The following is a 72089-nucleotide window of genomic DNA, read 5'->3' on the forward strand; positions in this document are numbered from 1 at the left end:
CTTCTCTTCAGATTTCTTAGGATGTACTTGTTATTAGTTGAATGCAATTAATTGCTTCAGAAACTCTTGAAAATGGTCACTGTTCATGTCAATATAACTTGATTATCCATATATTATTGAACTGACATTAAAATGTTGTATTTTGTTGTAAATTTTAAGTTTTAAGATATTTTTATTAATTCTTTGAAAATTCCATGCAATGTGTTTTGGACATATTCACCCCCTTCAACTCCCTCCACTACCACCCTTCTCACAAAACATTTGAGATTACATTTTCATTTTTCCTTCTTTTCTCACCAAATTCTGTTTGTGTTGCCCAGCTAGTTTTGGTATTGGATCCCACACTAGCATGTTCTCAGCCTATAATGGGTTCCATCATCAAAAACAAAATCAAACCAGTTTCCTCTCCCATTCCCAGCTCATGCTACTAGCTCCTCAGCTAATGATGGCCTTACATGTGTTCCTTGGCTCTCTGTGCCACAATTTTGTCTGGCTGGAGCTTTCATTGTTTTGTGCATGCTGTCAAAGTGCTGTGAGCTGCCTTTAATCCCAGCACTTGGGAGGCAGAGCCAGGCAGATCTCTATGAGTTCGAGGCCAGCCTGGTCTACAGCATGAGATCCCAGACAGGCACCAAAACTACACAGAGATACCCTGTTTCAAACAAAACAAAACAAACAAACAAACAAACAAACAAAGGTGCTGTGAGCTCATGTTTGCATCTGCTTTCTTGTATCTGAAAATTTTTGTTTGTTTGAAGCTATTTTCTGCCTTTTGCTATTTTACAATCATTTTATCCCTTCTTATGCAAAGATCCCTTGGGAGAAAGAATTAAATTCTAATAATGAATATGGAAAATTATTTAAATGTCAGAATATTTCCATATAATTGTTATTTCTCATTCATTAATGATCACATATGTAAATTTCAAATAATTAAACATTTACAAGATAAATTTAAATCATTAAAGATACACACACACACACACACACACACACACAATCCCCATTGTTTAAAAACCATACTGGTGTTTAAAAACTGTACTAGTGCTTAGTTTAGTGTTTGCTTTATTTATGGGTAAATGACCACAAAACAAAATGTCTACATATTAATGAGTAGATTGATCATCTCTCATCCTGGAATTGAGTCTTGTCACTCATCCACAGCTGGGAGATTTTGCTTATTGCAACACAAAGCTCTAAATATGGGAAATACCTCAAAGAACAGGAAGACACAGTTCTTAATCTCATGGAAACTCTAAACTGGCAGTTGCTCAGAAAGGATGGAAAATGTGTATATTATATACATAGGAACTAGGGGAATCAAAATTCACACTTTTGTAAGTCTGTATGCAAACCAATGATATGCATGTAGTTTAGTACGTATTTTTTTCTCTCCCTTGGCTTGTTAATCTCACAAATATGCATCCTTCTCATGGTGGGACAGTCCATGCTTAGTATAAATCTAGTGGTCAGTAGAGGTGGCCTGCCATTGCAGACACCGCAGAGCTATATATCAGAAATCGCCCATACAGAAAAGTGTTGAGCAAATCACTTTACTAACTCAACATTAAAATTTAGTTAAATGTCACAGAGGTGGGTTTGTCTACTAAAGTGATAAAGACATCTTCTGTGACTGTGAGTGTACAGCCATGACTATACTATATATAGATTCTGATCTCTGCCAGTGGCAAAGACAAGGTCTCACGTTTTCTGACTTTCTACTAATTTCAATTCTAGGTCTTCAGTCTCTTCTTCTTTCCTGCACCCAATTCTCTCACCTTTCTGACAACTTCCAGATTTGGCTTCTATCACTTGCCACTGAGACTCCAGTCTGCTTCTCCCAGGACTGACAGGTATTGACAAATACCTAATGGAACGATACTAGAATGATTCACCAAGTATGGTTGGTATTTTCTTTGGGCCACTGACCAACTCCCAAAAGAGACTTACTATTAATGATGAATTCTCTGCCTTAACTTAGGCTTGTCCTACTAGCTCTTTTAACTTAATTAATTAATTATTTTTTTAAAAGATCTAATTATTTATTATGTATACAGTGTTCTGCCTGCACATATCCTTGCAAGCCAGAGGAGGGCACCAGATCTCATTACAGATGGCTGTGAGCCACCATGTGGTTGCTGGGATTTGAACTCAGGATCTTTGGAAGAACAAGCAGTGCTCTTAACCTCTGAGCCATCTCTCCAGCCCCTTAATTTAACCTGTTTCTGTTTATCTATGTTTTGCCTCAGGCCTTTTTACCTTTCTTTTCTTCTGTGTGTCCTATTTCCCTGCTTTCTGTATGCCTGGATGGCTGCCCCTCCCCAGTATCTCCCTGTTTTATTTTTCTTTCTTCCCTTGAGCCCAAATTCCTCCTCCTAATTAGTCTCCCTGCCTAGAAGTCTAGCCTATACCTCCTCCTTCACTATTGGCCATTCAGCTTTTTATTAGACCCATCAGGTACCTTAGGCAGCAGGGTGGGAAACAGAAACACATCTTTATATACTTAAATAAATGCAGTACATCTTTGTAACACAAATTGCTAAACAATATTATTAATAAAAAGCCTGGAGCCAAATATTGAGGTGAAAGCTGAAAGATCATAAGAATAGAACAATCCAGCCACAAGTTCTTACTACTAGGAATTCCTCAGCCCAAAAGAGCTACTTCATGTACACTCACACCTTATATAACTTTCTGTGCCCTACCATCTTACTTCCTCTCTCCACCCAGTTACATCACTTTCTCTTTCTGCCCAGCTCTATCACTTCCTGTCTGTCCATACAGACCTCCAGACCTCTATGGTTAACTAGTGCTGGGATTCAAGGTGTGTGGAACCATGCCTGGCTCTGTTCCTGATGGAATTGTCATTGTGGGGTCCCATCATATTCTTGGAGACTTCAAAGTCACTGTTAGATATGTGATATACCAATAGACCAATTTATTCTTCTTCTTGGGACATTTTTTTCTCTGGATGTTTTGTCCTTTTTCTTCGGATGTCTCATTTGTCCAGTGTTATTCAGATTCTTTAGTCTTCATTCTCCTGAAAGACAAAACAAAAACCCTTCCCCAAGCCTAACTTTGGAGAGGTTCCCTTTTGGCAAGTTATATCTGATTAAATGAAAAAGCATTTGTTAGTGGTATAAGTTAATTTAAATTGGATAGTCATGCTAATTTATGAACTATTACCTCTTCTAATTAAGAGGTCTATCTTGTTAAAATTGAACCTTTATCAATTCTGATGGTATCCATAGCTTATTTTCTGTAGAAACAAAAGCAAAGCCTCATCCTTGATGTAATACATATCCTGGTTTCTGTTCTGAGGTCAGTGCATCTTTAAAGCATATAGGCTGATTTAATTCTGTAGTTTTTTCTATTACTCAAGGTCTCTCCACAGCTGTTGTTCCTTTCTCATTAGCATTTAGGAAATTCAAAGTTAGTAGAACATTATGTGAACTATTTCTGGAGGGTTTTGATACCCCTTTCTGTTTACTTAGCATATCTTGTAGAGTTTGATTTGCTTTTTCTATGACTGCTTGGCCTGTAATATTTTGTGGTATACCTACAATATGCTTTATATTGTAATAGGCAAAAAAACTGTTTCATTTTACCAAAGACATAAGCTGGAACACTGTCAGTTTTAATTTGTACAGGTATACCCATGATGACCATAACTTCTAGTAATGTGTGATTACAGAATCAGATTTTTCAGAACTCAAAGCAGTTGCCCATTGAAATCCTGAATAGGTATCAATGGTGTGGTGTACATATTTCAATTTTCCAAATTCTACAATATGAAACACGTCCATCTGCCAGATTTCATTCCTCTGAGTACCCTTTGTGTTTCATCCTGCTGCTAGTGGAGTTTCATTGTAAAGAGAACAAGTAGGACATGTCCTTAAATTTCCTTGACTTGTTGCCTGGTTATGGGAAAATCCTTTTTTAAACCCTTACTATTGACATGATGCTTTTTTTTTTAATGAAATTATGAGGCCTCCAGCACATTTCTTTCTTACCTTGTACTAGAGGGCCTGATAGACCTGTGTAGAATTGGATGTGAGTTATATATAAGGGATGATTCTTATTCCTGATTATATCTTGTAACTGAATAAATAAAATTAATTCTGACTCATAAAGTATAAATTCATCAGTTTCAATGTGTAAGGCCACTCTTTCAGCATACTGAGAGTCAGTAACTATGTTGAGAGGTTCTGAAAAATCCATTAATATCATCAGAATAGCATATAATTCCAATTTTGGGACAGAATTATAAGGACTTTGAACCACTTTACTTAATTTTTCTGATTTGTATCATGCGTTTCCTTGTTTGTTTGCATCTGTATAAAATGCAGGAGCTCCAGATATTGGTGTTTCCCATACAATGTGAGGCAGGATCCAGTTAGCTCTCTAAAAGTTTAATTCTATCACTTTTGGGATATTTGTTGTTAATCTCTCCCCAAAAATTAATACAAGCTCTCTGCCAAGGTTCACTTTCTGCCAAAAATTTGTCAATGCCATCATTATTTAAAGGTATTACAATTTCTGCTACATCTATTCCTGCTAATTGATGAAGTCTCATTTTTTTCTTTTAAAATCAACTCAGAGATCTTTTCCACATAAGTTTTTAATTTTTTACTCTGTTTATTTGGTAGAAATATCCATTACAATATAATATCTTCCCTTTGCATTAAAATTCCTATAGGAGTATTTGGTTCCACATGACCCACATGTACATCTTGCATTTTCTTTTCACCAAAGCCAATTCTTTCTCAGCTTCAGCTGATAATTCTCTTAGACTAAGAGAATTAGTAAGTCTCTTGATTGGCTATAAATTATTACAAGTAGGTACTGTGAAGGCAAATTTTTCTGTGTCTTTTTCTTGTAAGGGTATTGAGAAGAAATAGTCTTTTAAGTCAATAACTATAAGAGGCCATCCTTTTGGTAACAGAATAGGCGAAGGAATCCCAGATTGTAGAGAGCCCATTGGCTGAATTGCCTTGTTAATTGCTCTTAAATCTGTTATCATTCTAAATTTACCATATTTCTTTTTAATAACAAATGAAGGAGAATTCCAAGGGCTGGTTGATTCTTCAATATGCTGAGCATTTAACTGCTCTTTTAACACTTCTTCCAAGGCCTTCAATTTTTCTGTTGTTAAAGGCCATTGCTGAACACATACAAGCTTGTCTATTAACTATTTTAAAAGTAGGGCTCTTTGTGTCTTTGAAAGATCAGCAGCTGTTGTGCCCTGCTCTTGCACAATCTGAGTCATTGGTGACTGTTCTTTATAATACCTTGTAATATTTTTCTCAGACATATATGTTAATTTATGGTTTGTTTCTGAGATTGGAGGAATGTTAGTCTGGGTATTCCATTGTTGTAATAAATCATGTCCACACAGAGTCATAGGTATATTAGCTACATATGGCCTTTATTTTCCTATCTGTCCTTCTGGTCCTATAGATTTGACCCATCTTCTGCTCTATTTCACTTGAGATACTGTTCCAATCCCTAACAGCTGAACATTTACCTCCTGAAGAGGTCAATTGGATGCCAAGATTCTGGTGCAATTATTGTTACATCTACACCTGTGTCTATAAGAACTTCAATGACAACATCATTTATTCATATTTTTAATTTTGGTCTTTGTTCATTTGTAGAAGTTTGCCCAAAAAATTCGCTTTAGGGTTTCTCCTGAATTTTTGTTCTCTCTTCTATATCTGTTCTATCGCCCTGAGCTGTATGATTTTTAAGATAGGCATTTGGTTATTTAATTGCTCTCAGAAGGGGTTTCTTCTATGATGCCAGGAAGGGACTGAATGGAATTTGCCATAGGGGCCTGCCAGAGGCCTCTCAGAGAGTTTCCTGATGGCAAAGGCAAAGGATTATCTTGTCTGTCCCTTGTTGTTCTACATTCATTTGACCAACGTTTGCCTTTACCATATCTTCTGCATAATCCAGAAGGGAGGGGCATTCTGTTGCCATTATTCCTTGAAAAAACATTGTTTCTAAGGACACCCCTTTTACATTCCCTTTTTAGGCAACCTTATTTACTGTAATTAAAGTATCTGACATTCTTATTTTTCTTCAAACCTCTGGAAATCATCTCTCCTATCCAAAAATCATCATAGTCATGAAATTCAATATTAATTGTATCTTGGATCCATTCATCCAAGGGTGCTGCTCTTGCCTTTAATGGCCTAATTACCCTTTTGTATTTCCATTAACATTTTCAAAAGCCAGAGATTCAATTATTATCTGTCTAGCTTCTGAATTTGGTATCATTCTATTTACTGCTGAAAACAGCCTTTGTAAGAAATCCATGAAAGTTTCTTTAGTGCCTTGTATATCTTTTGTAAATGACTCAATTTTCTTTCCTAGTCCTTCAATTCTGTTCAAGCACTCAAGGCTTCCATGTGGCATCCAATTAATGAATATATACATATTATACATAAAATGATTGTCTTTGTATATCAGCATAATTGCCTTCTCCAAGAAGTTGCTCTTGGGAAATTTCTATACCTCTAGCCCTACATCATTGTTCCACAGTCTTAACCTCATCTTTCAACCAGGGCATCCATTGTAACTGGGTTCCAGCCTCTAAAACATCTGTAACCAAATCTTTCCAGTCTTGAGGGAAAATTCTATTATAAGTTGACCATGAGTTTACCATCTGCCTTACAAATGGAGAATGCATACCATATGAGATTATAACTTCTTTGAATCTTCACAAATCTATCATTTGCACAGGATTCCCATCAGATCATATACAGCTTTGAGCATTGGGTAGCTCCTGTAAGGTTAACAGACAGATTAATGTTGGCTGTTTGAAAGCCTTAGGCTGTTTCTCTGTAACTGCATAATGCAATGCTGAGATAGGTTCACATTTAAATTCTTCTATCTGGGTCTGAATTTCTCTATGGTCTGTTTTAACAAGTTTTTCTAAAACTTTTATCTTGGCACTCAATTAACCAATCATTTTAATGATAAAACAAAAATGATGAAACAAATAATATTCATAATTGATGTTAGGTAAGTGATATCACCATTAATTATCATCTTGCATAATTGTTCCATATTCAGACCACCTAATGTGTTATTAAACAGAGACCAAATTCCCTCCATTGTAAAAATGTTTCTCATTTTTCAATATGGAAAAAAATATCTTTTAGCTAATTTCTCCTTTTAAGTAATCTTAATTTACTCACCACTCTGGCAAATGTGTAGAAAAGTAGAAGCTCAAGGGAGTTTCAAGGCAGCTACCTAGTATGGTAGCAGATGGGGATCCAGAGAGAACCCACAACCCAACAAGAGAGAAGAAGCCAAAGAGGCTCTGGACTATGTGATGTGGAGACTCCGGCTGCATGTAGTTCAAGCCTGAGCCCCAGGCAAGTGAGGTTTTTTTTTTTTTTTTTTTTTTTTTTTTTTTTTTTTTGTGTGTGTGTGTGTGTGTGTGTGTGTGTGTATTCATACCACAAATGTTGGGTCAACAGATGTAACACAAATTGCTAAGTGGTCTTATTCAGAAAAATTCCAGGCCGGGCTGTGTTGGTGCATGCCTTTAATCCTAGCACTCAGGAGGCAGACCCCTGTGAGTTCAAGGTCAGCCTGGTCTACAAAGCAAGTTCCAGGAAAGGCACAAAGCTGCAAAGCTACACAGAGAAACCCTGTCTTGAAAAACAAACAAGAGAAAGAAAGAAAGAAAGAAAGAAAGAAAGAAAGAAAGAAAGAAAGAAAGAAAGAGAGGAAGGAAGGAAGGAAGGAAGGAAGGAAGGAAGGAAGGAAGGAAAGAAGAAAGAAGATCCCAGAGCCAGATACTGGTGTGGAAGCTGAAGCATCAGAAGAATAGAACAAACCAGCCACAAGTTCTTACAACTAAGAAATACTCAGCCCAAGAGAGATACTTCCTATATACTCACACCTTATATAACTTTCTATGCCCTGCCACCTTACTTCCTCTCTCCATCCAGCTATATCCCTTCCTGTTTCCACTCAGCTCTATCACTTCCTCTACAGACCTACAGACTTCTACAGTTAACTAGTGCTGGGATTAAAGATGTGTAACACTATGTCTGGCTCTGTTCCTAGTGTGGCCTTGAACTCACAGAGATCCGGATGAATCTCTGCCTCCCAAATGTTAGGATCAAAGGTGTGCGCCGCCACTACCTGACCTGTATGTTTAATATCATGGCTGGCTTTGTCCTCTGATCCCCAAGCACAAATATCACCATAATCTTTGCAAACTTAAACAAATATTCTGCAACAACCAAGTAGTTATTGAGAGTTCTAGAGAAAATCTTCCCTTAGAAAATTGAATTTCATAATTTGAATATTGGTGATATTTTCTAGTCCCTTGACTGGGATGATGGTAAAATAATTCAGCCAACATATTTTCAGTCAAATTTGACTTATTGAAACTATAAACTCAGTTAGATTAAGTGGATGTCTACAAACATCTGGCCTCGTTTTCTTCAAAGGAGTTGCTTCATTCTTTTTTTTTATTAGGAGTTATAAAATGTCCTTACTAGCTTTTAAATTTATTTGTTAAGATTTGGAGATAAGGATCTTAGAGAAGCGGTGGGAGGGAAATATGATGCATAAAAATACAAGATATTCAGAACATATTTTATCATATAATTTTTTTTTTCAGTAAAAGCAAAACAGAAAAAAAACAAAATGGATTCCTGGTTGCTTAAAAATGTTTTTTCTCTAAAATTAAATTTCTTTTGGAAAATTTTTACTATAATCTAATATAAACATAAAAGAATACAGTCTGATTTGTATCAAGTTCATTAACATTTTTATTTATTTATTAATTTATGGTTTTTCATGACAGAGTTTATCTATGCAACAGCTGTAGCTGTCCTGGAACTCTTTTGTAGACCATGATGGTCTTGAACTCAAAAAATAAGCCTGCCTCTGCCTCCCAAGTGCTACCATTAAAGGTGTGCACTACCATGGCATGGCAAGTTCATTAACATTTATGACTACATATTAATTTAGAATTATAAATATGTTGAAACAAATAGAACACCAATGAAATCCAGAGAAACATCAGATCGTACTTCAAAACCCTGTACTCCACAAAATTGGAAAATCTAAAAGAAATGGACAATTTTATTGATATGTACAACATACCAAAATTAAATCAAGACCAGATAAACAATTTAAATAGACCTATAACCCCAAAGGTAATGGAAGCAGTCATTAAACATCTCACAACCAAAAAGAATCCAGGGCCAGATGGTTGAACCACTGAGTTCTATGAGAATTTCAAAAGGAGCTAATACCAATACTCCTCAAATTGTTCCACACAATAGAAACAGAAAAAACATTGCCAAACTCTTTTTATGAGACTACAGTTACCTTGATACCTAAACCACACAAAGATGCAGCAAAGAAAGAGAATTACGGACCAACCTTTCTCATGAACATTGGTTCAAAAATACTCAATAAAATACTAGCAAAGAGAATACAAGAACACATAAAAAAAATCATCACCATGATCAAGTACACTTCATCCCAGAGATGCATGGATGGCTCAACATATGAAAACCTGTTAATGTAATACACCATGTAAACAAACTGAACGAAAGGAAATCAGATGGTCACCTTATTAGATACTCAAAAAACCTTTGACAAAATCCAACACCCCTTCATGATAAAGGTCTTGGAGAGATCAGGTATACAATGAAAATACCTAAACATAATTAAAGCAATGTACAATAAGCTGACAGTGAACATCAAATTAAATGGAGAGAAACTGAAAACAATTCCACTATAATCAATAACAAGACAAGGCTGTCTACTCTGTCCATAGCTATTTAATATTGTAGTCAAAGTTCTTGTAAGTGCAATAAAACAATAAAATGAGATCAAGGAGATACAAATCAGAAAGGAAGAAGTCAAACTTTTGCTATTTGCAAAGGATATGATAGTCTACATAAACAACCCAAAAAAATTCTACCAGGGAATGCCTACAGCTGATAAACACCTTCAGTAATGTGGTGAGATACAAGATTAACTCAAAACACTTAGTAGCCCTCCTATAAACAAATGATAAACAGGCTGAGAAAGAAATCAGAGAAAAAACAACCTTTACAACATCCACAAATAACATAAAACATCTTTAGGTAACTCTAACCAAACAAGTGAAAGACCTATATGACAAGAACCCTATGTCTTTAAAAAAATAAATTGAAGAAGATATCAGAAAATGGAAAAATCCCCCAAGCTCATGAATAGGTAGAATTAACATAGTAAAAATGGCAATCTTCCCAAAAGCAATCTACAGATTCAAATGCAATCCCCATCAAAATCACAACAAAATTCTTCACAGACCTTGAAAGAGCAATACTCAACTTCACATGGAAAAAAAAAACACCAGGAAGGCTAAAATAATCATGTACAATAAAGATACTTCTGGAGACATCACCCTTTCTGACTTCAAGCTCTACTATAGAGCTATAGGAATAAAAACAGCTTAGTATTGGCATAAACATAGACACATGAATTAATGGGATGAAACTGAACACTCTGACACAAATCCATACACTTATGAAGAATTGATTTTTGACAAAGAAGCCAAAACTGCACCATGAAAAAAGAGCATCTTTAACAAATGGTGCTGGCATAACTAGATATCAACATACAGACAATATCTGTTGCCATGTACAAAACTCAAGTCCAAGTAGATCAAAGACCTCAATATAAATCCAGTTACACTTAACCTGAAAGAAGAGAAATTGAGAAGTACCCTTGAATGCACAGAAGATCACTCCCTGAATATTACACCGGTATCACAGACACTGAAATTGACAATTAATAAATGGTACCTCTTGAAACTGAAAAATAAGAACTGTAAGACAAAGGACATGGTCAATAATACAGTGGCAGCCTATAGAATGGGAAAAGATCTTCACCAATCCCACATTGGATAGAGTGTTGATCTCCAAAATATATAAAGAACTCAAGAAACTAGACATCAAGATACTAAATAATCCAATTAGAAAATGGAGTATAGATCTAAACAAAGAATTTTCAACAGAAGAATTTCAAATGGCTGAAAGACATTTAAGGAATTGTTCAACTTCCTTAGTCATCAGGAAAATGCAAATCAAAATGACTCTGAGAAACCATCTTACATCTGTCAGAATGGCTAAGATCAAAAACACTGATGACAGCTTATGTTGGAGAGGTAAGTGAGGGGAACTCTCCTCCACTGCTGTTGGGAGTACAGACTAGTATACCCACTTTTGGAAAGCAGTATGATGGTTTCTCAGAAAATTGGGAATCAATCTACCTCAAGATCCAGCTGTACCAATCTTGGGCATATACCCAAAAGATACTCAATTATACCACAAGGACACATGCTCAACATAATAGCAGCATTATTTGTAATAGCCAGAACCTGGAAATACCTAGATGCCCCTCAACCAAAGAATGGATAAGGACAATGTGTTACATTTACACAATGTAGCTTTATTCAGCTGTAAAAAAATGGCCTCATGAAATTTGGAGGCAAATGGATGGAACTAGAAAAAAAATCATTCTGAGTGAGGTAACCCAGATACAGAAAGACAAACATGGTATGTACTCACTCATAAGTGGATATTAGGAGTAAAGTATAGGATAATTGTGCTACAATCCACATTCTCCAGAGAGACTAGATAACATGGAGGGCCTAAAGAGGGATGCATGCATTTCCCTGGGAAAAGGAAATAGAAGAGATCTCCTGGGTAAACTAGTGGTAGAGGAATCAGGTGGGGGGGTGGAGGGATTATAACATGAGGGAGTGGGTTGTGCTGGCTGGGTGTGAAGGTGGGTTTGGGTTAGGACATGGAATGGGAGAGTAACAAAAGAGATATCTTGTTGGGGGTGGGGGCATTTTTTGTTTTGTTTTAGGGAATAACCTGGCACCAGGGAAAACCCCAGAAATCCACAGTGATAACCCCAGCTGATTCCTCGCAATAGTGGAAAGGGTGCCTGAACTGGCCATCTACTATAATCAGATTCGTGACTACCATAGTTGTCATCAGAGATACTTTATCCAATAACTGATGGAAGCAGATGCAGAGATTCGCATCCAGGCACTGGGCTGAGCTACAGGAGTCTTGCTGAAGAAAGGGAGGAGGGAGTAGACAAACCAGAGGGGTCCTGATAGGGGAACCCACAGACAGCTGGCCTGAACTCATGGGAGCTCATTGACTCTGAATCAACAGTAGAGAACCTCCATGGGACTGACTTAGTCCCTCTGTTTGTGTGTGACAGTTGTTTAGCTTTGTCTTTTTGTAAGACTCCTAGCAGTGAGATTAGGATCTGTCCCTGGTGCTTAGCTGGCTTTTGGGAACCTGTTTCTCATGCTGGATTACTTTGTTCAGACTTGATGCAAGGGAGGAGCTCGATCCTGCTTCAACTTGATGTGCCATGCTTTGCTCAAGCCCATGGGAGGCCTGCCTCTTTCTGAATAGAGGAGGAGGATTGGAAGGGGAGAGGAGTAGATGAGAAGTGAGCAAGGGAATGGGAGGAGAAGATGGAAGGAAAAACTGTAGTAGGTTTGTAAAATAAATGAAAAAAATCACTTAGATAAAATAAAAATAACAAAACCTCCCAAAAGCCAAACCAGCTTATGATAGTTTGTAGTAATAACCAAATGAACTGAGACAGCCTTTTCCCAGCTTCTTTGTCTTCATTCTTTATTGCGATATCTACAAGTGAAACAAAGTCCCTTCAACTTTTTAATGTGTTACTGGAAGATGATTAGATTTCATGTCTTCCTGGAGTAGATGCAGCTGGGTTGCCTTGTCATCTTACAAATCCTGGCCTTCACTTCCTATTACTTTGCAAAACAAAAAAAAAACCCTAATTTTACATATGAATTATTCAGTATTATTCTAGATGAACAGTTCTGACCCATTTGAGGGTTGAAGAACCCTTTCAAGGGGTCATCTAAGACTGTCATAAAACACAGATATATATTATCATTCATAACTGAAACAAAATTGCAGTCATTAAGTAGCAACAAAAATAACTTTGTGGTTGGGAGTCACCAAAACATTAGTTATTACAGGTTACAGCATTAGGAAGATTGAGAACCATTGTTCTAGATTGAAAACATGTACATATATTTTGTGATTTTATCTGAACAATATATATATGTATATATATATACATATATCAGAAGCCTTTGTACTCATTTGTAGATAAGAACACCAAGGACCAAAACGTTTAAGTAGCACATGGTAACTCATTTCATTGTGCAACAATGGAAAAACTAGGTCAATGCCCTCTGACTCTAAGTTCAATGACCTTTTACTTCAATAAAACATTTCATATTTTCTCTAATAATAACCATTTATTAAGTCAAAGTGTCATCTTTCAGTCCTACACAAACTCCTTGGTCATTTTTATTATTATATGTCACCAGCTAATATGGCTTTAACTTTTATTGTGAATTCCCCAAAAATGTTGCTTTTCAGTTATTTTAAGTAAGGAAGAAACGTTTTTGCTATATTTTAGGGAAGAGTGCAATTTACTTTTGTATCACAGAATTAAATCTCTGAGACCTTTCAGAATGAATGAACAGTAGACATAGCTTCTCTTGTTACTGGGTTACAAGCTTCCATAGGTTGGCTTCTTTTATATGGCATCAGTTTTACTCTTCTTTTCCAACATTTTAAGAGTAAATATAACAAAATAGCATTTTGAAGTTGAATTTTACTTTCCGTGTCCTGTCTTTATCACATAAGAACTGTGTAAAATTGGTGGGTAGGACTTGAGAGATAATGTCCTATGTTTAGGGACTAGTCTATGTGCACATAGATCAGAGTTTGAGGATGTTCTCTGTTTCATCCAGGTTTTCAGAGGCATTTTGTCCTCTTGACAGAGGACATCTTGTGATAATTAAGTGGCAGTGGTAGTATTTTGTATGTTTTCAGTCCTGTTCCTTGCAAGATACACTGCATTTCTGTAAGGCTTCCTAGTTTTCACTAGGCATTTGTAGCAAGCCATCAGAATTCTTTATGATAAGACTGTAAACCATAATTCCAAGGTAGCATACAAAGAAATGCTTACTGGGTGTCTTATTTGGCATTTCTATTACTGCAACAAAATAACTGTGACCAAAAACAAGTTGGGGAGGAAAGGACTCATCTGGCTTACACTTCAACATTACTGTCCATTAGTGAATGAAGTCAGGACAGGAACTCAAAAAGAGCAATATCCTGGAGGCAGAAACTGATGGAGAGGCAATGGAGGGGAGCTCTTTACTGGCTTGCTTCCCATGGCTTGTTCAACCTACCTTTTTATCAACTCAAGATCAACCACCACCGGCTGGGCCCTCCCCCATTGATAACTATATGAGAAAATGCTGTCTCTCTAGGAGGCATTTCCTCAGCTGAGGCTCCTTCCTCTGATGACTCCAGCTTGTGTAATGTTGACAGAAAACCACCCAGTACACTTGGAGATAAATGCTCAAGGAAGTAAGAGAAGTCTCATATTTCAAGGCACTGGGTATTGTCTTCAGCATCTACTGATTTAACACTCACCTGGTTACATCCCTGAGCTGTTCTTGGTAACATCCTGACACCTGTCACTGTCACAGTCACCTCAAATTAGGGCAAGGAAACAACACGCTCATTTGGAAACAAACAAACCAAAAGGAACATTCAGGTAGGGAATAAATGCAGATGCTGCCTGTGTCTGCATTCAAAAACAGCTCAGATGTTTCTGAGTGAGCTGCTTGTGTGGGTGGTCAGGCACTGAACAGAAGACACTTTGCTAGGATGCAGGTGTGTGGGAAACAGCACAATTCTTTTTGTCCATATGGAAACTGAAATACATAAATAAAATACTGAAATCATAAGTTCTGGGGAGCTGAATTTTATTATGCAACACACTAAGAATAAGTCAACACTGTGTTGCTACATAGCCTTCAGAGACAAATGCCACTTCCCAAACTGTATTTAGATAATTAAAAGTGACTCCTGTTGAAATGCATGTTATAGTAATACCCATTGTATGTTTCATTATAAGCTTAATATTGTCCAAAATAAGACACGTGATTCAAACACAAGGTCATGTAAACATGAGTGAACAGGACACATTGCATAATCAACCAGCTATGTTACAATAACAAGGACAACATTTAACTCTATCAGCACTGTGTGTGTGTGTGTGTGTGTGTGTGTGTGTGTGTGTGTGTGTGTCTGTGTCTGTGTGACTGGTGTGTGTATATGTTTGTGTGTGTGCAAACTTGTGCATGTAGGTCAACATTTTTACACATGCATGTAGAGGCTAAAGGTCAAATTTTAGTGTCTTCCTCTATTACTCTCTATCTTATTATTTGTGACAGTTTCTTACTAAACCCAGAACTCACGGACTGGACAAGACTAGCTGGCCAATGGAATTTAGGGATTTGTCTATCCCACCTATCAGTCCTGGGGTTACAGACAAACACATCCATAACTAGATTTTTCTTCAATGCTGAGTGGAAATCCAAACTCAATGTCCTAATAAGTATGCAGCAGGATCTCAAGTGTCTGAGCTGTCTCCCAAGTCCATATCATGATCGTCTGCCTGGAATATTGTATGAAGGCATGGGAATTTATCCACAGTTTTAAAGTTACAAAGAAATGTTTTGTTATGGAGTATTGGACATTTGAACTTAAAAAAAAGTATTTCAGTCTAGAAACATCGTTATCCTGCAGTGTTCATCACTGGGAAAGCACCTGTTTCCATATCACTTTATAGGATAAATGATCTGTCTTTGGATGTTTCCAATGCTGTACTTCAGTGAACCTTCTTTGTCCATACTTCTTAGCCAGATCTCTATTCTCCTCCATAAGTCAATCTAAACTATACTTTGAAATATCTAAGTTTAGATGAATTTTTATTTCATATTCCCTGTTTTCTATTGACTGTGACTTTTTTTTGTTTGTTTGTTTGTTTGTTTTTGTTTTTGTTTTTTTTTTTTTGGTTTTTCGAAACAGTGTTTCTCTGTGTAGCTTTGCGCCTCTCCTGGGACTCACTTGGTAGTCCAGGCTGGCCTCGAACTCACAGAGATCCACCTGGCTCTGCCTCCCGAGTGCTGGAATTAAAGGTATGCGCCACCACCACCCGGTGACTGTGACATTTTTAATACATTGTTTAAATTCTTTCTATGGCCTAAAGTTCTTCTAGATACATACCCTGTAGTTTACAATTCTGACTCAAATGTTTCATCTTCCCTAAATTATTTCCAACTTTCCAGAAAGGAAGTTGTCACTCATTCAACCCTCATTATCAGCATCTATAGGATGTTTAAGCAAACAAGCATCTTTTGTGAAGGATTAACTGTTTACTTTGAATTAAGACAGGCATTTTCTCCAATTCTTGACAACCACAGAATCTGACATTAATGATAAATGGTCATTTTACCCAACTGAAAATAACTATCCAGAAAATTCTTCATCTATGTTTCCTGGGAACTTTTTGAGAACAGAAGTATGGTGAATAGTTTATTCTAGAGAGATGTGGGTGGACATTTCACTGATATTACATACATATTTGTGCTCTTAGTGATAACTAAGTCAAGAAGTTTTGCCTTTTAAAAGTCTAGGGCACCTGTGGTATTTGGGCAAAGATCTTTGCCAGATTCCTATGTTGTTCAAATCTGATGATGCTCAGAATGTGTTTGAAAGCACAGGAGACATCCATTATCTTCATTTTTAAAATTTGCTTACCAAATATTATCAGTAAATTGTAAATTTATTAAAATTAAAGTAAATGTCTGTTGCTTTTTCAGTATTTGGATGCTAGATTTTATGCATTCAACAAATGTTGATTGAATACTTTTTTAAAAGTCAGGACATGTCTACTTTACTTGGAAAAACATTCACTTACACTGATATAGTTTTAAAAATGAATTTTAAGGCAAAGTAATTTATAATCTCATTAACACAAATAAGAGTTTTCAAATCTTAGGAGTATATTTGGTACTAATTTTTATTATTTTTTGGAAGCTTCATAAAATATTGAGAATATCATCAGTTTGCATAACAGTGTATGCATACTGGCTAATTTTGCGTCAACTTGGCACAAACTAGAGTTATTATAGAAGAGGGAACCTCAGTTGAAAAAATTACCCTCACCATAATGGCCTGAAGGAAATCCTGTGCATTTTCTTTATTGAAAATTGATGTGGAAGGCCTCAGTTACTGTGAATGCTGCCACCCCTGAACTGGTGGCTTTGGAAGTACTAAGAAGGCAGAGTGAACAAGCTATGGAGACCAAGCCAGTAACCAGCACACAGACATGGCCTCTGCATCAGCTTCTGCTTCCAGATTCCTCCTGCCCTGCTTGAGTTCCTGCCCTAACTGCCCTCAGTGATAGACCATTACCTGGAAGTAGAAGATGAAACATCCTTCACTCCCAATTTCGTTTTTGGTAATTGTGTTTTTATCTCTGCAATAGAAACCCTAACAAAGGTAGGATGTTCATATGCAAAGTGTGTGTGTGTGTGTGTGTGTGTGTGTGTGTGTGTGTGAAAGGCCAAAGGCCAAACTTTGGTTTTGATCCTTAAGAATTATCCATCTTGTTTTTTTGAGACAGTCATTCACTGGAACTCAGGGCTCAGTGATTAGGCTGGAAGGCTAGATTAGTTGTCTGGCTAGTGAGCCCCAGGATTCCCTAGTCTCAACTTTTCCAGCACTTGAATTACATACAGCCATATCTATAGGCTTTTCATTTGGAAGCTAGAGATCAAACTAAAGGCCTCATCCTTATGAGGTAAGCACTTTATAAACTAAGCTATCTTCCCAGTCTCTGACATTATCATTTTTATATAAAACTTTAGCAATACTCAATTCTATGTTTTATGATTGCTTGTGTCTATGGAATGAAGAAAAGTGATATAAACAGTTTTTTTAAAATCTCACAGTGTAACAGAAACAATATCTAAGATCCACATAATATTTTGCTGATGTTACCATATGTATGCAAGAATGCCTTATTAATTTGACCCTAGCACCATTTTGTAAATGTTGAAGTTGAGTTTGAGGAGCTATGTTGCTTGTCCAAAGTTGCAGGGTAATATGAAATCAATGCCTTTATTGTGCTGGGGTCTGCTGACTTCATGTCAGATACACTCCGTGTTGCAGGTTTACCCTTAGACCCATAGTCAGCAAATCTTAAATATATTAAAACCTATGTTTTCCTCAATTAAGTTAGAAAAGATGGCTCTAAATAATGCCAGCTTCATTCTTGATAAACAATGACTCTCTTCTAGTGTTCTCTGAATTCCTTTTTTCCATCTGGTCTTTTGAGTGTTTCCTATATTTTTTTGATTGAAGGAAACAGAGCAAGGGCATCTGTATTATCCCTGAAAAAACAAAAAGCAAGGTATTATAAAAAACACAGAAGCAATTATGAAGGAATTTTCAAATAGGGAACTATAAATTACTATATTCATTTTTGGTGAATGTATATGATCTCTGTTTTCTACATTGACTATGATTACATATTAGCCAAGCTTTCTAGTGGGAGTAAATGTGTCATTGCTTTTAACAGAACCATTCAGGAATTTGAGTCATCAGTGTTCCCATTTTTACATTAATTACAGTGACTGATGGGTCTATTAAGAATGCAAAACATGTTGGGTTTGGGAAAATAGCTGATAGTATAACAAGCAAAAGTTATTTGGGGCAAGTGAAATTTTGGTGAAATATATGTTAGAGCTAAAGTTGAGTCAATCTGAGTAACTAGCCTACATTTAGAGTGACAGATTTCAGTTGACTATAAGTTTTTTGACAGTTGCGATTGACCATGAGTACAATAAACTGAAGAAGTGAGATTCTGATGACCAGGCATTTTCACAAAAACTGTATGGATGTATTTTAGGTGAGTCAGCACATCTCTGTGTACAGAAAGGAATTAAAATAGACAGACATGAATTTTTCTGCGATCCCACTTTTCGAACACTATTTCCAATTTTTCTAACACTATTCTAACACTCTTGATTACTTGCCTACAAATAGACCATAGATTTTGAATTGTGGAGAATGCAGAATGAAGGTAGAAGAATACCATGAAAGCTGGAAGAAAGGTGGGTTGTTTGTGATGCTGGAGGAGATCAGGGAGAAAGAGAATGAAGGTGAACATTTAGGAAAGGACTTAGATGGAAGGAAATCTAAAGTCCTGCTTGTTCACAGCTGGCATGGGTCAGGATATACCTGAGTTTGTGGATAAGCACAAGTAGCATGAGAAATGAAAAACCTCAGTGCAGACCTTCATGGTGCTGCTATACCATAGATACATTATAGGCAGACCCGTCTTCCTATATGTAGGCCCCTGGCCCCTGTTTTGGGTAGCTGTTGCCTTGCTTGCTGACATTGACCAGATGTCCTCCCTATGCTGATTCCCTGCTGGTTTCCACACTCCTGAATGCTCACTGGAGGTTCCTTGTTTGTGTATCCTGCATATTGGGCATTAACAGCTTAGATGCAAGAATACAGAACATCAGTAGCAAACTTCTGCCCTCCGGGGTTCTCCCATTTTACTGTAAGCCTATGTTTAAGGTCTCTTCCCTCCTTCAATAAATGGCATTTGGCATTCTGCTGAGGCGAATGACCCACTGTCTCTTGTCTCTGTTTTCCTCACTTGGAGAAGGTGAATGGGTGGTGGTAGTGTGGGCGTTACCGCTATAGTCTTTGGGATTCTTAACTGCAGAAAGACATGTAATTATAAAGGCTGCTGAGGTAAAGCAATATGTATATTTTAAAGGCATCTTGACTTTAAAATTTGCATCTAAGGATAGGTTGCTTTGGAAACAAGGCTCTGCCTTTGTTTCCACAGGAAGCATGAGGCTGTGGATTTGTACCAGGTTAAGATGAATCAGATTTGGTCAAGCCAGACCTCCTGAACCATAACAGATGGTACCTATCAATAAATGTTATAGCCAGTCTTCTCAGGACATGACCATTATCTCAAGGATTTTCTCAGGATCCCCATAAGACTACTGCCCCCTGTCAGCAGGAAGTAGGCTAGAACACTACACCCACATTCCTCCAAAATGGATTATAGATATTTTTCTTTGTTCAGGTTGTTGGTTACAAATTGTTATTGGTAATAGTCAATATCTTTCTAAAAGAAGAAAAAGGGATAGGATATGATAAAATAAAAGGGTAGATTATTGAATCTACTTGTAAAGAGCAACAACTTGCTTAAAATATTTTTCATTGCTATGGATTTTAGTTTATTGATACAAATTTAAAGTTAATTTTGTTATACTGTATGTATATTTCTTCTATTTTTAAGTTATTATGTTTGTGAAGCTCATTTAAATTGTAATGGATAATTAAGAAATACAGATTAATAATTAATCTTCTATGATAGTCAAACTTTTAGTCATGTTAAGTTTTCCAGATATATATATATATATATATATATATATATATATATATATATATTTCAATAAGGTAGGTAATCTTCGAACACTTCAAAGACCTACAGAATATGACATTTAAACTGTTTTAAAAACTTAGACTTTTCTGGACAATAAGATACATCTGCTCCTGGTAGCACCAATTACTTCAAGGAGAATGATGGGCAGTGAATAAACTCATCATGGTGTTTGCTTTCTTTGGGACATAAGTTAGCCACTGGGCAAAAAAGTGCCCTTGTGTCAACTGATTGACAACATGTTGTATAAACTGGACGTGCAAGACCCATAGAAAGCTGACCACTAAACTTTGTAAGGCAAGATGGTCCTTCAGGTTCCTGTTTAGAAGAAGAAATGGCCAGACATTCTACAAGACACAGAGAGAAGCAACTGAGGGACTCTAGGCCTGTAGGCTGAAGAATGGATGCTCCAACATTGCACACAAACTTTGAGTGACTGTCCAGGCAGCCAGCTATCTTTGTCATTCTAGATTATTGGAAGTTGCTTACAATGCTCTTCCTGTTTACTTAGGTAATATTATATCCTTCTAAGGTTTTTGATGTAGTTGAAGACTTAATACTTATAATTATAATTTTTCTTGGTTATGATAAAAGATAAATTAGATATGAAACATTGGACTCACAAATATAGGATAGATAGAATATTTTCTTTAATTTTGCCAAATACAAATAGACTAGATATTGTAACTGTAATTCTTGCTCTATTATATGCAATTTTACTATGTTAAAGTTAAAAGCCTTCCTTTTTGATTAGACAGAAAAGGGAAAGTGCTGTGGAATGTCGTTCTGTATGCTGTGAATGTGTGTTGATAAATAAAACACTGACAGGAAGTATAAGGGGGGCAAGCAGAGAGGAGAATTCTGGGAAGAGGAAGGATGACCAGGAGTCACCAGCCAGATACAGGGGAAGCAAGATGACAAGATACAACTGAGAAAAAGTACCAAGCCATGTGGCTAAACATAGATAAGAATTATGGGTTAATTTAAGTGTAAGAGCTAGTCAGTAATGAGCCTGAGCTAATGGCCAAGCAGTTATAATTAATATAAGCTTCTGAATGGTTATTTTATAAGTGGGCCACAGGACTTCAGGGGCTTGGCGGGACCCAAGAAACTTTCCAACTACAATTAACTTACAAAATTAAAACTATTTTCTATTTGTCATAGGTTTAGAGAAATTTGCTGATCTCTGCCAAAGGGCAAGCAGTTTTTAAGAAAATTCATACCAGGGGTTGGGGATTTAACTCAGTGGTAGAGCACTTGTCTAGCAAACACAAGGCCCTGGGTTCGGTCCTCAGCTCCAGGGGGAAAAAAAAAGAAAGAAAATTCATACCAGACTTTCCCAAAACTACTTTGGTGAAACTGAGATTAAGTCACTCTATTTTTAAGAAGTAAAACATTAAAAGTTCATTCATCTTGAAGTAAGGACATATTGACATATAAAGTAGTAAGTTTGTATAAACTATGGAAAAATTAAAAGAATACACAGAGTTGATGCTAGACTTTTCAGACATGTAAATATATTAATATTTAATTTAAAATCATTAAAATGTGTATGTTAAGGTGTATGTTGTGGGGAGACAAGGATGCACAGATGCACCTTACAGGAAGGGGACAGGGACCTTCCTTCTATGTCACATCCTAGGTGGATTCATGGAGTAATTCCTTCCCAGTCACTGCGTTTCTTCCTGTGGCTTTTCCTTTTAACCCATTTTCATTAGTCAATAATTCAGCTTCTTTCTCCAGAGGTCAGTATATATAAATGGTCTAGTATGTTGCTAGAACCACAACCCAAACTTTGTAGTGGTTTAACACTTCTCAAAGTATTCTGAATCTTGGCATTATGATATCAAGATGGAAAATTGGTAAATATGTCAAGGCTGGGGAGATATTAAATCGGAAACAAATGCTGCACAGGTTAATCTTGTCAAAACCAGGATTAGGAATGTTTCTTTTGTGAGAGAATAGTGTGAATCAAAGAAATCTTCCTGATGAAAGTCAGCACAAAGCCCAAGAGAAAAGAGAGCAGAGTGGAACAAAGGTACTGTCTAATTCTGCCGAGAGCATTTAGGGAGTTCAGCCTGCTGGGCTAGGTTGAAAAGAGAAGGAAATTGCACTGGTGAAGCCTACATTTACTGGCCCTGCTCTTCTCAGTCTCCCCCCACTTTCTGATTCACAGACATGGTGGTGGAGGCTGAAGGGAAAGCAGGGTAGAGTTGTGTTCATCTCACAGGACGGAGAAGATAAAATTGGAATTCATCAACTGACAGAGGGAATTGATCTAGGATGATACACTTCAGTGAGATGAGCATCTTAGAACTCAGAGAATCTTCTCAGGAGCACTCACCAAACAGCTCCATCTGTGCACAGGCCTGGGGCCAGATGCAGAAGTGAGGTGGATGATATATTCTTCTCACAGAGCTTGGAAGCAATTGTCGCACAGACTGGAAGAAGGCACTGGATCCTCTGAAGCTGGAGCTACAGGAAGCTGTGAGCCCCTGGAGATCAGTGATAGGAAGAGATCTCTGGTTCTCTCCAAGATCAGCACACTGTCTTAGCTACAGAGACACCTCTTCACTGAACAGTCTGATTCACAAAGAAAAGAAGAGAAAAGAAAAGAAAAGAAAAGAAAAGAAAAGAAAAGAAAAGAAAAGAAAAGAAAAGAAAAGAAAAGAGAACAGGAAAGAATTTAGGATATCCAAGTTAACCCCAGTTAACACAATAAGGAAACCCCTGTGTCTTTAGCCTCTAGGGAAAGTCACTTTGAAATGAACAGTCTACTTTTTGTTCTGTTTCTGCTCTATTTAGTCATTATCTGCATTTCAAGCTAAACTCTTTTTTCTTGGCTAATCAAAACACTCATCCTACCTTTCAGAATGTGATGTGGTACCACTCGAGATCATAAATATGTCAATTACTTATTTAAACCTAATTTGTGTCTTCTGACAAAAGAAGGTTGAATGATGAGTCAGTAGACTATTTTATAGAGAAAATACTCTTGTAATTTGTAATTCTAATTTTTCTTAGTTAATCATTTATGAAACAAAGACTATAGTGCTTCCATTCTACTATATGATCTTGCTCACCAAACCAAACCAAACAAAACAAAAACTTGTAAAACTTGTAGTCAAGTAGCTTCCATCAAAGTCATTCAACTAAGAACAGTAATAACATGTGGTGAATATATTAAAAACAAAATTTTAAATGTTGGATCAATACTTATTAAGAATTTAAGTAGCCAGGTATTGTGGAGGCTTAAAAGAGCAAGAGAAGTAATAAGTACCCTGCATAGTTTGTATATTTCCATGTGGTTTCTTCACTGGGCCTCCAGTCTGACAAGTGTCCTTCTTTTGTTAGGTGTTCCACAGCTGCTAAGTGTCTTTGTGTGAGAGTCCTTCATGTTCATGTTCAGCTATGTAGCCCTCATTAGGATGCGATCATGTCCCAGGGCTGCTGTGTGTTTACATGGGCATGGAACCAAGTCCACACCATAATAGCAATGAAGTATCTACATTTCAGCAGCTGGAAGGTAAAAAAGAGGTGACAGTTCTGAGATTAACAACACACTTGTGTCAGTCACTAGTGTTCTTGCACACTACATGGAACAGGAAGAGTGCAAGGGAGTGTCAACACACTTGGATCAGTCACTAGCATTCTTGCAATATTACACAGAATAGGAACAGTGTGAGAAAGTGTGAACCCAATGTCAAGGCATCTTTACTGTGTCCTGCAACCCAAGTTCATTAATGAAAACTCTTATATCTGCTCATCACATTTCTAAACAGTCTTCTGTACGTGATACTTATCTGCATTAAGAAAGATTCCATTAAATCCCCAAATTAAATCAGACCTTCCTATATTATTCTCATAAAATACCTTATAATTTTTTTCTCAGCAATTATCATATTTTTAATTGCATAATTATATGATTGCATGATTGACATCTATATTAAACTCTAACTTGCATTGGTAATTATTGAATTAATTTTGAGAACCATAGAGACAGAGTGCTGATGATTTTTCACTTTTAAAAACTCCTTCCATTTAACAATGGCAGTACATTTCTATTTTCTTTCTCTTATTATATTTCATTGTTGTTGTTGTTGTGTGTGTGTGTGTGTGTGTGTGTGTGCAAACACAAGCTTTGATGCACATGTAGAAGTCAAGGGATGCTTTGTGTTTGAAACTGGGAGAAATCTGAAATTTAAAGAAAGAAAAATAAACAAAGAAAAAGGAAGAGGAATGGATATGCCTCAAATATGGTGGCTTGCTATTCCTTCCTATGGCAACAGAAGCCTGAACACATTGGCTCTGAGAGTCTGGCACTATGTTAGCTAACTACAGAAGAGATGCACCCTCCTGAAATTGGGCAGCTGTGTTAAAGAGTAGAGCTGAGAACAGAGAAGGGCAATGGTGGAAAAAAGTGTCTACACTTAATGCAGAGCTGGAGTTTTTAGATTTCTAATACATTTTAATTATTAAATAAAGTTTTAGGGACTCTCTCAGTCTATTAATCTTTCAACGTCTTTAAATTTTTAAATTTTCTTCAATGACTAATCTTCCGTATCTGTTTTTGAAACTCTTGCCTGTCAAGTAAGTACCACTTTTCAGACAGAGTGTTAGCTAGAGGAACAGCCTCTATGGAAACACCTGATAAATAGTAACAGGTGCACATTTACTCATAAAAAATGAAAATGAAACAGAAAAGACTAAAGGAAAAGATGATAAGACCTGGAACCCATACCACTGATGAGCACATAGAAAAAGTGCTCTTGAAGGGCACATTCTGCCAGAACTCGTACAAGAAAAAAATACTATGTTATGAATCTAAGTTAGGGTTAGAAGGTTAGGAAATAAGAAAAAAATGGTCAAAAAAAAAAAAAACCAAGAGATTTTGAGGCAAGTGAATATTCTATGGGACGCTTTAATTATAGATATTAACACATGCAATGATATGTTCGTCCAACACATAAAATGTGTATAAAATTCCAGAGTGAAACTTAATTTTAACAGTGGATGGAGAGAGGCATTGTGTGTCAATATGAATTGATAAATTGTTTTAAAAACTGTCAGGTTAGAGTTGGATGGTGTATATGGGAGACTCCAGGTATATGGCTACCTGATTTCTCTGTACTTTCATTTCAAATTTTGGGTGTAATTCAAGTTACACTTAAAATTTCAAGGAAGTTGGAGGATGGCTCAACAGTTCAGAGCACTTGCTCTTCTTCCAGAGGATACAAGTGCAGTTGGGGGCCACAGAACGACCTGTAATCCAGCTCCAAAGGATTTGATGCCTTTTTCCGGCCTCCACAGATACTCAAATGTCACACACACACACACACACACACACACACACACACACACACACACACACGCACACAGAGAGAGAGAGAGAGAGAGAGAGAGAGAGAGAGAGAGAGAGAGAGAGAGAAAGAGAGAGACAATATAAAAATAAATAAAAATATGACACAAAAAACTAAAGAAATGACTGAACTCAAGGTAAGCTTTTGGTGCAGTAAGTTTGTAGAGTGTCTACTGGAGCATGAGTGACTTAAAACCTACTCTAGCATAAGTGAAGCAAAAGAGTTGGGCCATTGGGAGCATGCTGTCTGAACTTCAAATATTTTGATGGGAGAGTCTCCGCTCCCCTGAAATTATTAACTGCTCTTATAAATTTGTGCAGGGGCCTTCAGGCTTCTGAGTTTCTGAAATTATCAAGCCCTATCAGTTTTATGAGTTTCTTAAGACTTAGAAGTTTTATTTACCGTGCAGAGGATTTTGATCCTCCCTTCCTCCTCTAGGAAGGAATGTTCAGTTTGTTGAAAACAACTACACAGTGGAGTCCTAATGCATAGATTATCATTATCTTATCCCTGTGGAGTTAGACTGTGTTACTTCTTGGAGTCAATGTGGTGTCATACACAGATCATGGCTGACTGAAGTAGCTCACCTGACCTTCACACCCACTTTCCACTGAGGACTTGTAACACAGGCATGGCTGACTGACTTGTTGCTTATGTGGTTAATTTGATCTCTAGAACCACTTCTTCTCATTGAGTGGATTTAAAGAATAAACAATCAAAGCTCTAGCTATCTCAACATCTGTGTGGAATTTCAAGATGGCCTGGCTCTACCTTGAGTTTCCTTGCTAGATAAGCATAACAGCATCCAATGTAGTCTAATAGCTGAGAGTCTACTCAAACTATTAAATCCCAATGATTTGAATTTGTCTCTTCAATGACCTGGAGGATCTCTGCTCCCATGTCATTCCCCATAGCCTAGGCTGGCCTTGAGCTTTCTATTCGGATGTTAAACTCCTGGTATTCCTATTTCTACAAGATCAGTGCTGAGATGATAGACTTGTACCATTTGACCTGATTCTACTATTTGGTTAGTACCCAAATTCCTTTTTTAAAATATATATATATATATATATATATATATATATATATATATATATATATATGTATATGTCAGTGTCATTACCAGCTTGATGGTTAAGAGGTCCCTGAAGAAGCTTAGAAAGCAATGCATTGGAATGAACAATAGGATTTTAGAAGTACCTAAACCAATAGCAAATCACTCTCATCACTTGATTTTAAAACATATTGTGTGTGTATGTGTGTGTGTTTTGAGACTGGGTTTTATTGTGTAACCTTGGCTGTCCTGGAACTCACTCTGTAGATCAGGGTAGCCTTGAAATCAGAGATTTGACTCCTAAGTGCTGGAATAAAACTCATATGCCACCACTGCCTGGATAAGTATGTTTATACTATACTATCAGTATTTTGGGTATAAATTAGTGATTGTTATAAAGAAAAATAAGCATGTTGTCTGTTATTAATTTCAGAAGAAGGGAAGATTGATTCCAGAAAGTTAATATTACCACATTGTTTTCAAACTATATAGACTAAAAACCCAGGTAAGTAAAACAGGGAATATACAAGACTGTAAATCTTAATTTTTTACAATAATTATAAATAGCATCTAACAATGAAACATTTTTTAAAAGTGTTAAAAACATATTACTGAGAAAGTTGGGTGTGTGTAGACTAAACTTTCTTGGTCCCACCCAATCTTGCCCAGGCAGTAGCTGTTTTTATAAAATAATCACTCAGAGGCTTAATATTAATTACAAACTGTTTGGCCTATGGCTCAGTCTCATAGTGACTATCCCTTACATCTTAAATCCACCCATTTTTAATAACTATATATTGCCATGTGTCTTGTGATTTTACCTTGTTCCATTACATTTTGGTCCTCCACAGCTCTCAGCGTCTGCTTTGACTCTGCCTTTCTTCTTTTTCCCTGTCTTTGCTTTGATTTCCCACATGGCTGTAACCTGTCTTGCACTTGCCAAAACAGCTTCTTCATTAACCAATAGTAGCAACACGTATTCAATGTACAGAAACATCCCACAGCAGGTATGGTGGGCTGCTATCCTCTGGACATAGTATGGGTGTTACCATCTTTAAAGCAGCTGTGATTATTGACAGGCAACCTTCACAAGATTGGGCCTGTAGCTTGTCTCATATAGAAGAGGCTAAGAAAGGTTGTTATACCCTGAACCGAGATTTCAGCCATTCGTTTAGGGAACTCTTTCCCCATCTGCAGATAATTTTGTGGTAGATGTGATCATAGAAGGTGTTAGGAATGCAGGGGCAGAAAGTTAATAGAATTTGGGAATCCATCCGTGGATCTTTAGGGAGGTCATCACACATTCCAGAGCAGGCATCTGGTGGTACAGGTATTTGGAGTCTCCTGTGTTTTTGTAAATAATTCTTTACCTGGGCACTTGGATATAAGCTCAGTGAACCAATTGTTTCATTAAGCTGGAATTTTATGGAATAATTTTTTACTCTGTCTTTGATACTTTATCTGGTGAGTAAACATTTGTTCTTGGTTTGCAAGTAGAATTGATGTCACTCTGAGGAAAACTATAAATGAGAACGAACTGAAAGGAGCAATATACTTCAAAATTGCCCTCTCCCCCACCCCACAGTGAGTAGGGAGCAAGAGTGGAGCCAGACATCTAGGTCTGCTCCACTTTCTGCTATTATGAATAAAGCTTCTATGAACATAGTTACATAGTTAATTGCCTTTGTGGTAGGATGGAGTGTCCTTTGGTATATGCCCAAGAGTGGTATGCCTGGATCTTGAGGTCAAATGATTCCCACATTTTGATGGAACTACCATATGCCATTTTGATTTCCATAGTGGCTGTACAAGTTTGCACTACCACCAGCTATGGAGGAGTGTTCCCCTTGCCCCGCATCTCTGCCAGGTTGAGCTGTCACTTGTGTTGGCTGATCTTAGCCATTATGACAGGTGTAAGATGCAAACTCAAAGTAGTTTTGATTTGCATTTCCCTGATGACTAAGGATGCTGAACATTTCTTTAAGTGTTTCTCTGCCATTTGGGATTCTTCTGTTGAGAATTCTGTTTAGATCTGCACCCCACTTTTTAATAGGATTGATTAGTTTGTAGATGTCTGGTTTCTAGAGTTCTTTATAATTTTTGGATATTAGCCTTCTGTTGGATGTGGAGTTGGTGAAAATCTTTTCCCATTCTTGTAGACTGTAGTTGTGCTATGCCTTACGGAAGCTTTTCAGTTTCACTAGATCACATTTATTAATCATTGATCTTAGTACATGTGCTATTAATGCTCTGTTCAGGATGTTGTATTCTGTACCAATGTGTTCAAGACTATTTCCTACTTCTTCTTCAGTCATGTTCAGAGTATCTGGTTTAATGTTGAGATCTTTAATCCATTTGGAGCTGAGTTTTGTGCAGGTTGACAAATATGAATTTATTTGTATATTTGTCTTCTTCTTCATGCAGACATCCAGTTAGATGAGCACCATTTATTGAAAATGTTTTCTTTTTCCACTGGATTCTTTATCAAAAATCAAGTGTCCATAGTTATGTGGAGTATCTCTGGAACTTTGATTCCATTGATCCAACATGTTCCTACTTTTAAAAAAAATTAAGTGAGAGCCTGGTTGGTTGGTTTTAATCTCAGGATCTTTGAGAGACAGAATGTAAATTTATGGACATGGATCAAAAAGAACTATTTGTATTAGAATATGGCATTTAAAATGTTTCAAAACTTAGACTTTCTGGACACTGAGACATGTCTTCTCCTGGAAGCACCAATCTCCTTCAGAGAAGATGATGGGCATTGAAGAAACTGCATATGGAGTTTACTTTCATTGTGGCAAGTTAGCCATTGGGCAAAAAAGTGCCCTTGTGTCAACTGATTGACAATATGTTGTATAAACTGGACACACAGGACCCATAAGAAAATAACCACTGAATTCTTCCAAAACAAGGTGAGATTGTCCTTCAGATTCCTGCTTTGCAGAGGAGACTGCCAGACACTCTACAGGACACAGGGAAAAGCAACTAAAAAAAGATAGAATATTTTCTTTAATTTTGCCAAATATAACTGTAATTCCTGCTTGATAACTGTTCTATTATATGTAATTTTATTATGTTAAAGATAAAACCTTCCTTTTTGATTAGACAGAAAAGGGGAAATGCTGTGGGATAATGCTCTTGTACACTGGTTTAGAAAAATGCTGCTTGGCCAATAGCCAGGCAGGGAGAGCAGACTAAGAAAATGTTGGGAACAGGAAAGGAGTGAGGAGTCACCAGCCAGACACAGAGGAAGCAGGAGGTGAAGGCAGAACTGAGAAAAGGTAACAAGCCATGTGGCTAAACATAGATAAGAATTATGGGTTAATTTGGGTGTAAGAGCTAGTCAGTAATAAGCCTGAGCTAATGGCTAAGCAGTTATATTTTTAAAAAAATTGGTTGTATTAAACTGATGAAGTGAAAATTGTAAAAAAAGGTATTTGTTAACCATTAAAATTCAGTGTTTTGCTCATAAAAGTGAGAACCATTTGGAGGGCAAATGTTTTGTCTCTTTCTTTACAACTTCATGTGGCATCAGAAAGGTGGTCAAAGATCTCTGCATTCTTTGATGTCTTTTTGGCCTAGGGGGAATAATGGCTAGTTTTTGTGATACAGACTGGTAGGAGATGCTATAAATGTGGAGGCAAGGGAATTAGGAGTTTAAGAATAATCTATAGCTTAACAGAGTGGTATGGGCTTTGTACAAATTAAGTTAGATTTGACATAAAAGAAATTCATTTAGCACAGCAGAGAAATCAGAGATTTGTGGATGATACTGCCAAGTGACTGACTTTTCTCTCATCTCACCTTAAAATGTAATCTTTCTAAATAGTCAAGTAAGATATTTGTTTTTGTCCTAAGAAGTTTACAGAATGCTATTCTGCATAGGTTATCTGAGAATTCTTTCCCTGTTCTTAGATAAATAAGAATTTTAAAATAATAATATGCTATATGGGTATTATATTTTTTCAGTAGCTCTAAGATTGTGGCATAATTATAAACCAATAACATAGGCAGTGGGTAGAAATAGTCTATATTATTCTTACAGCATGTCAAGCTTGTCTTTCATCACAACCTCAGGGTCAAGACTGAAGAGGATTCACTGGGGTACTTGCTCAGAATTTTCTCACAAACTTCTATATTTATTTTTAAATCCATGAGTTTTTCATTAACTTTTCTCTAACTCTTACTCTTAAATATTGTCTGCTACTTCTGCAAAAATAACAAAAACTTCATCAAAACCTAAATATTTTACACTTGATAGAACTTCTTTGAAAAGTAAATCTGATAGTGAATATGAAGGTCATGGGTCATCTATATGAAGCTATAATGTTCAGTTATATTCTAGTTTTAGCTGTTTTAACACTTATTGACTGCTTTGCTTTTCCATTAGTTATACATACACACACAATATCTATATATATATTTTGCTAGTTGATAAATTCAAAGCTTTCTGAGACTATAACCTGTTTTACTTACTTTTCTGATGCCATACACATAGTAATATGATGTTTATGTTTCTAAACATGTATCTCCTGAACCACTCTTGCTGAAGTTTTACTTTGAAGAGCTAAGAATTTTTGAAGGGAGTTCTGCTGTGGATATCGCTCTATATAAATAAAACACTGATGGCCAGTGACCAGACAGGAAGTATAGGTGGGACAAGGAGATAGGAGATTTGGGGAAACAGGAAGAAGGAGGGAGAGACACTGCAGCACCACCAGGATAAGCAGCATGTAAAGATGCCGGTAAGCCACCAGCCACGTGGCAAGGTATAGATTTATAGAAATGAGTTAATTTAAGATATAAGAACAGTTAGCAAGAAGCCTACCACGGCCATGTAGTTTATAAGTAATATAAGTGTCTGAGTGATTATTTTATATGTGGATTGTGGGACTGCGGGGCTTGGTGGAACCTGGAGAGAAGCTCTCCAGCAACAAATGGTGCCCAACGGCACAAGTTTCCACCTTAAACCTGAGAATATTTAATAACCAATTCTAAACAGAGCCAAAAACAGGTTCCTTCTTGATGTCTCATAAGGGCAGCTAGACACCACAAAACGTGTGTTTGAACTACTGGCGGGTTCCTGGCATTTGCGTTTGACCGGCAGAATGGCGGTAATGAGGTTTCTGCCGGTGGCACATTACACTGTGTGGTAGATTTAGTCTTTCCTAGTATTTTTTTTTTTTTTAAAGGTTTCTGGGCTACACGCAGCTTTGATAAAAGCTTAGACCCACTATTTCTGAGACTTGATGACTCACAAAACTGGCGGAAAACGCCATGTTGTTAAGCTGTAATGGGCGGAGCCAGCAGTCACAGCACTGTTTCAGTCTTAGAATACTGCAGTTTAAAGCAATAGATTCACAATACGTAAGCTTGAAAGAGACAACAAAAAAGATAAATTAATATAAAAAAGCCACATAAAGATGAATATTACACAGACAATCTGGATTGTGTTGTCTTTTGGATTTTTAACTGCAAAGAACATTTGATAGAAAAAGATATTCAATTAAACCAATATGTATATTTTAAAGGTACCTTGACTTCAAAATTTGGATTTAAGGATATGTTGCTTTGGAAAAGAGGTTCTGCTTTTGTTTCCACAGAAAGCCAGAGGCTATGGATTTGTTCCAGATTAAGATACATCAGGTTTGACCAGCCAAGACCCCCTGAAAGATCTCCGATGACACCATGGCCCAGATGATCCAACATCTGGAACAGTTTCAGGCAACTGGCTCAGACAATACAGCCTCATGGACTACTCCATAATCCTAAAATTATCATAGTGTCCCCATAAGATACAGTGCCCCCCTCCAGCAGGAAGTAGTAAGAGAAGCTACGGCCAAATTCCCAAATATACCAAGCTGGCTTTAGAGATGGAATTGACTCACTCCCCCTCTAAACCCAGACATATTGTTTAAAAAAAAAAATGGTTAAGAGATTCTTATGTCCCAAATCAGAAGAGCCCTCTGGTGTGGGACAAAAAAAACAATATTTTTATTTAAAACAGGTTAATTATAAATATAATCTCTTTCTAAAGAAAAAAGGGGATAGTTTAGATATGATAGGATAAAAGGGTTGATTAATGAACCTACTTTTAAAGAGTAACAACTTGTTTAAAATGTTTTACATTGCTACGGATTTTAGTTTATTGATACAAATTTAAACTTAATTTTGTTATACTATGTATATATATATTTCTATTCTTGTGTGAGGTATTATGTTTTTATAACTCATTTAAAATTGTAATGGATACTTAAAAAATAGATTAATAATTAGTCATCTATGATAATCATATTTGTAGCCATCTTAGTTAAGTCTTCTAGGTATACATAGGTATATTTCAGATACATAGGTAATCTTCAAACACTTCATAGATCTAGAGAATATGGCATTTAAATAACTTAGAATTCTGTTGAAGTGAGACACAATTGCTCCTGGCTGTACCAATTTGATCCCGAGAGAATGTTGGGCTTCTAAGACATTTCCATTTGGAAGTTTGTCTTCTTGGCACAAAATGGCCTACTGGGCAAAGAAATGCCCTTGCTTTGACAGCTGACAGTACAAATGCAATGCTGTCCTTTCTGGACAAGCGGGACACAAGGAAAGCGACCACTGTACTCTGCCAAGACAGGGTAAGATGGTCTTTCCAAATTCCTGCTTCTGAAAATGGTCTGTCAGATACTCTAGGCCTGTAGCCAATTTGATTGCACCAACAATGCTGAGAAACATTAGGTGACTGTCCAGGCTGCCAGCTGTCTTGGTCTACTCTTGCAAGATTCCCGAAAGTTAATTGCATCCATCTACCATTTCTCAGGTACCACTAAGTTCCTTCTCAGGTCTTTGATGTTGTTAAAGACTAGATAGTTGTAATTTCCTCAGTTGAGATAAAAGATAAGTTAGATATAAAACCTTAAACTCACAAATATAAGATAGATAGGATATCTTCTTTAATATTGTAACTGTAATTCTTGCTCGATAATTGTTTTGTTATATGTACTTTTACCATGTTAAAGTTAAAACCTTCCTTCTTAAAAAAAGAAGAAAAGGGGAAGTGCTGTGGATATCGCTCTATATAAATAAAACACTGATGGCCAGTGACCAGACAGGAAGTATAGGCGGGACAAGGAGTGAGGAGAATTGGGGAAACAGGAAGAAGGAGGGAGAGACACTGCAGCCACCACCAGGACAAGCAGCATGTAAAGACGCCAGTAAGCCACCAGCCACGTGGCAAGGTATAGATTTATAGAAATGGGTTAATTTAAAATATAAGAACAATTAGCAAGAAGCCTGCCACGGCCATACAGTTTATAAGTAATATAAGTGTCTGAGTGATTATTTTATATGTGGATTGTGGGACTGCGGGGCTTGGTGGAACCTGGAGAGAAGCTCTCCAGCAACAGAGTTTTACTTAGGATCTATGGTTTAGAGAGATTATTTTTCAGCAAAACTTTTAAAGATTGTACAGACTAATTATTGTTTCCCAGCTTGCACTATAACATGTTGATCACAGCAACATTATTTGTGTTCAGGGTACACTGGGTGGCTCAGTAATTTCTGCTCACATTTCTCCTGAGTCCTGGAGCCAACTGAGTGTTTATCCAGGGTGGCCTTTGCCATCCCTGAAGAAGCATCTCAGGCTCCAGCAATATCAACCCAGGGTCACCCTCACTGTGTGCTTGGGTTTCAAAGGGACAGAAGAAAATACCCAAGTTTCCCAAGACAGGAGCTGCCTCTGCACTTGCACAATGTTATTTCTGCCATATTCTTTCAGCCAGAGAGAAAGACACATTGAATCCAGATTCAACTTTCATCTCTGATGGGACTGCAAAGTCAACTGCAAAAATGATGTATACAGAAAAGGAACAAAATAAAACCTGAGGTTTTTATTACAAACTTTTTGATCGGCTTCAACATTTTTTCATGTTTTGTTTGTTCTTCCATTCTGCTGAAGGCATGGGTTATACAAAGGAGACTACTTAGTAGTGGACAATATCATGTTTACTCACATTTATATATCCACCATCACAGTTGAAGGGTGCCCTGTCCCAAAAACATTCACTTACAGGTAACAACTGTCACAATTTCTATCCTTATTGATAAGTATTTTGGATCCCTGAAATGGGTTTCTCCACTGATACAGTAAGTCAAGTCAAGCCAAATTAATAAGACCAGGTTTACTCTGTGCAAAGCACTCCCAGGTGATGTCAGGGAAAGGAAGGAAGAGAAATCACAGGGCAGGTCTATGGACTGGAGCATAAATGCCCTGTAGGGATAGTCTGGAGCAGCTCCAGGGGAGAAGCTGCCACTTGACAGGCTTTTATAGGGTCAGGCTTTGGAGATGGAGGGAGAACTGGGACAGAGCTTCCAACAGAACACTTATAAATTAGTTTCCACTTTTTAAAATTTCATATATGTGTAATTACACAGTATGTGTTCATTTATATCTTGATTATTATACTCAACACAGTCACTTTGAGATTTATCTGCAAAGCAAGAAAATGGTCTTTTTGTTAGTCTGCCTTTGTTCCTGGCTGTGACTTCACAAGACGTGTTGGATTAACAAGGGAGAGACATAACCACTGATTTAGTGTGTTTTGTTTAATGTAGGAGGTAAGGTATCACCAAGGTATAAAGGCTGAACAGTTACATATGGATATTGCTGTAGTCAGCTTAGTGAAGTGGACAGCTGTGGCAAGATAGGAAAGGAAAGCCAAGATACACCATCATTAACCTGTGATACCAAACTGGGGGACATTGGGCAGGACTGACCTATTTACATTTATCTCTTCTTTCCACAGGAACCATACACCTTGATTTTTCAAATTCACTGTCCTGGAACTCTGAGACTGGCTGGCACACCACTGGCATCTGTTTGTCTCTATGCCCCAACACTGTATTTGGAAGGGTATACACCATGCTGGCTTTTATTTATTTATTTTTGGAAGGTTTTGGGGTACGGAACTTAGGTCCTTGTACTTGTAAGTCAAGTCTATTAGCTGAATTATCTCCTCAGCTGCAACAAACTTTTCTAAGCCCATCTATTTTAACTTGTCAAGTATAAACACCTCCATGTGTGAGTAAATCGAGTGACTCCACAGTCCCCATGATGTTCAGTCCACTCAACTCTTAAATATTTTGGTAGGTATGTAAAGATAGTTTCTTGCAGACTTAGCTGTGTTTATCCCATGATTGACATTTGGACACCTTTTACACAGTTATTTAGCATCTATATGTTATACTGAAGTGTGTTCAGATGATTAGCTCATAATTTAATTATTTTAGTTTGTTCATTATTTGTTACTTTGAATGTTCTTTCCATTTTCCATATACCCTTTTTGTCTACGATATCAGTTCAAACTATTTCTTCATGGTCTGTTTTCTTTTTCATCCTCAGAGCAGTAAACAAACATATTTCTTTTTGAATGTTTTTGTTTTTTTGGTGTCTAAGTCAAAAGAAAAAGAGTGTACACCACTTCCTAGGATTCTAATTATCTCTAACTTATTGTTGAATTTGTATTTGAATTTGAGTTGAATTTCAATTTTGTACATGATCTTAGGTGTAGATTGGGTTCATTTTGTTTGTTTGTTTGTTTGTTTTTTATTTTGCATGTTGATATCAAGCTAGCCTTTGTACTCTAGTTGAAAAATCAATGTCTGACTTTTTTGGTATGTCTCATTGATCTACTTTTCTGTCATATGCCAGTACACTGCCTCAATTTATAATATACATTGAGGGCAAGGTGTGTAAATTATCTAATAACATTCTGTTTTAGAGGTGTTTGAACTTCATGAGATCCTTTCAATTACAATGTAAATTTCAGAATTAGATTATCTGTTTTCATAAAACAACCTGCTGCAAGTTGATTGATGTGTATGGATTTGTGAGAAACTGGTTTCTTACTGATGTTGACCTTTCTGATATATGAACATAGATGAATCGTCATTCATTTATGTCTTCTTTAATTTCTCTCAACACCACCAGTGTTTACATCTTTCATTGTGCTTATCTATGAGTACTTTATATGTTCTTTCTTATATTATTGAAAATGCTACTTTTAGCAATTCTTGTTTATCTTCGTTAGTACAGAGAATTTATTTATTATCTATTTATAAATTATAGATTTATTATATTTTATTTATTATATTTTTATATTACAAACTTATTAAATTTGGTTAACACTTCTAACATATTTAGGGGGATTTCAAAGGTATTTTGTCTACAGAGAGATGGACTGCCTTTTTATTTTCAACCTGAAAATGTTTTGTTTATTTTTCTTGCCATAAAGTACCAACTAGAATACTCAGAAAATGGTTGAGAAGGATGAGTTTATCCTGTTCCTAATCTTGAAGGAAAACAATCTCTTAATATTAAACATAATGATTCAGTTTTTTTGAAGAAGTTCTTTATCAATTTACTATCATTTCATCATGGACTAAGTATTTTTTAAAACAAATATTAATTTTATTTTCATCATATTTTTTAATTTATTATAATGACATTTTAAAGTCTATTAATAGGATAGGTAATAGTGAAATGTTTCAAATGTTCATTCATCCTTGTATTTCCTGGAATAGCCTATATTTGGATTATCTTTTACATACTATTTGATTTATTTAAATACAATGAGTTGTATACATGTTCTGTGGAAATATTGGTCATCTTATCTTGTATTTTTTCTCACATTTGATGTGAGGCTAATGATGAAATTATTAACAAATTAGAAAAGTATCTCAACCTCCTCCAATTTTGAAAATGTTTGCCTAGAATTGGTATCATTTCTGTCATGAGTAAAGCTTTGAAATACCCAAATACAATTGTGGAGATTTTTCTTTATCTTTCCAAAGCTCTGCTTTCACCTTGTCTAATTTGAAGCTTTGTTGCCTTATATGTTAATATTTAGAATTGATATATATTCTTCCTGGTGTTACTTCTATTGTTAATGTGAACAAGTGGTATTCTTGTACCTTCTTCATAATTTCCTCTAATCCTTCCAGACAGGTCATTTTTTTAGATTTAGACAATTCCTCACAACATTTACAGATCAATTCCTTCATTAAAAACTTAAGACATATCTTCCATATATGAAAAATATCCTTATGCCTCTGTTCTATCAAGTTGTCTTTGCTCAGAACTCTATCTGCTTTGGCTAGAGAATCCATAACTATCTCCTCTAAATAGAGAGAATACCAACACCTACTGGTGTTTATTTTGACCCATCTAGATATGAAACTGTGGCCCTTCTTATATATAATTCCCTATTTAAAGCAATCAATGGTAATTATTGTTTACCATTGAAACTACTCCTTTAAGAAATTGTGATGTCATGCTGCTGGGAATGTAGCTCAGTTGGGGAAGAACTGGCTTAGCGTATGTGAAATCCTGATCTGGTTCTCAGAACCACACCAAGCAAACAACCAGACAAAAATGTGTTCTTATAACTCTGCTTTGACTCAAATCATCAAAAATATAAGGATAGAGAATAAATGAATAACATAAGAAATATGTAGATCAACCCTGATGTGGTTTACCATGCTGGTATCAGCGAAATGAAATTTCTGCAAGCATTATAACTTCACTGTGGCTCCAATTTAATGTACTGGCAACAAGTCATAAAGAAAAACAGATATAACCACAGTTTTGTGAAGTATTACCATAGGTGAAGGTCCTTGAAACAGAACAGGACATTTTGATTTTGTTACCATTTCTGAGAATGCTTGTTGGCCCAGTTTCATTCTGGTAGAAACTTCCAAATATCTAGCCCTTTTTCCAAGGTCAAATATCCAAATATTTGACCTCTTCCCTTTGCTTCTCTTTCTCATGTATCCTTTTGCCTTTGCATATCTTTCTTGTCCTTTCCTGGACTTCATCTCCATCTTAGAACATCCAATAGGCCTCAGTCACAAACAGAGCATGTGAAGACAAATTTCTCAGGTGGAGTTCTCTATACATATTTTTCAATTAAAATCTCACAATGCCTTTGTTTCTCATAGTCAAAAACTCCATGGCTTCCATTTGTGGCATTCCTCTGCTTGCCTCCCTCAAGTATTTCCTGAAGGCAAAGAGATGGCAGAGATATGAAGCATTTATCAACATTTACTCATTTCTACCCAATAGGATACACAGTAAAGCATGTCTTTACATCTTTTCTTGTAATCATTGTTTAAGTTGATGTACAAAATAGCGGATTTTTTTTTATGATTTCCCATATATATATATGTACCATATATACATATATGGAATATATATACACAATGATGATAGCAATGAGAATTTCAATATGAATGTAATACCGTGATTCATATTCAAATCTTCATTACTGTCTGTTGTTCTTTGTCTAACTGGTCATCTTCCTCCTCTCAGATAGTACCTTTTCTTTTCATACCGTATGCATGCATGTCTATATGTACACGTATATTAATTTGAATTCCACATGACAGAAAAGGCGTGCAATGTTTGTCTTCCCCCTTGCTAACTTCCCTCTTATTTCTCCATCCTCCATTCAACGATTTATTCCTTTAAAGATTTAGATGACCAAGAATAAGTATAGGTACTTATTCAAAACGAAAAAGGTAAGTTTTTTACAGATTGTCTTTCAAGCTGTGACCTTCAAAGGATAAATTCAGTATCACTAATTATTTCATTATAATTTTTTATAATAAAAATAATTAAATTATCGTAAACCCTAAGGTTCTAAAAAAATAACACTACGCCTCTTTTTAAAAATAATTTCTTTACTTGCGGTCCTTTGGCATCACATTGATGAACCGTCATCCCAGGAGGAAATGTTTCTTAGTATTTAAAATAAAGCACAGACCATTAACCAGGGCTGTGTATATGCTTCTCTAATGTGTGAGTTTTCTTATCGTCATATAGTCTAGAGTAAGATACTATTATCCTTGAAAGATTTTTTATTCTTATGTTTCTTGATGTATCTGTATGTGTGCATACATGCATATGGGTGCTCACAGAATTCAGTGCAAATCTCCCAATCCTCTGAAGTTAGGGTTACCGACAGTTGTAAGTCAGTGTTTGGGTGCTAGGAACCAAATTCTGGTCTTCAGCAGGGAAGCCTGTACTCTTAATTTCTGCGCCATCTTTCCTGTTAAAAGCATCATGATTTTCATCCAATATTCTTCACCATAAATAAGTCTATTTCCAATGCTTATAGTCAAGGTTTTTTGTTTTTGTTTTTTTCAACGAACTCAGAATAGTCATGAACAATAAGCAGACCAACAACAGACCTTTAACCTTTAGATACATCATAGATTTCTTTAACTGGTGGTCATGAAATAAGATTAAAATAAGAACTTTGTGTGCTACCACTTTATCAGGTCTGGACATGTTACTCTTCTTCTCACAAGGATGACATAGGGAGAGAGAACATTGACAGAGTTTCCAAGAGAAGCTTAGCTCAGCTCCGAAAGGGAACCTTGTTCCAATGCAGTCAGGACTAGGCTTTCCCTAGCCTGAGTCTCCAAGGGTGTCTCTTGCTATGTTCTTAGGCATAGGCCTGAGGCCATCCTACAGCCTTAGTTACAACTTTCTACACACGATGAGGAACTAACAGGCTTGTCTTAAATACACTCAAAAGACACAGAGACAACACACAGCAGATATTGTTTGTGAAGCTGTTGTATCTGGGGGAAAATGCTGTGTTAAACTACCTGAACCTATAGGTGAAGAATCAAACCAGTGAGAAGATGAAATATTTACAGGATGTTCCACCCAGACAACGTGGAGGACAACTGTATTGTTCTGTCAGTCAACAGTGCCAAGGCATCCCTTCCTTGATGGAGGAGAACCTGCTCGTATTTCACTTAACTCTTGTCCCTTGCCCTGACTACTCCTGCATCCATTCTTGGCCCATTGAAAACTTGGAAACTGAATGCCACAGGGAGAGCTCCTCTGCCTTCTTCCCAGAACATCCTGTCCTGATGACCAGGCAGTTGATGCTGGAACATTCCCTGGTGAGTCAGTAGATGGCAGTGTGTCTGAATCTAGAGAGAGGAAAATTTCAGCCTAAAAATGAAGATTCAGCAGGCTGTGAGGCAGCATGGGGCCCAAGGCATGGGCCAAGAAGCTGGATTTGATTTCTGGCTCCCCTGAATAAGTTTTTTTGAATAAATGGAGACTAGCCACTTAACTTTTGTTTCCCTTGTTTTCTTGACCTTGGAATTAGACAGAATACTCTGCTTCTTCCCTTTTCTCTCGCAAGGACACTGTGATCTAATCAGACTTCAGAATCATTTCCGCACTCTGAAGAAAGCCTCTTTATGAATTTGCTGTGCTATTTATAATGTGGGTGGCAAAACTGATGTGGGCTGTTCATCTGGGCTGTGAAGTAAATAAACAGAGGCAATTGGCAAGAAGGGTCTTCTCTATTCCTGTGCCATAAAATGTTCACGCTTTCATATTTTAAGTAGTCCCATTGGCTTTCAGGATGCAAAATAACTCTTGCTCCTTGGAATGAAAATAACTTCCTTAGGGCCACAGAACTTAGAAATCTTGGTGTGAGGCCAAGAGTGCCCCTGGCGACTTACCAATTTAAATATCAACCGTTCTTTGCAAGTAACAGCTTGAGTCAGATACAATAATTTTCACTTCAGCCTGCTATTAAACAGGAGAAACTTCACTTTGACATATCACCCCATTGCCAGCTAATGATAAATGTGAAGTTAAATTATAAATTGGGAATACCATTGAATGATTGGCGGATGTTACCTGGCTACCCACCAGGACACCAGTTCCACAAGAAATTAGAATCACATTTATACTCAAGGCACTGACATTGGTCATGGCAAGACTGTGTTGTAGCAGCTGAATGCATGGCATGTCACCTGGCAACCTGCCTTTGCTCAGAGCTGAGCATCTCTGTTGGGAGCTTTTGTATGTTTAGGACCATAACATGTTTGGAATGGGATGGAATCAGTAATACATGTGAGTTCTGCCAGAGGAGACCCGTGTGTCTAATGCAGATGCTGGTCTCATTCAGTCTTGCTGGAATCATGGATCTGTAAGAACTGAGAACTCTTCTAGAAGCAGAAATATACTTGCTGGTTGACATGAATTGAGCATAGAACATACTGCATTTCTGGGTAACACTTATTCAACATTTAGACAGACACTGGAGGTAGGTTCTTAGAATACAATCAGTGAGGGAAAGTTTGTCCAGAACCAGCATTCACTGTCAAAATGCTGGTAAACAACTAGGATTTAGTCAATTTCTTCCCCAGTAGACAGGTATCCCACACAAGTGATTCTGGTGGTATGCTGTCTCATTTGTGAGATGGGCATCCCTGTAGTTGGCTGGCAAATGGCTTGTTGGTTTGAATGTCAGGAGGTTACAATTTTAATTTAAATATACATAAGTATTAAAACATGTTCAAGAAATTGTCACATCAGCCTCAACCTCAAAGTACTAATTATGTTGTCTGGGTTCTGCTTTTGAAACTGTTCTTGCTAAACTGATACCCCAGATTTATAAAAGAGGCTGTGATCTCAGTTTCCTAATGCATTCTATTTAAAGTGCAAATATTAGGAACTGGACTATAGGATTATTTCTTAGTTTCAAGGACATGGAAGACAAGGTACACTGCTTGAAACTAATGAACAATTATAACAGTGCATGTAACACATGATCTATTCACACTGAGGTGGATGGCATAGGCTTGGTTGGACCATTCTATAGCCACTCAACAGAATAGGTTCAAAACCAAGAGGGAAAATATAAGGTTAGAGTTTAATTAGAAAACTGATTTGCAGACCTCTTAGCCAATATGTTATTTTTTAAGCTACTTATTGATGCAAATAAATGACAAGAGAAACAAGAGGAATGGCAAATCACTAACAATTTATGCATATTTATACATAAGACTTCAATGGAAAACAGTTGAGTTGTAGCACAGTTTAAAGAGGCTGAAATGTTACTTATCTTTTGAGGTAGCAATCCACACTTTTCTATTAATAAATGTCCTTTGTAACAGAGAGCCAAATCCTCATCAATGTTTATTGATGGCAGTGAAACCCTGTCAGCTTCACAATGAAAATGGCTGCTAAAGGCACACTTTTTTGGTTTAATGTTATTTATAATTTATTATATTTAGTTTAAAAACATTATTCATATCCAATTTGGGGTAATCTCATGGGGACTTCATGAGTACATCAGACTACTCCTTCCAGTCTGTAAAAAAAGAATAAGGCAGTATTTTCAACCAGCCTATCATTTGGTATGATGATGCTCAGAGAAAACTGTCCTCACAGCTGCATGTCAGCTCAGTGGATACCTAAGGAAGAGAATGAGAGTCTGCTATGCATGCAAAACTAACAAAAGTTAGGTGGCTTAGGAAACCAGGAGACAGAAAGCCATTGGAAGATCTATGGGAATGAAAAATTGACTTTCTCAGCCAAAGAAATAACTACTAAAATGAAGGAAGGAAGCATTGTAGCCACAGACATCATAACATATGACACTTTAGATCCTCAGATGGCAGGATGATGTTTCTTGGATGGTTCTAATATTGTAAAATGTAATATTGTAGAATTTAGTATAAAATTATAACATTCTGACATTTTGTATTGGTAAAACTCAAAAAATGATGATTCTAAAGGTCACAGATTTGTGAAAAAAAATCACAATTATTTGTCAAGAAAACAGTGATGTTGCTTGTCACTCAGACTTCTTACATTCTAAGTGATTGACAATTCAATTTACATTGGATTGGCAAGCCTGGAGGATTATTGGCTAAGGTAAACACATGACTCAGTTCAATAGCAACTAAAGTTTTAATTTTGTGAAATTTTCCTTAGATGGTCCTCATCCCCTAGGCTAGCCTAACCCTTGGATGGAGCTTCTTGAGGCTTGGATGTGCAGTGGCAGCTGCAGTAAGACACTGGCCATTGTCACTTTCTCTTGTGTTCAGCATGTGTACTGCCTGTATGAAGGTCCCATTTCCAAGGCTGGCCTAAATGATTAGCCAGTGTCTACAGAGAAAATAGGAAGAGTCAAGGTTCTTTGGTTTCAGCTTATATTTATCTATTAATTAGCAAATTTATCCATAATATAAATTAACATACTGGAAATATTCTCAATCCTAATCATGGTGGTTCAGGGAATAATCTGTGCCCATAAACTAGGCAATACAATCAAAGAACATAGCCATAAGTGGAAATGGGGAATTTCCCAAGGTCACATAGGAAGGAAGGATAATGGATCCTGGAAAGTAAATACAGGGACTTTCCTGCTGTGGAATGTCGTTCTGTATGCTGTGAATGTATGTTGCTCTCATTGGCTGATAAATAAAATGCTGATTGGCCAGTAGCCAGGCAGGAAGTATAGGTGACATAAGCAGACAAGGAGAATTCTGGGAAGAGGAAGGCTGAGTCAAGAGTCTCCAGCCAGACACAGAGGAAGCAGGATGACAAGGCAGAACTGAGAAAAGGTACTAAGCCAAATAAATAAGAATTATCGATTAAATTAAGTTTAAGAGCTAGTCAGTAATAAGCCTGAGCTAATAGCTGACAGTTATAAATAATATTAAGCCTCTGTGTGATTATTTTATAAAAGGCTGAGGGACTGTGGATGAGAGATTTATCCTGACTGCTGGCCAGCTGGGACACAGGAAAACTTCCAGCTACACTTTCCAGATGTTTGTTTCTATGATTTAATGTATGCATAGATCATTCTTAGACAATACATTTCAGTGTGGCTAATATTACTGGCTTAGTACAAGGATATACCTGTAATTATATGTTCATATTTATAAGTATATATGTGTATATGCTTCTGAATGTATGCATGTGTGGATGTCTATGTGGCTGTGTATGGATAAAATCCACTAATTAATGAACAAGATGTAATTGTAAAATTGATCTAAAATTGGCCTTCCTCTTCCCTCCCTCCCTTCTACACCTTTCTATTGTCTCTGTTTTTCCTTCATTCCCTTTTTCCTTCCTCTGTTCATCCCCCTTTCTGCAACCCACCACCTCCCTTTTCTGTCTCCTCTCTTTCCCCTTCCCTCCCAATAGGGGTAGAACTCAGGGCCTCCTATATGTTAGGAAACAGATCTACCATTGAACTATTTAGCAAACCCACACTCTAAATGCACAAATTTTTGTCTTCTGAAGTTCATTCAGTTCATCAAATTTCCTTAGACAACTGTAAGGCAGTATTTCATCCCCACCACCACCACCTTTTTTTTCACAAACGTGCTTGTATTGAAAGTTTTTATTCACCCTTAAAAATTGTCTGAATACCCATTTGGGGTTCACATAAACTTATCATACCCCTATGTCTACTATCCCTTATGCATGTACCACTCTATGTCCTCCATAGTCTGCTGTGATGACTTTTTTGGCTTCTGGTTTCCACTACTTAGTTCTGAACCAACAGGTAAAGGGATTTATTCATTTCATCAAATTATGGCAGAAAAGGTGTGGTACTCTTCATTAATGTATTGAATTAATGTATTGAATTAACTCTTAGTTAATCTAATGAAGAAATGTGTATTAGTTAATGTATCCATGGTTTCATCTACCAACTCATTTATTTCCATCTCAGCAGTTTTATGTAGGAAAAAAAATTGAAATACAGAACTCAATTATATATGCAATATTTATACATATTTAGTGCCTTGCCTCCATTTAACGCTCAGGAAGGAACTGCAGTGAGCCTTGCATACGTAACTTCCTCTCTTTGTCTGTCTCTGTTTCTGTCTCCCTCTCTCTTCTCTCTAAGGTTTATCTTGACATACATTGCATATTAGTAACTGGCAAAACTTGAATTTATATACCACATGGCTTATCATATCCATAACATTGTATATCCATAACATTGGATTTCCTAAAATTCCAAGTGATTTGAAATTGGATAAGAAGCAATAAAAATCCATGGATGGGAGTTAACTTTCATTGAAAACCATTAAACAAAAAATAAAATAAAACTCACCTAAATGTACAGCCAGATGCAAATCTGCATGCTTGTTATGCATCTAACATCCAACTTATACAGAAACAGTATTTGTAGTTTGTTATTACCGATTCATTTCTTTGCCTGTGTGGTCTGTTAAAGACTCGTGTTTACATTGACCATGGCGTTACATAAGAGAGCTGGCTTCTGACCTAAATTAGAAAACATGAAATTCTCTACAAATTAAGTTAAAGGGGATTGTGAAATGATTTTTCTTCACTGTTATTTTCTGTCTATTCAACCACTCATGCATAGATATGTCTATGATACATATAGTACATCTACACCCAAGTATTATGTGTATGACTGAAAGTCCTTAAAACGTCCAACTAAAGCCCAATGTAGCTTTACTCATGGACTCCACCTTGACATTTTATTCTGGTCTCGGGCCTTCATAGAAAGCACATTTTTTTGATGGACTACTTCTGACAAGATCCTAAGTCTCAACATATTTCCTTGTGCTGGCCTGAGAGGAGTGACAGAGATTCTGGGTGTGTTTTGGAGCTGACTATTCCCAAGTTCCAGAAGGAGAGGAAACTGAGAGCAGCAATGCAGGAAGCCTGGATATTTGCAGAAGGAACAGAAAATTATTCCAACATCTGGTGCATCAGTAAGACCGGGAGAAGGACAGGGCTGGGGACAGCCTTTGTTGAGAATGGTTTTAATACAGCAAATAGAATAAATTCTGGCTTTCAGAGTGAGCTTCCTCATCTGCACCGGATGTTTGTGGATATCTCAAAGACACTATTCATTTTCTCTTGGCAGCAGCCTGTGAAATAGAAAAAAAAAAGTTTACAAAGGCCTTTTCTATTGCACTCATAAAAGTTATTTTCAAAATGAATCATAAGGAAGTGTGCTTGCTAAATATCTATCTGATTATTTTCAGGGACCTGCAACTTTGAAGGAAATATTACAATTGTATGCTTGTAAGAGACACATTAATGACTTTTAAAACTATGAACATCTTAATGTTATTAGCTCCCAAAACAACGACATCATTCTAGCATCATTAAGTTAAATCAAGATCCCCAAAAGAAATATTTTCCTAATATCAGCAATAAGTGCATATCTTATTTTCCTATGCTTTTCTGGTTTTCCTATAATTGTAGAACAATGTCTTTCTCAAAGTAGTATCTACATTCATTTTGGCTTTTTATCAGTCTTTATAATTGAAGGGACTCTAGCTCACTCTAACATGTGGCTTTGGCTTGTCTTATCTTCTCTCCCACTCATTGTAGCCCATTGTAACAGAGACCTCCCCTTTTTCTCCTTTTAAAAATTACACCACCAGGTCATTTGCTGCTGTTTTTCTGCCTAAGTCAGAATACAGCCACTTTAATTTTTCTTCCCCACTGAGTAAAGGATTGCTCTGTGAAAACAGGTGTTTGAATGTCTAATCCAGGGTCCAGGAGGGAGCTCCCTGCTGTTTAGGGATCTCCTTCAAAAATGCCCTTTATTGAACCTATTGGCCAGAAAATGAAATGCATCGATACTGAAAGCCTTTCTTGAGTTAAGACAGCATTAAGTTTATGGATAAAGTTTTTACAAGATGAGACTTAACAGAGAATTCAACACAAAACAGGATTAAACGTTTTTTTCAAAGCACCATGCTATTACTAGTTTCCTGTTTCGTGGGTTCAAGTAAGGTAGCCAGGCTGGCTTTCCTGATGAAAATGGCGCTTTTCATGATGTTTTCCAGGCAAAGTTTGAATTCCTATTAACCAGAAAGGGGAAGATTTGGTACTAGTGTCTGTCACGCAAAAATGAGCACAATACTGTTAATGTCCTTCTATTCCAGATCTTAGGAATTACTACTGCCAACTTAATCCCTTAGGGAAAGAGACGTGAAGCTGGATGCCTCACCAAGAGTTTTTAAGGGGGTTCTCAAGTGGGTTTTACAATGGAGTTCTGGGGGATCCTGAAAATGTCTTTGCTGCTCAACACTTAAAATGCCTCAGAAAAATACAGAGTAGCTGAAATACTGAGAATCAAACTAGGGGTCAAGCAGTTGTCCTGTTCTAGAATCTGATTAGGAGATGCCATAGCTCTCCCAGCCTGGTAGTAAGAAGTTCGTTGAGAGTCAAAAATCAGCTTCCCTGGGATTGTACGCTCAAGGCCAGTCTGGGCAATTTTGAAACACTGTTTCAGAACAAAAAGTCTTTTTAACTAGATTAGTGGGCACAGTTGAGATTAGCTCATTGATAGAAGTTTGGCTAGCATGAATGAAACCTCAGGTTCAATCCAAAGGTAATACAAAAATAAATAAATAATAAAAAGCAAACATTTATAATATGAGACACAATAAAGCTAGCCACCCTGTCAGATAGCAAGGTGGTCCATTCATATGTAAACGAAGGGACCGGGGAGTTAGTGGACTCCCTGTCCTATTGTCAGAAACCTAATGATCACACAAGCACTTGTCAGGGAACATCAGGTTCTGACTTGGGAGCTCAGTCGTCCGTGCCCCTTAGTACATTTGTTGAGACTTAATATATGCTTGTGGAAGCTAGGGACAATATCTCCCTGACCTGAGGTGCCTCACCTCTTTGTATCACAGTCACTGCATTTAAGTGAAAATAAACAAAAGATGTACTTCATAGAAATATTGAGAAGTAAATTAATTAATTTTATTATGAAGGACATATCTTAACCAACACAAAATGTAGCCGAAGAGACTTTAAAAATGATTTGAAGAAACACTTTCTAAGCCATACTGCTTAAAGTAAATCCTTTTTATTTTCCCCGATTCTGGGGTCAAAGTAGGTCAAGTAACCTCAATTCTACTATCTCAGAAGAGAGACAGACCAATTCCACACAGCTGCGGCAGGGATTTGAGCAGAGGGCATGCTGAAGGAGAGCTAATATTGGTAACTCCTGGTCTCACAGACATCTATGTGGGGCAGCAGAGGCTTCAAACAAACAGCTGGAACAGAGCAGTGCACCTCAGGCTAAGGACACTTCAGCTTCTGAATTGGTACCACTGCAGCGGAAGAGGTGAAAAGGCTCGTTTTTCATAGTCCCATGGAGAGAGTCACTAGGTCACAGGAGGGTGTGAGACATGGGAATCCATGAGAAGTCCAGACTTAAGAAGCATTGGCTATAATGACACCAGGAAGGGCACGTCAGAGTATTTTAGCATACTATAATGTGACATTAGGTCATTGAGATAAAATCTAACCTTTAGAAGAATGTAAGTTTTAAAGTGAATAAAAGTTCGCCCTTCCATATTATTTACTCATCTGGAAAGAAGAAAGTCTGACAAGTGTATGCCTCCTGCATAAGTTTAAACATGAATAAATTCCCCTTTATATGTTAATCTTGTCTTTTCTCCAAATCTCAGATTCTATATTCAGAATTCTTTTTCTCAAGACCATTCTGTATTCCTAAAACTAGCATAGTCGATATTTAATTTTTAAAGTTTTAACTAATTAGTCATTATTAATGTTTATCTGTTAATTGATATAGTAAGGTTAAAAATAATTTCATTTAGGACACAGTTGAGGCATTATGCTACATTTTAATTAAGATCTTATGGTTAGTAAAGTATCAAGATTACTTCTCAAAATGTCTGCTGTCAGTCTAGACACACCTATGAATATGCACCTTTGCTTTTTGATTCTTTCCTTTCCTCTCAGTCACATTCTACTAAGTTTTCATGTTCTGCTTATTATATCTTTCTCTTGATTATATATATATATATATAGCTATATATAGTCTCTTCTGGACAAGTATTTCATTCTTCACCTACTTTGATACTCTCCTTGGAAAATGTCAATATATGTGGAGCTATTCCCTACACGCTTAGGGTCTTATTCAATTTGGATGTCTATAACAAAACAAAATAAGGCTGAGTGGCTTATAAACAAAATTATTTTCCTAACAGTTCTAGAGGCTGAAAGGCTGGTATTAGATTGCCTTCTGCATGGCCATTTTCTAGCCAGGGCTCTCTTTTGGCAGTTTAGACTGCCAGCTTGTAGGTGTATTCTTAATGAAAGTTAAAAAAAAGCAAGATAGCTCTCTAGACTCCTTTAAATTTCTTTTCTGTTCCATCTATTTGATGTTCTGTATGTCTCTTGTACCTTTATATACTTTTTCTTGCACTGAGCTACACAACTTTACAATGTGCAGAGTGTGAGAGACTTGGCAGCACTCAGGCTTGTCTGGATGTCACTATTACACCACTCTCCTCAAGGCTCAGAATCTATGTAGAAGAGGAAGCAGAAAGACTCTAAGAGCCAGACATTATAGAAAACTCCTAGGAAAGAGTCTTTCCCAGACAAAACAGGGATGACACCTATATGAGGTCACAGAGACTGTGGCAACACACACAAGATCAAGCTTAACAAAATCCCAGCATGGAGAAGGGAAGGGAGCACAAAGTGCCACCCATAGCCATGAAGCTATTTACTATTGATAGGTGCTGGGACAGGGAAAATCAGTTTTCTTCAATGTACTAACAGTGGATACATCCACAAGCTCTAGACCTGATCTTATGCTCAGAGGTGGTTGGCTAACAAAATAGACACTGTGCTTCTGTGTGTGTTTGTGCTGTGTGTGTGCATTTAAGGGAGAGAGAGAATATAAAGTTGAGTAGGTAGAATACAGAATAGATGAAGAAAATATATTTATGAAAAAATTTAAAACTCTCTGAGTGTGTACTTACTGGTGACTGCACACGCCACCCACAAAGATGGGAATACTTGTGTAGAACACCAGACCTGGGGCATGCTACCTTTTTTTCCATTTCCTAGTAGCTACACAAACTGTTATGTGTTAGATCAAGCCAGATATTTCTATCACTATACCCTTATCTTATATTTTCCACAGAAAGAAAAGCTTTCAGTCTCTGGATTTTCTTTTCTTCTCCTAAACAATTCTCTATATTTATTCATCATATGTGATTGTTATACTGTGGGTGGGTAGGATTTTTACTTATGTTTGAAAATTGGCACTAAGCCCCAAAAGCTCTAAGTAACCAGAATTCTATTCTCAAATATGGACCAACCATGACACCACCATCTGTCATACAGCTCAGTGAAAGCTGGTTGCCTACCACTGTGGGCTTACCAAACCTAACTAATAGCTTCAGGTGACTGGTACAGGACATAGACACTCTCTTCTGAATATAAAGTTGAGAATAAACTGTTCAGCATTCTATAGGGATGCAAGAGCTTTGCTTTCCTCACCAAATAGGACAATTTTGGTTTTGTTAAATATAAATTAAATTTTCCTTAACCATTAGGTATATAGTAGGTACATTATCATTCCAATATAAGGAGTTCCAACAAGATCTATCCCATATTTCTAGAGTCACACAATGTTGCTTCATGCCCCATGCTCATTTTGTTTATTTTCCAGTTGATTTGAATGTTTGCTTGCCACAAATTAAAACCACCTGAGTAAGGCACCTCACTTAGCAGTACACTGTTTTCCTTGATTGACAGGGAAGAGCAGTCCAGAGGGAAGTGGAGCCTTCTGACAGCAGCAGAGATGGCCTTCCCTTGCCCTCCTGGTTAAGTCCCCTATTAAGGCTGCTGATTCCTTCCTTGATAGCAGAGCCTGCATTACTAAACTTTTATCATGGTCTAGGAACTAGTGACAGCCTTCTGGGATTCCAGGGCCAGAGAGGGATTGCTGATGGGCTCATCAATTGCCGGCTTTTCATCCCTCATGCTCCCCAGAGAGTGTGAGATAGCCTATAAGGGGTATCTGCCTCCTGAAGTTTTTAGCCTCAAGCATGGAGCAATTACAGGTTCTTAGTATTCTTCTCTCTCTCTCTCCCTCCTCCCCCCCCCTCTCTCTCTCTCTCACACACACACACACACACACACACACACACACACACACACACATTAATTCCACTGTTTCTGTTCCTTTAGAGCAGTAGTTCTCAACCTTCCTAATGTAGCACTTTAATACAGTTCCTCATGTTGTGGTGAACTCCAACCATAAAATTATTTTTGCTCTTACTTCATAATTAATTTTGCTACTGTTATGAACTATAATGTAAATATCTATGTTTTCTGATGGTCTTAGATGACCCTTGTAAAAGGGTCCTTCAAGCCCAAAGGGGTCGAAACCTCCAGGTTAAGAACCACTGCTATACAACCTAGATGCTCTTCAACTGAAGAATGGATAAATAAATTGTGGCACATATACACAATGGAATACTACTCAAAGGAGAAAAACAATGACATCATGAGGTTTGCAGGCAAATGGATGGATCTAGAAAAAATCATCCTGAGTGAGGTAACCCAGACTCAGAAAGACAAATATGGTATATACTCACTCATAGGAGGATACTAGATGTGGAACAAGGATGACTGGACTGCTACTCACATCACCAGTGAGGCTACCTGGAAAACAGGACCCCAAGAAAGACAAGAAAGACCCAATGACAGAGAAATGGATGAGATCTACATGAACAGCCTGGACATGAGTGGGAACAATGAACAGCGAGGGTCGAGAGAAAGAGAGCTGGAGATCCCACCTGGATCAAGAACAGAGAGGGAGAACAAGGAATAGGAGACCATGGTAAATGAAGACCACATGAGAAAAGGAAGAAACAAAGTGCTAAAGAGGCCCACAGAAATCCACAAAGATACCCCCACAAAAGACTGCTGGCAATGGCCAAGAGACAGCCGGAACTGACCTACTCTGGTGATGGGATGGCCAAACACCCCAATAGTTGTGCCAAAAACCCCATCCAAGGACTGAGGAATCTGGATGCAGACATCCACGGCAAGGCCCCGGGTGGAGCTCCAGGAGTCTAATTAGCGAGAAAGAGGAGGGTTTATATGAGTGAGAATTGTTGAAACCAAGTTTGGATAAAGCACAGGGACAAATAGCCAAATGAATGGAAACACATGAATTATGAACCAAAGGCTGAGGGGCCCCCAACTGGATCAGGCCCTCTGAATAGGTGAGACAGTTGATTGGCTTGATCTGTTTAGGAGGCATCTAGGCAGTGGTACCAGATCCTGGGCTCGCTGCATGAGATAGCTGTTTGAAACCTGGGACTTATACAGGGACGCTTGGCTCAATCTGGGAGGAGGGGACTGGACCTGCCTGGACTGAGTCTATCAGGTCGATCTCAGTCCTCGAGGGTGGCCTTGATCTGGAGGTGGTGAGAATGGGGGGTGTGCTGGGGGAAGGGGAGGGGGGCAGGAAGGGTGAGAACAAGGGAATCTGTGGCTATTATGTAGAACTGAATAGTATTGTAAAATAAAATTTAAAAAAAAAAAACCAAAACAACAAAACAACAACAACAAAAAAAAAAGAACCACTGCTATAGAGGAATCTGACTAATAATATAGTGGTTTATGTGTGTGTGTGTGTGTGTGTGTGTGTGTGTGTGTGTGTGTGTGTGCGTGTGTGTTTGGTATGTGGTGTGCATGTGTAAGCATGTGTGCCTGTGTGTGGGTGCACATTCATTAAGAAAGCATGTGGAGAGTAGAGATTGACATCAGGTCTCTTCCTCAATTGCTCTCCACCTTATATAATGATGTATGATTTCTCAACTCAACCCAGAGTTAGTTTTCTCTGTAGATCTCTAGTTTCAGCTTTCCACATGCTGGGCTGGCAAGCATGCTGCCCTGCCTGCCCACCTGGCTTTTACATGGGTTCTGGGAAACTGAGCTTGATCCTCATAATTGTGAAGTAGGCTTTTTTACCAAATAAACCATCTCTGCAGCCCTTGTGTCCTTTGAAAGTGGAAAGTGTCCTTGAAAAGTGGCTAATCAGAGGTCAAGGATGACATGAGATTTCTTTTTAATTTTTAAGAAATGTAGCTGTCACAAGATAATGAGGCATGCTATTGGCAATCATCTGACTGACCTATGGAGTTTTTATCTGAGATGAAGGCAAACAGTTCATGTTTTATGTGCAGGATTATCTTCAGAGCCAGAGAATCCAAATGAGCTGTGCTGGGACCTGTATGCTTGGCGTTCATCCAGCCTCAGTCTATAAATGGCTGGCTGATAGAGAGCTCCCTCTTTCAATTGTGCAATTATCTACCTAGTTGAAAACTGAATTTAAATATTTTCCTGGGGGAAAATGCCAGTTTGACGCTCTGTTAAAAAGAAAGTCTTTGCAGATTTAAAAAAAGAGAAAAAAAATACTATTGCAGGCTGCAATGATTTAGCATGCATTAAAATTAAGTATCTAAAATATCTACAGGGCCTGTGAAGGTGTATGGAAATGAGCTATTTTCCAAGTTAAAGCCATGGAAAATGACAGCTAAGCTGATCTCTTTTCACAGGCTTTTAATGATGTATTTCTCTTAGGGTTTGAAAGAACTTTAGATCTAGCAGCTTTTAACTGTAGCATGTGGATGATTTAAAGTAAAATTAGATTTGGGTTTTACTATGTGAGTTCCGAAATAGCCAGCAGCTTCACTTATAAGATTCCAATGCCTACACCTTCTATACCAGCAAACGAGGTGTTTTGGTGAAGGATGCTTATACTAACTCTTCCATGCTACCAAGTTTCTGACCTTCCTTTCACATTTCTCATATCTCTCCCCTTTTCTCTAAAGATGCTCTTTGATTCTCATGTGTAAGTGTACGTGTTCAGTTGCACATTTGTAAATATATGTATGTGTGTGTTCACGACTAGAGAAACCAGAGAACAATTTCAGGTGCCATTCCCTAGGCATTGTCTGCTTTGGAGACAGTGGGTCTCTCTGGCTTGGAAATCAACAAATTGGCCAGGCTGACTGAACACCAAGTCCCAGGGATCAGGCCATAGAAGTAGTGGTATATGTCACCACACATATAAGACTTTTCATCTTCCTTTTTCTCTTGTTTGTTTTTGTTTTGTTTGTTTTGAGACAGTGTTTCTTCATGTATCCTAAACTGTTAAAAAAACTCACTAAGTAAACAAAGCTAGGCCTCAAACTCACAGAGATCTTCCTGCTTCTGCCTCTAGAGTGATGGTATTAAAGACATGTGATACTGTTATGCGATACCTGAATTCCCAAGATGCCTGAATAAATCATATGGAGTCCTTATTATTCATTATTGCCAGCTGTGCTATCCAAAGCAGAGTAGTGGGGAACAGCTCCAACATCGAGTTTGTTTGAGTTTTTAAAGAAAAACAACACAATTATGACACATACAGAAAGGTAGCTATGGTGATATCTTATTTGTACTGAAATGTGATTTTATTTGTATGTTAATAAATAAAGAGGCCTGGGGGTTAGAGTTAATAGCAAGCCATAGCAGAAGCTGGGCGGTGGTGGTGCACGCCTTTAATCCCAGCACTTGGGAGGCAGAGCTAGGCAGATCTCTGTGTGTTCAAGGATACAGCCAGCATGGAGACACATCATCTCAATACCAACCATAGAGGTTGTCTGGAGGTCTGTACAGACAGGCAGTGACGAGGAGGTCATGTGGTTGGGTTTACAACCAATAATAAGGCAGAATAGAAAGTCTATAAAAAAGACAAAGAGGAAGTAGGTCTCTTGCTGAGGAAGACAGCAGTGGCAGTGAAGGGTAAGGTTTTAGCTCTTAGCTATTGCTCTGACCTCTTGGGCTTTCATCTTTGCATTGGCTCTGTGTTTCTTATTTAATAAGACAGTTACATCTACAGGTAGCTGTGGACATATGCAGCAAACATGTTTTCAGAAGTAGAGAGATAGCAGTTAAATGGTCAGGCACTTGACTTTTAGGTCAGGTCACATTGTATAGGAATTTATGGCTGGTCTAGAGACCAGTTTATTATAGAAACTTATGGCTGTTCTAAAAGACCAGAGACCAGTTTTTCCCAAGATAGTTTTAACAATTAAAGAATTCCTAGGAATACTTTTATTGTTCAGGAGACCACTACACTACCACACTTAAGACTTAATCTTCCTTTTTATAATTATCTATACATGTTAAATACAGCTTGCCCTATAGCCAGAAGGTTCTTCCAGTCCCACCTGGCCCTGCAGTCCCACAGCCACTTATAAAAATAAAAAAATAAAAAAAAAAACATTGAGAGGCTTAATATTAATTACCAAGTGCATGGCCTATGGTAGGATTCTTGCTAGCTAGCTCTTAAGTTGCCATGTGGCCATAGCATAACCAGTCTGCTGGCATCTTGCTGCTCCTTCCATGGCGGCAGGTGATGTCTCTCTCTCTCTCTTCCTCCTCTCTTATCGCCCTATATCTGTTTGGATTTCCCATCTGCCTCTAAGCTGCCTTGCCATTAGCCAATGAAGCTTTATTTATCAACCAATCAGAGCAACACATATTCACAGCATACAGAAAGACATCCTACAGCATTGTCCTTTCCTGTAAACCCTTTTTAGCTACACAGCAATAGATTACTAAAACAAAGTATGCTTGTGTAGTTTTTACAATATTTGTTGGGATGAATATCATAGTAAATATATTGTTTGGTAAAAATTGAAAACATTGTGACAGAGAATGAAATACAAATGACATTTGGACTTTAGTGGTATTCAAAATCATTTTCACAACATTTATTACAAATAATATAAAAGGACTAGATGTTTCTTATTAAGTTAAATTTTACATTAATAGTGGCATTATTATTTTTGTATATATTTTTAAGGAAGAGGCCAGAATTAAGTATCTCTTAAACAATGTACTGAAGTCAATATGTAGGTATTTGCTATTCTAAGACGCTACTATGAGAATCCTGTCTCAATCTCTTGTTTGATTCAATGGTGAATGCTGACCAGATTTGCTATTTTTAGTATCATCAGAGCTGGAAGCATAACAAGGCAAAACACTACTTTTTGCCTCTGGTTTTCAAACATGTAGCTTTGTATTGCTAAAAGTTAATTACAAAGGAAAAGATTCCCTTTTTGGTTTTATTCATCTCAAGCAAATTTTTTTCTAGAAAAAGAAACAGAGAATAAGATCTGTTGTATTAGGGTTCTCAAGAGGAGCAAAACCAACAGAACCAATATATATTACAAAGAACAGTTCTTAGAGTGACACAAGCTGGGTAGTTCAACAATGGCTGTCTTTATGCTAGTGAAGCCAAGAGTTGAGTATCTTCTTGGTCTGTAAGACTGAATCCTCACAGTCTCTGCCTAGAACTGAAGGCATAGAGGATTCCTGGAGAGCTAAGCTGATCTTTAGCCCATGTTGGAGATTAAGAAGGAGGGTTTTAATGTCCATGAAGGATGGCAGCAGCAGAAATAAGGTAGGCAGGTGCACTCATTAGCATGGAGGAAAGGAGGGCTAGGAAAATCAGCACTAGGAGGTAAGCAGGGGACATCAGAGGGATTGGTGAGAGAAAAAGTAGAAGAGAAATGATGTAATTATATTTAAAAGATTTTTTTAAACTTCAGTTTATTAATAATTGAGTAAACATTCAATAGGGTAATGTAGCAAACTGCAACCATCTTTAGATATTATTTAGAACCAAGGAGTTTTTATTTAATATAAGATATTTTAATTTAATAAAGAAGAATTTCCATTCAGTCCTTCTTCATACAGCTGTATACATGGAGAATTGCTTTATTGTTGAAATTGAAACAGCACCTTATTCTATGAGAAAAACTTTCTTTAGATGTTGTATAGATCTGCATTAAATCCATAAGTTATTCTGGAAAACAATTGTTGAAAATGCAATAATTCTACAGTTTCTGTATGTGGGATCTCACTCTGTCTCTCTTCAGTTTCATGGCCTTTGTCATCTCTTTTGGAAGAATTCAGATAAGATACCCAGAGTGTCACGTACAAGCACACAGAGATTTTTACAGAGTAAAGTGGAACACGTCCCAGAGTTGACAGAAGACATTATGAAGGGGAAGTACCCTCATCAAATGATAGCACACAATGATCAGGGAGCTCATTGTTTACATTTTTAGGTAGATATTATCAATACTTCTCAGTCTCTAGAACAGACAGTTCTCCTTTCTTGTCTAGGAGACTGACAAGTACATTACAACAACTCTTAAGAGAGAGAACAATGGTATGCTTTGTTCTTTATTAGAAAACTTCCCTTTAGAAAATAATCTGATGATCTTCCTGGTAATACAGAAGGCCATGCCTTCACCTAGGGCCACGTTACCACTGAGATGACATTTTTTGACCCATAGTCAAAATCTGGTTCTTTCAGTTTCTGGCTTCATAAGCTGCTGCTTATGAGGGAGGATTGTGGTGATGTATTATGTCCCCCAATATACTGTGTCCCCCAATAAAATTTATCTGAGGATCAGAGGAAAAAGCCAGCTACTATAAGTAAACATAGAAGTCAAGCAATGGTAGCACATGCCTTTAATCCTATCATTTGGGAGGCAGAGATCTGTCTGGATCTCTGTCAGTTCAAGGCCACACTGGGAACAGATTCAAGTGTGGTGACACACACCTTTAATTAATCCCAGTATTAACTATAGAGGTCTGAAGGTCTATCCAGACAGACAGGAAGTGACAGAGCTGGTCAGGAAGAAGAAGTGATGATATAGCCAGGTTGAGAGAACAAAAGAGGGAGCAGAACAGAGAGGCATATAGGTGTGGATATACAGGAAGTAGCTCTCTTTGGAAGCTGTGGAGTTGGTGAGGTGAGGTTAGCTGTGGCTTTTCCTATTCCTCTGATCTCTCAGGTTTTCACTCCTATATCTGGCTCCAGGTTTTTATTTAATAAGACCATTTAGCAATTTGTCTACAATTGGCACTCCAATGATTGTGGCACAAATTCTCTAAAAAGCCACTTGAGGCCTTACATGCCACCGCCCCCCCCCCCAGGCCTGAGCTGCAGTGCTCAGGCTGGAGCTGCAAGCGGCCAGATCTCTTTGACTTTTTTCTCCTGGTGGCATGGATCTCAGGCTGGACTAGTCGTTGATTGGCCACTCTGTGGTGATATTTTATTTGTGCTGAAATGTGATATTTTATTTGTATGTTAATAAATAAAGTTTGCCTGGAGATCAGTCATAGTGAGCCATAAAACAGAAGATAGCACACACCCTTAATCCAATCAAATGGCAGGCAGAGTCTCTGTGTGGTCAAGGACACAGCCAAGTGTAGTGGCACACACGTTTAATCCCAGTACCAGTCACAGATACCTGGAGGTCTGTACAGACACAGTAGTGAGGAAGTCATGTGGATGGGCTTAGAGCCAATGAGAAGGCAGAACAGGAAGGCAATAAAGGCACAGGTTAGACAGGAAGCTCTCTCTGGGAAAGCTACAATGTGGTAGTAAGCTAAGGATAGTTGTGGCTATTTGCTATTTCTCTGATCTCTTTGGCTATTACCCCTGTATTTGGCTCTGTGTTTCTTACTTAATAAGACTTTTAAGAAATTTGTCTATACCACTCCCATAATCTCTGCCCTACCCTTAAGCCAGCACATCCCTAGGCAGAACAGACAGTAGGTTGTGATTGGATTGGCGTCTCAAACCCTCCACTGGAAGGCTTGCCTGGTCACAGGAGATTGCTAATTCAGGCTACATATCCACTATTGCTAGGAGTATTAGCTGGGGTCATTCTTGTTTTCTGAGAGATTCTCTTGCACCAGGTTTCTACCTGACCCCCAAATGCCAATGTTTCCAATCATTTCTTTCAGTATTCTCCCCCTCTATCAACCCCAACCTGATCCTTCATGTTCCTGTCTTAACCCACCCCCAGTTTACCAACAAAATCTCTTAGATTTCCCCTTCCCAGGGAGATCTGAGCATCCATACTTGAGTACCCCTTGTTACCTATCCTCTTTGGGGCTGTGGATTGTAGCATGGTTATCCTTAACTTTACAGCTAATATCAACTTATAAGTGAGTCATACCATGTTTGTTTTTATGGGTCTGGGCTGTCTCAGTCAGGATGATTTTTTTTCTAGTTCCATCCATTTGCCTTCAAATTTCATGAAGTCATCATTTTTAACAGCTGAGTAATAATCCATTGCACAAATGTACCACATTTTCTTTATCCATTCTTACAATGAGGGACACCTACATTGTTTCCAATTTCTGGCTATTAGGACTAGAGTTGCTATGCACATAGTTGAGCAATGTGGTATGCAATAGTTGTCCTTGTGATATGAGTGAGCATCCTGTGGGTATATGCCTAAGAGCAGTACAGCTGGGCCTTCAGGAGGATAGATTTCCAGTTTTCTGAGAAACTACCATATTGATTTCCAGAGTGGCTGCGTAGGTTTACACACCCACCAGCAGTGACGGAGTGTTCTCCTTGCTCCACATCCTCTCCAGCATAAGCTGTCACTTATGTTTTTTGACTTTAGCCTTTCTGACAAGTATAAGATGGAATCTCACAGTAGATTTGCATTTCTCTCATGGCTAAGGATTTTGGACATTTCTTTAAGTGCTTCTTGGCCATTGGAGATTCTTCTGTTGAGGATTCTATGTTCAGAGTATTTTTACCTCAATGTTCATGAGGGAAACTTATTATCTGTAATTCACTTTTTTTGTCGAGTCTTTGTGTGGTTTGGGTAGCAGGATGATTGTTTCCTCATAAAACAATTTGGCAATGTTCCTTCTGTTTCTATTTTGTGGAATAATTTGAGGAGTATTTGTCTTAGCTCTTCTTTCAAAGTCTGGTACTTGGGGTTTTGCTTTGGTTTTTTATTTTTCTTTTTAATCGGAAGATTTTTTGCGGCAAGCTCCTCGGCCAGCAAGGAAGAACGACCACCACTCGAGGATTCTTCTCAGATCACACTTTATTGGAGCGCCTCTTGATTAAGGGAGAGCAGGAGGTGAGGGGCCCCGAGGACTAAACTGCAGCTGCTTATATAGGGAATCAGGCAAACGTGCCATACTGTGATTGGGTCCCGCCAGAATGCAAACACGGGGAGCCACGGGTTAGGCTGAGGACATAAGGTCGATTACCATACCAGTGCATGCACAGGTCACAGGACAAGTAGTCCCGAGAACATAGCCAAATATGGAGTTGTTTACAGCTAGGCTACCAGGAAGCCAGCACCATCTTTGAATGGCGGTTTCCTACAATTTTTAATAACTGCTTCTATTTCCTTAGGGGTTATAGGTCTATTTGAATTATTTATCTGATTTAGATTTAACTTTGGTGAGTGAAATCTGTCAAGAAATATGCCCATTTCTTTCAGATTTTCCAATTTTGTGGAGGACAGGTTTTTGAAGTATGACCTAATGATTCTCTGGATTTCCTCAGTATCTGTTGCTATGTCTCCCCCCACCCTTTCTTTCTCATTTTGTTAATTTGGATATCTCTCTCTGCCTTTTCATTAGTTTGGATAAGGGTTTGTCTATCTTGTTGATTTCTCAAAGAACTAACTCTTTGCTTTATTGATTCTTTGTACAGTTCTTTTTATTTCTGTTTTATTGATTGATTTCAGCCCTTAGTTTGATTATCTCTTGCTGTCTACTCTTGGTTATATTTGCTTCTTTTTCCTCCAGAGCTGTCAGGTTTGCTGGTAAGTCATTAGTGTGAGATTTCCTCAGCTTCCTTACATAGGCATTTAGATCTCTGAACTTTCTTCTTAGCACTGCATTCACTGTGTCCCATATGTTTGGATATGCTATGTATTTGCTTTCATTGAATTGCAAGAAGTCTTTAATTTCCTTCTATATTTTTTCCTTGACCCAGTGGTAATTCAGTTGAGAGTTGTCCATTTTCCATGAACTTCTAGGCTTTCTGGAGGTTCTGTTCTTGTTTAACTTCAGCTTCAATTCATTGTAATCTGATAAGATACAGGGGGTTATTTTATTTTTTATTTTTATCTTTTTATATCTGTTGAGACTTGCTTTGCGATTAAGTGTATGGTTAATTTTGGAGAATGTCCCATGAGGTGCTGAGAAGGTATAATCTTTTGTGTTTGGGGTACAGAAATATTCTGTAGATATCTGTTAGGTCCATTTGAGTCCCTACATCTGTTAGTTCTTCTATTATTTCTCTGTTTAGTTTATGCCTAGATGACCTGTCCATTGGAGAGAGTCAGGTGTGGAAGTCTCCCACTATTAATGTGGAGTTTGTTGTATGGTTTAAGCTTTAGTAATGTTTCTTTTACAAATGTGGGAGCCCTCGCATTTGGGGCATAGATATTCAAAACTGAGACATCATTTTCCTTCAATGAGTATGACATGCCCTTTTTTATCTCTTTTGATTTAAGGTTTGAAGTCTATTTGGTTAGATATTAGGATAGCCACAGTAGCTTACTTCTTAGATCCTTCTAATTGGAAAATATTTTTCTAACCATTTACTCTGAGGTAATCTCTATCTTTTATGTTGAGGTGTGCTTCTTGTATACAGCAGAATGATGGAACCTGTTTTTGTAGCCATTTGGTTATCCTATATCTTTTTATTAGTAAATTGAGTCTATTGATATTGAGAGATATTAATGGCCAGTGATTGGTAGTTCCTGGTATTTTGTTGTTATTTGACAGGAGCCATAAGCCTAAGCAACCCTTGACACACATGCTGCCATATCTGGGTTTCTCTCCTCTTTTCTTAGATCTATGCCTTGCTTAAGTCTCCATAGCAACAGAACCTCTTCCCACAAATACCAGAACCTCTTCTCAGTTATCAGGTGAATGAGCTGCAGTTAAGTAATTAGGCAGTTAGACAAGACTAGATAGATAAACCTCAGAGCAACATTTCCTGCTGGCTGAACAGCCCATAATTAAGTCCCTTTCTGCTTGCAACCCCTTTTGCCTACCTATACATGCCTTGAGAGAAAAATAAAATTTTGGAGCTTGATCACACGTCCTGTCTTGTGCTCATTCTTTGTGTCTCTTGTCCCTCTCATTCGCTAGCCCTCCCTTTAGGTCCCTGTTGAAGACCCCGCTGGTCAGGGCAGTTATTGGGTTTGTGTGTGTGTGTGTGTGTGTGTGTGTGTGTGCTCTTGGTAGTACATGCATATGTGTGTGCTTTCCTTTGGATTTTGCTGGTTATCTATTGCCTGTGTTCTCTTGGATGTAGCTAACTTCCTTGTGTTGAAGTTTTCCTTCTATTACCATCTGTAAAGATGGATTTGTGGGTAGATTTTTTTTTTAATTTGACTTTGTCATGAAATACCTGTTTTCCCCTTCTGTGGTGATTGAAAGTTTTTCTGGGTATAGTAGTCTGTGCTGGCATACAGCATCTCTTAGAGTCTAAGACATCTGTCCAGGCCCTTCTGGCTTTTAGAGTCTCCACTGAAAAATCAAGTGTAATTCTGATAGACCTCCCTTTATACATTACTTGGTCTTTTTACTTTTCAGCTTATAATATTCTTTATTTGTTCTGTATGTGTAGTGTTTTGATTATTATATGATAAGTGAACTTTACTTTTCTGGTCCAATCTATTTGGTGTTCTGTAAGTTCTTGGTTCTTTCATTGGCATGTCTTTCTTTAGGTTTGAAATTTTTTTCTTTTATGATTTTCTTGCATGTATTTTCTGGGCCTTTGAGCTGGGACTCTTCTTCTATTCCTCTTATTCTTAGATTTGATCTTTTCATAGTATCCCAGATTCCATGGATGTTTTATGTCAGGAACTTCTTTGATTTGACATTTTCTTTGGCCAGTTCTCTCTTCCATCTCTTGTACTCTGTTGGTGATGCTCACATCTGTAGTGCCTGTTCACTTACCCAGATTTTCCATTTCCAAATTTCCTTCAGTTTGTGTGGGTTTTTTATTGTTCCTATTTCCATTTTTAGAGCTTGAACTGTTTCTTTCACCTGTTTGTCTGTTTTTTTCTTAGCTTTCTTGGCATTTTTTAAGGGATTTATAGATTTCTAATTTTTTTGGTTTGGCTTTTCCTCATTTCTTTACAAGATTTTTTTCCTATCCTCTGTCATCTTCATAAAGTTATTTTAAAGGTTATTTTCTTGTGCTTCAGCTACATTGGAATGTTCAGGTCTTGCTGCCATCTGAGTTCTGGTGGCACCATATTGCCTTTTCTGTTATTGATTGTGTTCTTATGCTGGCATTTACGCATCCAGATTTGGGATGGTTCTAGGTCCAGGTGTTGATTCCTGGATTTTTTTATTCATTGGATGGGTGTTTTGTCCTTGGTTTCTCTTTCCTTTCTTATTTTCTGTCTTAAGTGGCCAAGGATTCTGGTGACTAGTGAGTCTTTAGGCAGGTCTAATAGGCTGTCTTCACTGGAATATTAGAGGCCTGGGTTCCCTACATCTGGCCTGCCCTTGAATAAACCAGAAGTCTTCTTCTGAAATTGTAGGCAGGAATATGGAACCCAGTCAGTAATGGTACAGTCTGGGGTTGTTAGATGGGCTTTAAGGAATGTTAGTGGTGGTGGACAGTGTCTTACCTAGGCTACCTAGAACCAGCCTGACCTCTGGTAAAGCTGAAAAAGTTGTGGTTTAGCCAGATCTTAAGACAACATTTTCTCAATTCAAGTTCCCTCCTCTCAGATGGTTCTAGCATCTTAGACAGCACATGATGCTTATACCACTTAGCATGTTTGCCAAACAATTTGAATGCTAGTATTCGTTAGTTTGACTCTAAAACTGATTTCTTTGTTTTCTTTACCTTGATATTGTAATTAAGTTTAAAAAAAGTTTATTCTTTGCAAATTTCAGTCATGTATACAATGTATCTTTTTTTTTTTTAAAGATTTATTTATTTATTATGTATACATAGGAGGGCGCCAGATCTCATTACAGATGGTTGTGAGCCACCATGTGGGTGCTGGGAATTGAACTCAGGACCTCTGGAAGAGCAGTCGGTGCTCTTAACCTCTGAGCCATCTCTCCAGCCCGTATACAATGTATCTTAATCATATTCATTCCCCTATCCCCTCCCTCCAATTTCCTGAGTCCTGTTAACACTGCCAATGTGTACATAGTTGTGGAATCATTAATTTGGACATGGGCAGCCTGCACAGAAATCAAAGTGACTCACCTTCTGGCAGCAGCTACCAACAGCCAATAGTTCTTTTAGTGATGGGACCTTGGGAGCTGCCACACCCCAACCCCTGTCTCATATAGGAATGAATTTTGAAATATGGATTGTGGATATAAAATCTTTTTTTTAATCCACACAAATTGAAACATGAAGAATGTAGGTTGTACAGAGGAATGATCCTTATTTACTGAATGAATGTCCCTGGAATGATAGCGAAATGCCATGTTCCTGGAAAGGAAGTTTTCAAACCTGAGTGAAATAAGCAGAAAGAAGATTAACTTAAAATGGCCACGTGTATGTGATCTGAGACAATGTGATTAAATTTGTTGAGATCCCTTCATTTCCCTTTAGTAAAATGAGAATGTAATGCCTACATACATATACTGCCATATTTCATTTTCCTTTTTTCATTTTATTTATTTATTTATTTATCTATTATCAGCTTTTTATAATACAAATTCTTATCCTAATAGTGAAATGCTTCACTGAGGCTTGCCCAGTAAAATGAGAGTATAACACCTATGTACACATACTGCCCTATTTACAAGATTATATACATTTGTTCTCTTTAAGTACATTGAATATATTATAAAATTAACTTCTCAAAATGGTCAAGTTATTCAGTGTGTAGAACAGTTTCTGACACATCATCTGATAACTGAGATACATTTTGGGAGCCATATTTTCAAGTTCAGAGTAGAAACAAATTATAATTATCAATGCTGTAAAGTCAAATCCATCTAACAGTATGGTTACCATCACTAACATTTAGTGCTATGAAAATAAATTAATTCACCTATACTTGATATCAGCTTTCCACTTTAAAGTTTCTGACATAATCAATTAGAATGGAACATTCAAAGTAACTCCCCCCACACTTAGGGTGAACATATTTCAGTGTGTTGTGTGGAAAGTCTTCTTCACGGTGTATTTTTCATAGTTCATAACCATAGGCTTCCACCCTCTGTTTTTCAGTGGATAATGTGCAAGCTCATGTGTTTTTCCTACACCACTATTATGCAACTGTATCCATCTTCTTTTATGTTACTTTGCCACTGCATTTCCTGAAATGAGAAACTAAATATATCAATAAAGCAATGTTAAGAAAAATTGTTATATGTTAAAAAAATGGTTATTTTGTAATGAGATCTATAAACCCTTAAATAATAAGGTGTGAGTTTAGGGATTCTTTAATGGGGGAGGTCACTCAGCAATCACCGTCCATTTGCAAATGTGCAACAGAAATGGCTGCTAATTTTTCACAAAATGTGATAAAAATTTATGGAACCAGCAAAGAATCACTCCCTCTCATCAGAAAATATGGAGGATATTTCTTTTAGAGATCACTTACCCTGAGGCAAGACAAATGGTAAGCATCCAATTGTCCACAGAAGAGAGGAAAACCATGTGGATTTCCATATTCAGCTCAATTCTACCTGGCTACAATTATCACTACAGTGCCTAAGCTATTTCTACCCATCTGAAATCATATATTAAGATGTTCCCATTTATTTAAGTGAATAAGAGCCTATTCTTATTAAATCTACATGAAGCTAGAGGGAATTGCCCTGTCTCTCCCAATTGTTCTAGGAGTACTGATGATGTTACTACATTCTTTTCAGGGCAGCAAAAACCATGTTCTCAAAAAATTATTTTATGTGACCACATTCAAGTCTTGCTGTGTGTTTACAGCTGGACTCGGAAGTAAGAAGCAATCTAGAGAACTTCTTCTAGGAATGCATTTGAGGTGGAACTATGTAGCTGTTTTCTGACTTGACATTGCAAATTAGATGTAAAGCTGAATATGGTTGAGCAATACGCTTTCCTGGAGACATTAAAAACAAATTAAGATTCGGCAAGCAGCTACTTGGTTTTCAGCTGCTCTGAGAAGTCTGTTATCCCTTATTATTATAATATTTAACCAGGGGTGACGCCATGGTGACAAGCATAGCAATATTATGATACAGAACAACCAGAATGACTGAAAATAGTGGTGTTTGCTTCAGGCCCTAAACTCTCAGATTTTGAAGTATTAATTTTGTAATGGGCAAATATCACCTAATAAATTAGTAAAATAATATAAGCTTCTAATTATGTATAAAAAGAAGTTAAGGATCATTTTGTATTTTAATATAAATTGTTCGCTGTACGCCATTTTTCTTTGTTTGAAATCAAGGTGACAATATATTTTTCAAAACAGTATAGGAATGAAATGTGCTTTCCATGGAACTGTGTCACTTACCATATATAAAGGCTTAGTTACCCAGGAGATGTCCGTCGTCTGAGGCATTGCCTTTACTATCCGTGAGTTGCTTGCCTGTTTCTGTTTTTCTTGAATTTGTTGGGTTTTCTTGGCCTCACTGGCTATAAAGGTCATTTATTTTCAGTTTTCCACAGGGAAATAAAAACAATAAACAAACAAACAAAACAAAACAAAACCTCAAGATGCTTGTCTTCTGTAAGTTGTCTAAAACAATGTATTATTTTGTCAAAGTCCTCGGCGTGATGAAGTAATCGCATCATCCCCTCTTTTGTATGCCCAATACTTTCATCTAAGTTTTCTTCTTTGATGTTTTGTAGAAAGATCATTTACAGAATAATGCCAAAAATATTCCCAAAGTGCTATATTCCTTTCTCCTTTAATGAATTATTTATTTACTCACACTAATATGGGACATAAGTACAAAATAGTTCTTCAGAAAAACAATGAAACTATTCTGGGAGCTTAGTAGTCTTTTGTTTTCCTTACCTTTTTATTTTCTTTTTCATAATTACTCCCTTTTTGTGTCAGAGATGCTCAGGGGAAGGTGCCAATGGCAGGTATAATAACTAGAGAAACTGACTTCTAAGTATGCTAGAGTATGTGCAGGAAGTTACAAAATAGAGTTACCTATTAGGCCAACATGACTCAGACATTCAGAGAGAAGGTAGAGCAAGGGTTATGAAACTGTCTCTTCTGAAGGCTTCTGGCAGAGGTGTGGCTCAGAAATAGTCTTTTCTATTTAATAAGATTTTGAGATGAACAATTAAAATCTTTTGGTGGATCTGAAATTTTCATATTTGGCTACATCTATGATTTAATAAGTCAGTTCCTGTAAAAAGATACCTTCAAGACTGTTCTTTCTCCACAAGAAGTGTGACTGTAGGTCAAAAATGGTCTTCTGGTAGATCCTAGCATACCAACCCAGCAGTTGAAGTGTGTGACTGGGAGCAGAAGTGGTCTTCCAGTTGTCCTAGCACGTCATTCCAGCAGAGCAGTCTCTGCTGCACCATTTCTGAGCCAGCAGACCACACTCAGTGAAAACCGAAGTTCAGCTTGGCTTTGCTTCATGCTCTAGTCCTATTTCCTAAGTGAACGAACAGGCCTTTTATGATGACCATCTTTTCAGCACATTGATTTCAAGTCTCTTTCATTTATGACGGTTCGTGGTGGGAATCTGATTAGCTCCACTCTCACTGCATTCATTTCTCTGAATTGCTTAGATTGCTTCAATTTCTTCCATCTTCAAAGTAGACTGGATTGGGAACAATAAAATCAGTAAGTGATTCTTTACTCCAATTTATAGGAACTTACTTTATTTTCATTGTTCTGAAAAATGATATTCTGACAACTAAGATATATCTATATCTCAATGCTCCTGCATGCCACTCCGTCAGCATCTGTCACTCCCTGCTCTTTCTACCTCACTAACCCACAACTCAACTATTTAAAATGTCATACATCCAGCACTTTTACATATGGTCTGTTGTCATTGTTATTCTAGTACTGGAGATCAAACCCAGAACCTGGCACGTGTCAGGCTGCTCTACACACAGATTCATCCTCAGCAACCGTGTTCTCCATTGTCTATCATTGTCATTCCATTTTTGCATATCTATTTTGTATACTTTGTTTTGTCCTAGCAATTAATAAGCCTTTGATTACATTAAAACCATGAAGTCTATGATGTTGTGTCCAGATGTGAATAAGTACTCCAGGTTTTCTGGATCATTGGCTTTTACTTTTAAATCTTTTCAAAACTGGTTTTTCAAAAGACAAAATGTTTCTATTTTTACATGTGATGATTGATTTTCTATGGCAGTTTGAGTGGTTTTAGGGATGCTTTAGAATCTCCAAGAGTAGTTCCTCCTAATGTGTCTATCAGTTTCTACAAGAGATCAGCATTAGAATAGGCAGACTGAGGCAGAACTGCTCTCACTGAGACCAGCTATGGCCAGGCCTGAGGGCAGCCTGTGTAGAAGAAATGCTGAGAGGAAGCTCAGATGTGTTTTCCCACATAGACCTCAGAAACCCACCTTCTCCTGGCCTAGCAGATGGGAATCTTGAGTCCTCTGGCCTTAGGACTCTGGAACTTAGATCACTATCCTTCCTGGCTTTCAGGTGATGGGATGGGGAACAATTTATGATGATAGCATGTCATCCTCCCATTTGCAGGTAGCCTATCAGGAGACTTCTGATTATCTGTGATTTCAGGGTTCAGTTTCCATACGAAACTTACTTGACACCTGTCTATCTGTCTACTATATATCTACTATCTATCTATGTGTGGCACTTTGAATGAAAATGGCCCCCATAGGCTCATGAGTGGCACTATTAGGAGGAGTGCCCTTGTTGGAGTAGGTATGGCCTTGTTGGAAGAAGTGTGTCACTAGGTATGAGCTTTGAGGTTTCAGAGGCTCAAGCCAGGCCTACTGTCACAATCTCTTCCCGATGCCTGCTGATTCAGATATAGAACTCTCCACTGCACCGTATCTGCCTATATGTTCTCATGCTTCTCACCATGATGATAATGGGTTAAACCTTTGAACTGTAAGCCAGCCCCAAGTGCATGTTTTCCTTTATCAGAGTTGCTGTGGTCATGGTGTCTCTTCACAGCAATAGAAATCTTCACTAAAATACTATTCATCTATCTATCTATTTATCTATCTATCTCTCTATCTGTCTATCATCTATCTTTCTGTCATCTACCTTTATCTTTATCATCTATCAGCATCTATCACCTATCATCTGTATATTAGTCTATCACATATCTGTGTCATCTATCTACCAACAAACTATAATATATCTATTTATAATTTATAATTATCTATTGTCAAATTTTTATTTGTCATTTATGTTTTTATTTACCAAATATCCATTTATTATGAATCTATCATCTATCTGTATATCGATTTTCATGTATCTATCCATCTATCTTCCATTATCTTTCACCTATATATCTTTTATTTATCTATCCATATCCATATACTTGTCTATCCATCTATGATTTTCCTATCATGTGTCTATCACTGTACATTACGATAATCTTGCTATCTCTTTCTTCTGTTCATCTATCCATTCCTCCACCCATTTCACTTCTGTTTTTTTTTTTTTTTTCAGAATCTCACTATACTCTGTCACAATTTCTAATAGAAGTTTCTCTAAAATTTCATTATTTACTATCACTCCATTCATGGATGTATTAATCAGCTTTCCATTAGTGTAAAAAAATCCATAATAATCAGCTTAAAAGCAAAACAGGTTTGTTTTGGCTACCAGTTTTGTAGGCTTCACTCTTCCAGACTGGCTGCTGCTCTTGAGCTCCCATTGAGATAATACACAATGGTGCAAAGCATCTAATGGAAAAAGCCTTATATCCATAAAGACAGCAAGAAGACAGGTCAGATCCATCTATATTCCATTTCAAAGGCCTGTTCCCAGTAACTTAATTTCACCCAATGAGGCTTTCTCTGTGAAATGTCTACCATTACCTACAGTACCAAACTGGAAGTCAAGCTTATAGCACAAATCTCCAAGAGACATTTTAGACTCACAATGCAGCAATAATTAGTATATCTTCAAAACGTTGTAAACATATCTGAAATTAATGACATGACGAATACTAGTATTTTGATTTACCCCATTAATTTTTGTATGTACCAGATGCTCTTGGAAGAAAGAAACTGTATCTTATATTTTGTTGCAAGTTAAAAATTAAGTATGATAATAATCTAAAAGTGATAGAAAAATCACACAAATTGATTCCTTGCCTTGTGGCTGAATTAAAGGAAATTCTCTCTCTCTCTCTCTCTCTCTCTCTCTCTCTCTCTCTCTCTCTCTCTCTCTCTCTTTTAAACCATGGTAGAGATCTAATCCAAGGCCTTTGTTTCATGAGTGAGGCCCCACCCATGAAAGTAAAGCATCATAAACACGATAAAACTTAAATATTTAATGCTCCTTTATAAATATTTAATTTTTTCTGAGGTTGAAGAAATGGCTGAGTAAGCAAAGTACTTGCAAACAAGCCTGCCTGGGTCCCCAGAAGTCACATAAAGCCACTTGCAGTAGTGTTTACATAATCCTGAACACCTCTGGTGAGGTGTGAGATGGGTATGGAATAATATCCTAAAGCCAGTCAGCCAGCGTGAGCATTCAGTGGTGAATCACATGAGAGATTTGCTCAAGCACAGTGAGAGGAGAAGACCTGACTCCCCCAGGTCTGTCCTCTGACTTCCATACTCTCTCTCTCTCTCTCTCTCTCTCTCTCTCTCTCACACACACACACACACACACACACACACACACACACACACACAGAGGGGGGGGCAAGAGAGGAGAAACAGTGATTGAAAAAAGTCTCATTAAAATATATGTGAGTTGGACCAGAGAATTCACACTGAGTTACAAATCATTTAGTGCCAAGAACTTCAATAGCCATCCTTGGTAGAAGTCTGTAATATAATAAATATCTCTTCATTTAGGAGTTTATTAATTATCTCTATCTAATAATTAACCAGCAGCCAAAAATTGGTCATGTATTATAAGACTTGTGTTATGCCACATATCAAAGACTAGAGGATCAGAACCTGCATTTTCTTGCCTCGTTGTGCTGGCAAACTGCATATCTATTCCATTCATTGGCTTTTTCATCTCACAAGCAGTGCCTGACACGTAATAGTAACTTCTATTCAGCATGCGTTTTGTAATGAAGGATAATGAGGGTCTGCAATTCCGCAAGTATCATTTATGAATCGGCATCAAATAAAGCTTTGCAAGCAAACTAAAGACCTATCTCACCACGTTAGGTATTCATAGCCTGGGCCTTGGTTCAATCAAAAGCACTGAATAGGCTCTCATCTAAGAGTTTGGGCCAGCTCTCTTTCACAGCTGACAAGATGCTTGGCACTACTCTTCAAATCAAAAATTATTTTGTCATATTTCTTTTTCAGTGGTCTTGCCTGTATTGTACAGAAAAGCTAAAAAGAATCATTCATAGGCTTTTTAGGGGAATATTTTTAGTTCACTATAGTTCCTTATATTGTCAGATGTCAACCTTATCTCTAAAGACATACAATTCAAAATATACAAAATTAAATGCACATTAAATCATTTGGCCTAAAAGATGGCCTTGAATTTTAAACTAAGTTGGGTGAAACTTAAAGTTCCATTTTCTGACATCTCTTGTGTGTTTTCATCTTTATGTTCCAAACTAAAGTCCTCAT

The sequence above is a fragment of the Peromyscus leucopus genome, chromosome 7, assembly GCF_004664715.2.
Source record: "Peromyscus leucopus breed LL Stock chromosome 7, UCI_PerLeu_2.1, whole genome shotgun sequence".
In the NCBI taxonomy this organism is placed as follows: Eukaryota; Metazoa; Chordata; class Mammalia; order Rodentia; family Cricetidae; genus Peromyscus; species Peromyscus leucopus.